The sequence below is a fragment of the Notolepis coatsorum genome (assembly GCF_963971535.1).
Source record: "Notolepis coatsorum genome assembly, chromosome: 10".
In the NCBI taxonomy this organism is placed as follows: Eukaryota; Metazoa; Chordata; class Actinopteri; order Aulopiformes; family Paralepididae; genus Notolepis; species Notolepis coatsorum.
Genome location: NC_140174.1, coordinates 101,478,913 through 101,551,001, shown reverse-complemented (window position 1 = coordinate 101,551,001; position 72,089 = coordinate 101,478,913). Strand labels below are relative to the sequence as shown.

The 72,089-nt window shown below is 41.6% G+C and overlaps 1 protein-coding gene and 1 pseudogene across 2 annotated transcripts in view; both read right to left on the bottom strand.

The window, feature by feature from the left end:
• The window catches only part of LOC311235658 (receptor-type tyrosine-protein phosphatase mu-like), a 2,048-nt pseudogene extending 1,777 nt beyond the window's left edge, over positions 1-271 (bottom strand). The window contains exon 1 of the transcript in view: positions 1-271. This exon is cut by the window's left edge and continues 944 nt beyond it. The product of the transcript in view is annotated as a receptor-type tyrosine-protein phosphatase mu-like (transcript).
• A 24,309-nt stretch (positions 272-24,580) lies between these two features.
• Positions 24,581-48,952, bottom strand: LOC311235324 (creatine kinase S-type, mitochondrial-like; the record flags this gene model as incomplete). Its single annotated transcript, XM_084322753.1, has 9 exons — positions 24,581-24,697; positions 37,213-37,338; positions 37,954-38,088; positions 42,657-42,780; positions 44,405-44,490; positions 46,688-46,909; positions 47,029-47,124; positions 47,889-48,087; positions 48,804-48,952. 9 exons carry the CDS (start codon positions 48,950-48,952, stop codon positions 24,581-24,583), a joined length of 1,254 nt encoding a protein of 417 aa, XP_084178879.1.
• Positions 48,953-72,089: the final 23,137 nt, after the last annotated feature.

Sequence of the window (72,089 nt, the reverse complement as noted above, 5' to 3'; positions counted from 1 at the left end):
CATGACGATGGCTGCTGTGTTCTCCTGCCACACCATCCTCCAGAAAGTCAAAGACCATCTCCTGCATGGGACCTTGCGTAGCGATGTAGTGGTTTGGTCTGTGGTATCCATCAACGTAATTTGCATAGAAAACAGAGAACAACCCCCAGAAAAAGAAACCCACCAGCAGATGTGTACCATACAGTTTATATATTATAAACCTGTATTTGATGACAGTTTTCCTGACATTAGTAGCCCACTTATTCAGTTGGAACTTCCTCCTGGGTGTCATTAATCCCCCGCCTGTGGCCTTGTTAGCCTGCATCACAGACCTTAAAAACTTTTCTTGGTCTGGGAAGAAACATCCCAGTGGAAAATGTTTCCTGTTTTTTGTTTCCCTAAGAAACCGGGTGAGCTCCCTTGCAGTATACAGACAGACAGACAGACAGACAGACAGACAGACAGACAGACAGACAGACAGACAGACAGACAGACAGACAGACAGACAGACAGACGGACGGACGGACGGACGGACAGGCAGGCAGGCAGGCAGGCAGGCAGGCAGGCAGGCAGGCAGACAGACAGACAGACAGACAGACAGACAGACAGACAGACAGACAGACAGACAGACAGACAGACAGACAGACAGACAGACAGACAGACAGACAGACAGACAGACAGACTGTATACATTATTTTCCATGGTACTGTCATGGGTGTATCAGCATGGTACCAATCTTGTACTTCAATCATACCATGATATAATCTAATTTAATGGTAATATCATGGTAGTGACCAAAGAAATTATGGGAACATCCTGATACTTTTTTGGAAATACCATGACTCAGGGAGAGAGGGATGGGGGCGGGTTGTGAAGCCTAATGACATTATGATTCAGTGTGTGTGTGTGTGCGTTTGTTCAAGTTTCTTTATTAGTTGTCATACAGAAGTACAGAATACTTTTATACAAAATGCTTCTTTCTGTTACGCTCCAGAGACTGTGTGTGTGTGCGTGTGTGTGTGTGTGTGTGTGTGTGTGTGTGTGTGTGTGTGTGTGTGTGTGTGTGTGTGTGTGTGTGTGTGTGTGTGTGTGTGTGCTTACATTTGACCTCGCTCTCCAAATGTGTGTCTTGGTCACCAAAGTCTTATCAAAAGATTCATTTTTCATATTTTTAACTTGTATGAATTTCCTGAAGCCTTTTTCAAGTTTTGACGTTTTCATGTGGATTAGTGTATTGCTATTTATTACCTTTTTTCTACTGCAAATTACGGAAAACTTTGTCAAGTCTGCAATAAAAATATATATAGATCATCTGTTTTATCTAATAAGACAACATTTTCAGTCTGTTCACCTCATTTCAATAATTTGTATTGCAACAAAATTGTCAAGCTAAAAAAAACATGCTATCCGTCTGCACTGGGACTCTTTCCCTCTACTCTTTTCAGTGCCTCTTCTCTTCTGATAGAGATAGATCATTCTGTGAAATATCAGCATATACATCCATACAGTACATGCATCATGCTCTGTCATGGCTAAAAGTCCACGACAGATTACTATGTGATCTCCTGCTCATTTTCTGCTCTATTTGAACTATGACGAAGTCAAAAAGCTTACATTGAAAGATCTCATACATGGGCAAAATAGACCTAGTCCCTCCACCAGCCAGGTGACACATGGCCACGCGGCCGTCCCTGCCTCAAACCTGTGCTTTGCAGAGGATTTTTTCTTTTTTTAATGGTTTTCTTACAGCCACTTTTCCCATCTTCTTAGTCTCCTCCAATTGCTCAGTGTTTACACATTTACACCATTAGCAATCCATTAGGTAAATAAAAGAAAAAGAAAATGTAAAATAATACTAACCTTTGTCTTTTACTAGTATGCACTCTACTACTAAGGAATCTACCTTGCCTATATTACTACCTACTATGCTAATATGCACTCAAATCTGTAGCACTCAAGTCCAACACTGTTTGATGAACAATATCACTTACCCTTAACTGCCAGAGTTGTACCCTTTGGATAAAAGCATCAGCTAAATGACTAAATGTATTTATTTTCATGGGATTTAACTTAAACACCCCATCCCCATTCTGATCTGATCAACACTTTATATTCTTCTGGATGACCTATCTTCCTGCTCTTCCTCTCCTCCCTCTCTCCTGATATGGCAAATCCATCTCTTTTCCTATAGTATCAGACTTTTGCTTTTCCTTATTCTTAAAGGAACATGCCAAAATGTTGGGAAATTAGCTTATCGTCTTCTCCAGAGAGAGACAAGAAGATAGGTACCAGTTTTCTCTCTGTGCGTTCAGTAGAAAGCTATCTGGCTGCACGTTAGCCTAGCTTAGCACAATGAATGGAAGCGGACATGACCGGTTAGCCTTCGGGAGAGCTGTTAGTTGGACAATGCCTAGGCTAACCGGTCATGTCCGCTTCTATTCATTGTGCTAGGCTAACATGCCGCCAGAAACAAAACGCTCGGAGAAACAAATGACACGTCAGCGTCCGCGCCATCCAACTCCCGTCCGGCTAGCACCTTTGGGCCGATCGGGCACGTGTTCCAAACAGGCGCCGAACATGCTCCAAATGGCCATGCCCTGAACGTGCACTGCACAGTGCACTAGTATGTTGAATTGATTCAGAGAGAGAGAAATAGAAAGAGAAAGAGACCCAGAATTTAGATAATTGATCATCTCAATTTTGTGTCTGTATTGTCCATTCTCCATTTTTTGAAATGTCAAGATTTCTAGCATACACCATAGAAACAGGTTGAGAAATCTCAACATCAAGACTGAATGAATGAATGAATGAAAACTTTATTTAACAGATTGCAGAATGGGTACAATACAGTACGGCTCAATACATACAATTGTTAAGGGGATGCAGACCTGAGAAAGACGTTTGTCTTGTTTCCATCAGGGTCCCCCATTTTCAATTCATATAGACATTTATGACATACACAACATACATGACATTTATGGCATAGGGACATATAGGTATTTAGTACTGATACATTTGTGACATAAACGGTATTCAAATATACAGTACTGTTACCCCTAGATCCTGACAGAGTATATACATATGATGGGGAGGGGACTGTACATTAGGAGGGGGTGGGTGGGTGGGAGAGAAATATACATACGGCGGGGAGGGAATATATACATGCGGTGGGGAGGAGACTGTCTATTAGGAGGTGGTGGGGGTTTTGGGCATTTACGGTGGCCAGTTTCGAATTGCAGCCTCCCGTAGGTGCTCTTTAAGAGCGGTTTTGAATGTGGGCAGGGATTCACATTCCTTTACAGCTTTGGGTAGGGCGTTCCACATTGTTGTGGCATAATTGCGAAACGTGTTTAGTCCCTTGTTTGAGCCGAATCTGGGTTTAACATGATTTGTTGAGCTTCCTCTGGTGTAGTGGTTGTGGTATTCACTGACCTTTGGGAAGTATTTTGACATGTACATGGGCACCCCGGTCGTATAGTGTATCTTGTAGACCAGGCCCATTGCAAGTTGCTGTACTCTGTCGTCTACTCTAATCCATCCTAGGTTGTCAAAGTGGGCAGGGGTGAGGTGGGTTCTGGGGTTCAGGTCAAGTAGTAGTCTGACCAGTTTGTTTTGTGATGTTTGTAATTTTGTTTTAAGCGCCTTTGAGGTGCTTTGGTACCATGAGGTGCATGCATAGTCATAGTACCCTTGAATGAGTGCTCCTGCCAGAGTCTTCAGGGTATTCTTGTTTACCAGAGAGGAGATCCGGTACAAGAATCTAGTTCGTTGGTTGACTTTTTTTTATTACATTGGATGCCATTTTGTCACAGGAAAGATTTGCCTCTAGGATGGAACCCAGGTAGGTAATTTCGTCTTTCCTTGTGACAATATTGTCACCCACTGTAACTGAGAAGCCGTCGGTCTTGCTGAGTTTGTTATTTGAACCGAAGAGAATGGACTCTGTTTTGTCCATGTGTAATGATAGTTTGTTATCAGCGAGCCATATGCAGATTTTGCCTAGTTCCGAGCTGAGGGTTTTTTCAACCTGCAAATTGTTCTTGTCAGAGACCAGCAGGGCTGAGTCGTCCGCAAACAGGAACAAGTTGCAGTCACAGGCTGACGACATGTCATTTGCATAAATTAGGAAGAGTAGCGGTCCTAGTATGCTTCCTTGTGGAACACCACAGCTCACTGTGAGGGGGGGGGATAGAGTACCGTTTACCTCTACCATCTGTTCTCTCCCCTCCAGGTAGGATTGCATCCACCTCACTGATAAGCTATCAAAACCAATTGATTTTAGCTTGTCCATTAGAATGGAGTGATTGACAGTGTCGAAGGCCTTTTGTAGGTCCAGCATGACCATGCCGCAGTATTTGCCCGCGTCCACCTCTTGTTTGATGTGGTCGTTCAAATAGAGGAGGCATGTGTCAGTGGAGTGGGACGTTCTGAAGCCAGATTGGAATTCGTAGATTAGATTTTTTTTTGACAGGTACTTTTCGACCTGTTCGTAGACTATTTTCTCCATGACTTTCGAGATGGAGGTAAGAATAGAAACAGGGCGGTAGTTGCCTGGGTCTAATTTGCTGTCCTTTTTGTGCAGAGGGGTCACTCTCGCAATTTTGAAGTCCTTGGGGACGTGCCCCTGTTTTATAGAGAGGTTTATTATGTGTGTGATGACTGGGGTGATGGCGGCTGCTGCGTCTCTGAGGAATTTGGAGGGGATGTTGTCATGGCCAGTGGCCTTGTTAGGTTGGAGGGCGCTCAATTTTTTGAGTACCTCATCGGTTGTTACCATTTCAAGTTTGAAGTCGTCTTTGTGGACCCCTAGGTTTTTGTAGTATGCTACTATGTGTTCTACCCCATAATGCCCTGAGTGGGAGGGTAGTTTGTTTACCAGTGTTGTGGCTATGTTTGTGAAGAAGATGTTTAAGTAATTGGCTACATCCAGCTTGTCTGTGATGAGCGTGTTGTCCGTCTTTATGTTTATGTTTGAGAATCTGGTTTTAAGTTTTTTACTGCAGCCTAGTTGATTATTGAGTAATTTCCAAAGTTCACAGGGTTTGTTTTTGTTTACCTCAGTTTTGTCGTTGATGAAATTTCTTTTTGCGGTTCTGATCATGGTGTTTACGTCATTTCTTAGTCTGTTTCTTTGAATTTTTAGTTCAACCACGTGGGCTTGGAGTTCACTGTTTGAGCTTTTGGAAAGCTTTGTCTGACTTTTATGAGGTTCAGAGCATTTTTTGTCTCTGGTTTTCATAGCGGCCAGTATTTCAGTGTTCATCCATGGCTCAGCGCGATTTGTAACCCTGGTGGTTCTTATGGGTGCCATGTTGTTGAGTATTGCTGTGAATTTGGTTTTGAATCCAAGCCATGTTTCTTCAACCTGTGTACCACTGAGTTCATCTGACCAGTCCAAGCTCCCCAGTTCTAGGTTAAAGGCCTCTCTAGAGTAAGTTTTGAGGTCTCTAGATGTGACTGTTTTGTGACAGCCGGCCTTCTGTTTTAGCTTTTTGCGGGTACAGAAAATCATATAATGATCACTTAACCCGCATGCTATCACCCCTTTATTGGAGATCATTGACTTGTCAGAGGTCAAAATGAGGTCAATGGTGGTTTGTGTCGAATCACATACCCTTGTGGGTTGGGTGATTAGCTGGCTGAAACCGTGCAGATCAGAAAATCTACTGAAGGCCTTGAAGACGGGTGCTGCTTTACACAGCATATCCGTGTTCCAGTCCCCAATAAGAATTTTTTCTACCCCCTCCACCCCAGCTAAACACCCATCAAGTGTGTCATAAAAGCCACTCTGTTCTGGTGGTCTATAGATTGTGCCTACTAGTACTGGTTTCGCCCTGTCTAATAAGATTTCAATCCAAACAGTTTCAATTTCATCATGGTTAAGGTCAGTACGGTTGATGTATTTGGTATCCTTGTGTATATACACACAGACGCCACCTCCATACTGATTTCTATCCCTCCTGACTATTGAGTAGTTTTCAATTTCAATCTCTGGATCCTGTACAGATGAGTCTAATTTTGTTTCTGTGAAACACAATATGTTAGCCTTACTGTTTAAAAACAACTGTTTGATTTCAGCCAGTTTTGGTCTCAGGCTATTTGTATTAAGATGGAATATGTGAAGTCCATTTTTGCTGGTAATCAGATTGATGTCATCACACTTCATTTGTGTCCTGTCCTGTGGTGGGGGGAGGGGGGGCGTTGTTGCTGTTTGTGCCGTGAGTGGGGAGGGGGGGAGGGGGTGATCCTTTGTCCTTTGCTAGAGTTTGTATTCCTCTGTGTGAAAGCCCGCGATGTGGGGGGGGGGCTGGTTGATTACAGATGTGTCTGTTAGTACTCCGTTGTGGGGGAGGGGGGGTGCCTTTTGTCCTGGCCCCGGCCCGGGTAGACTAGCTGGCATGGCGGGGCCAGCCAAGCTAACCGTCGGGTCCTTGGTGACCTTGATGTCCCACGCCGTTCTCCAAGTCTGCTGGGGCTTCGGTGAGGGTATGTCGCCGCTTGCTGGTCGGTTGGTGCAACTGCTGGCTGAAGCGTCAATTGCGTGGATGCTGTTGATCTCCGGCGCCGGTGTGAGGAGCGATGCCTCGCTGTTTTGTCCCCGCGACGTGCTGGGCGCCTCGGTTGTGAACCCCGGTTCCTTCCCTCTCACTGTGGCCTCTCGTGGTTTCTTTTGCAGAGGTGGTAGAGGAGGAATGTTGCCGTTGATCATGTCGTTAGCCGCCGTCTGTGTGTGTAGCAGTTGATCTGTTGTGCTGGCGACGCTGGCTGCCGCTTCTCGGGTCAGCAGATCTAACTGTAGTCTCTGGTTCCGTGTCATTACGGGACCAGGGTTCTGATGTATGTCACCCGACATGAGCAGATATAATAAAAACATTGATCTCTTATTACACTTGCCTGTCGGGGGTAATTTCTTTCGTTCCGGATTCGCAGTAAGTACAGTGTGGATAGTCGTGGCTCCGAATGCTGGATGTTTCCTCTCCATGCCCGTTAACAAGTAGAAGTCGCAATGGGACTGCTGATTTGCGTTTTCGCTACCCTCCTCTTCTGTCTGGAGTTGTTGCTTGAGTTGTGAATTCAGGTACAAGTCCATAATCCACAGGAGGGAAAGTAGAAAATGCGCAAAATACTTTTTTGTTGTTGATCTGTTGCGTTGGTTACGGGAGCTGGGTAAAATGCGACCGTCCATGTTGATGCCGGAAGTAACTTACTTCAATAGATTTGAGCTTTGAAACAAACTACAAAACGTTTTGCCAACTAATATTATCTAATAATTTACCCTAAGAAACTCAGGGTTTACTAAGAATTCTATAATATAGAATTCATTATTTCCAAAATTGGTGAGTAAACTCATAAAAGTAAATTAGAGTTATTTAAAATTGCAGCTCAAAAACAGTTTACAGCTTGTAGTAAATTCCCACAGAACCCTACAATAATCTAAGGTTATTGTAGTACAGTACAATGAGATTGCTTATCTGGACGGAGGAGAAAGGGATCATATCGATATAATTGTTGATCTCTTCATCTGACTTAAAGCAGATGAAGAATTAAACGTGTAGCCAGACAACCCATGAACTGTAGTCCAATTCAACATTTATTTGATCAGAGCCAGAGGCCAAGGTGAATAGGACAAAAGATTATCAGAAAACATTAACAGGGCTGTCTGTGTACAGAAATCACAATCAGGTTTGCATTCTCAAACCTCAATATGTACATAAACAGTCACTTGGTAACATAATTTGAACATACATTGACCATACTGCACACATTATACATGAGTAAATCTGGTTTCAGATATTAAGGATTACACTAAACTTAAACAACAAATGGTGTTTCCCATGTATTTACTCACATAAAATGCAAACAGCACAGCAGTCTCTCGATGGTGGAGGGGTGGAGCCGCAGACCCCTGGGGTTGGTTTGGTCTGGGCTCCTGAACTACCATTTTGTGTCCCCTTATATACTATAATTTCTAGCCAATAATAGTACATTTTACTAATACAGTTGGTCCAATCAGGCGTCTTCTGTGGGCGGTCTCCTGTGGGGGCTGGCAGCCCCTACCTCTGGGTTTATCTAGGGGGGGGGCCGGCTGCCCCCACCTCCTTGATCTTCTGTGTGTTCCTGTTGGGTCTTGTCCCACGGGTGGGGGCTGGTGTGATGTCCTCTGGTGGGGTGGTGTGAATACGCTTTGACCCTTTGGGCCATATTACCATACAGTACTAACCAGAATTACATAGTGGGGGTTGGAGAATGGCTTCCTGTCACCCCTGTATCAAACCTTATTTCTAATATTATGGTTTACTCTTTTGATACTAAACAGTTGATTAATAGATCCATGACTCTTCAGCATGTAATCAGCATTTACATACAGTCAGTTTGAGTGGGGGTTTTGTGACCTGTAACTGTTCTACTACATACCATTTGGGTAAGCAGCCTTCTCATGAGAGGGGGTTGGTGTGGAATGTCTGTCTCTCCTACATTATGACTCTCTAATTATTCACACATATTATTTATGAAATTCAACGTCAATATTTACCACATTTCCCCACTTTGACGATTCTTATCGTCACCTATGATATATTGACTTGATTTTCTATACATACTAACCATACATTTAAATACAAAAATTAATTTTTTCCAAAATTAAAATTCATTTCTTCAAATTTTTCCATTTTTTCTTTTTCCATTTTTTCTTTGGTACATATCATCAATTAGCTTTTGCTCCTCATGGCTCATAGCCAAAGGCCTACTTCCTAAACAACAACTTTTGGGTTTGTTGAAAACAATAAAACAATTTAATCTAATCATTATACCTTTAAATAAAACACAATTTTTAAAAACCCATTTTTCTTAAGTTACAGCACTTTTGATTCCACATTCTTTCATAAGATCTGGGGAAGACACAGAAATTAGTATTCTTAATATTTTCATTTTTACATTAATTTGCTTTTTTCTCCTGTTAATTCCTTTTCCAAGACAGCACAATCACATTTGCATAATCCTTCAGTTGGTCTTCTCACCTATCCACCCCCCTTTATGACCATAACATGGACATAATACCTACCACCTCGGCGCACAGTCGGGCAGGGAAGGCGGAGCATCACTCAAGGAAAAAAATTCTTTCACCACCTCATTTTGGCCATAATCTACACCTAATATTCTACCTATGTGCATGTGTTTAGTACCCCTGCGTTGTGTCATAATCTATACCAGCTGTTACCGTTCAGTCACCTCCCGTTCAACATACTAATCAAACACCACATCCCACAGAGGCCCTTGCTCAACTCCTCGCACAGTCCCTGACCGTCTTCACCCCCCCTCCACCCCATGCTGGCCAGCCTCAGCTGTAGCCACTGTTTGTAGGCCTGTGACCTCGTCATATTCTGACCCATGACTGTATTTCCTTGGATCTACAGACGACTCTGTCAGCCTGGCGGTTTGTCCCAAACCTCCGGCCGCTGTTCTCGGGGCTATGTTGAAGGAGGGGCCAGCGTCCACAAGCGACCTCTTTTCACAATCCAACAATCTCCCACAGGAAATGACTGAACGGGTTCACACCATTGTGTCATAATCTAATGAAATGTATTCCTACACATCTTCCATGATTCCTCTACCTGTGACGGTCCGTCCTCCCCCCTCGACTGAAACTGCGAGGGAATACACAAAACAAATTTTCTTTACATAACATGTCAAATATTCTCAAGAGAAGCCAAATGTTAATCATTTATGCAAACGCGATGGGACCACTTAGCTCTTGTCGACACTCTGTAGACGTTTCGACGCCACTTCCTCCAGCCTCCAGCTTTCTCCACTCACTCAGACCATAACAGAGAAATAAGAAACAAAAGGCAAATAATCAAAAAAACATTCCAACAGATGTGAAAGCAAATCAATGAAATTAACCAGCTCCAACCGCAGACCACCTCAATGGTTATTTAGAAAGAAAAGAAAAGAAATCTAAAACCCTACATCTAAACCCCATCACACCTGTCATTGTGATTTTGACACCTTTCAAGCCGGCACAGTCACCCTCTACAGGCTCCATTCACACCCATTCAGGCCACACAATCATAGATTAAAATTAGAAAAGAAATCTAAAAATGTAAATTCAATACCTCATCCATACAAAACATTCAAAAGAAATCAAATCAAATGAAAGTAATAAAATAAACTCCTTCAGTAAAACAAATGACATGAAACAAATGATAAGCGACAATAATTCCCAGGTCTATTTGTGGTATAACCCAAGTGGTTTGATACGCTTCTTATAACAGCCTTACTACTCATTAACGTCATTATTGTTTTATTTTACCTAGATATGACTTATACTAAAAGCGGTCTGCTGGCCCACCCAGCTGACATCTGATCCCGACACAAGATCTAACATCCTGTCTATCGTTAGGCCTTAACTAGATAACAGAATCGGTTTACGATGTCATCAACAGCCTCAATCATTCCCTGAAATCAAAAGGACATAGACAAAAACAGACAACATCTCAATCTTCCACAGCCACTGATCTGCAAACACCATCGCTTTCAACATATATTACACATATCATAAACAAATACTTTCAAACTCTCTCTCATACACTCGTTAATCAACCAACAGACATCTTCACCTCTGACCTCTCTCCTGTTGCATCTAATCTTACTAGGCCTGCTTCGCCATCCTGTCATAAAAAGAACAGCCATTGTAACAGCTGTACATCTCGACCCCCCTCGGGCCTACAACGTAATCCCCTTCCTGCTGTAAATATCTATTCGAGGTCCCTCTCATGAGCTGTAACAGCGATCATAAATAACAGGCGCTACCACCATATGCACGCCCCCTGCAACTTCATCAAAAGGTTAATCATTTCATACACCTCACCCTGGGGGCAAGCCGCCCCCCAGGTTTGAATAAAACACACATTCCTACTGCCACCAGGGGAGGCTAAATCCCTTCCCCCCAGAGGTTAAGTAGCACATATTTGCAATTTCACCTAGTATTATCTCAACTACTGTCAACACAATCATATAATTAAATCGTCATTGCATTAATAACATTGTTTTCTGACACAGACAGCAAGCCTCTATCAATAAATTATAATCTCCTACAAGTCGGAGGCTTGTGTCAACATATTAACAGTGTATTAAAGATTTACCTCATACAAGCACCTAAAAATAATTACCATTCTATACAGATTTTTCTATACAGATCTTAAAATCACATTTGTACATGCACAACACACACATAAGCATTTCTATCAACCACCACCTATTAGAAATTAAACATTATTATCAGTTAAGTTCCAATCATGCTAAGTCTCATAACTGTAAACAGAATATTCTGGAAACACCTAGCCCTGTATACAGGCGACATGTGAAAGTAATGTAGATGTATTACTCAAAATATGACGCAAGCGATATGCCACCCCCTTGGATAAGACACCCCCTGTGTAACATATATATTGCCCATTTATTACAAGTACAATGTGTATCTGGTTTATGAATCCCAGTGTAAGTCAAGGGGCATGTATTCTAAATCATCTAATCCTATTTTAACCGCCTGTCCCTATCACATGTTACCCCCACACAATTTGCAGTAATACCATCAAACCCACTCCCAGAACACTGTCTACAATCACACAGAATGCACAATACACAACATACAAGCACAACCACTTTACAAAATGCAGAATATCCACTAGAATGCACAATATACAAACACAACCATTTTACAAAATGCAGAATATACTCTTACCCGTTATTCCTGGCCCCTGAGCGAATTACCACGAATGCATTAGACCCAATCCACGTTGTACCGCGCATGCGCAGTGGCCAACGGTGCTCCCCGGACAATGTATTACGGCAAAGCATAACTAATATCATAAACGCCTTGTTCCAACACAACACACTGCCACGACATCCACCTCGTTCTCTAACTCTTCCCAAACATCATCCTCAAAACTCGAAACGTAACATATGTCGCTCGCAAACTCCACAAAACAACGGCACGCAAGCTAACTAGCTTAGCCAGCTCTAATGCGACGTTCAATGCCCTCACAGGAGCCGTGCCTTTCAAGATCCGTTCATCCACGCAATCCGCCCAGTACCAATCCAACCATAAACAATTCACACATGCTCAAAATAACCAACCACTTCAAAAGAAAATAATTTTTAGAACATTCACTCCAACCAACGCCGCACACATAGTCCAACACGAATCATCTCTCCTACCCTTCTCTCCGCCTCGCCATAGTACCGTGAACGTTACACACTCTCTTCAACACCACGACGTCATCAAGCAGCGACTTCTTAATATCATACACAATCGCTACCGCATCAATAATAACCCTCAAAACGGCCACAATCTCTCCACCCTACGCCTCGATTCGCTTCTTACCTGCAATCGCCGCCACAGTGTTTAATCAATTCTCCCATAACGCCATCGTAACGTCCCCAGGTTCACCGCGGACTTTTCCACAGAGCCAAGCTAGCTAGCCCCAATCACCAGTATGACTCGCCCCAGACCTATGTTTGTTGGTCTTTAAAATATCATAACAATACAACAATAAGCTCCTACGTTCCCTCAATCATTCTTAACCATAGCCATAGTACCCACATACAATCATTACTGAATGTTTAAGCTTACCATAGCTCTGTTGTCGAATTTCCACTAAGTACTTTATCAGTCATCTTAACCAAATGTTTTTAAGCACATTGTTTTCGTATCACAGCGCACGTAATTGAATCAACACGCCGGTTTCGCTCAAGATTAAAAAGGGATCTCCGGACCCAATTCGATTCTATGCCTAAGGACGAATACACATCTTCATTTAATTCGGCCGAATAGGTTCCTGCAGACACGTCCTGACTATCACGCGATCAGCCAGCAAACCATTCTATTATTGAGCCTCTTGAACACGCCGGCACCCCTACCTTCTATTAATTATTACGTGTTAATCCTGTAATCGCACAGACCAAGTTCCCCGATCATGAAGGGTCCCACTCATCTTTACCATACCTGATTTGCATGTTCTAAAATAGCAACAGAGCCCTTCTTATACACAGCTCTCTCCCCATTTCAGAACAATCAAATCTTAATCAACCAACACCCGCACCCTCTTCCTGAGAATAATTTTTAGGGAATTTATATACTCAGAACGCGCCCCTGTCGTACACACCAGATCACCGCGCTTCCTAGCCAGAAAAGCCTTTCATCTGCCGTCATGCGATGCTAATACCATTGCCAATAATCAGATAGTCTGTGCCCCTCCAATACGTCTTCACATTACATGAGGCTACTTGGTGCAACCCCCCTCGTATAGTTCATAAAGTATATTCCATACGAGACTCAACCCCCATGGCCCGCATAGGCCGGGAACGGCCTCTTGTGTCTGAACAAAGATACAAACATAAAAAGCCCATGTTTGCATGTTCACTGCACAACAAGCGCGATCCTCATACCCCCGGGCACCATAACCTAAGTCACCACTCCCCCATCCCTGCATGCAAAAGGCCATATCCACCGTGGGCCCCAACAAGTGGCGTACACAACCAACCTTCATCCTGTCCCTCTCTCCTCCATTTCAGACAACAAGCCCTTTGTCTATAACTTCAAACGCAGCAACCCCCAGCTCTTTTCCCCGTACGTCCCCAACACACAGCAAGGTCCAGAGACCCCACCGCACCCCTTCAGGGGGAGACACAACAGGGTGGGAAGAACGGCACCATTTCTGTAGTAAATTCCCACAGAACCCTACAATAATCTAAGGTTATTGTAGTACAGTACAATGAGATTGCTTATCTGGAAGGAGGAGAAAGGGATCATATCGATAGAATTGTTGATCTCTTCATCTGACTTAAAGCAGATGAAGAATTAAACGTGTAGCCAGACAACCCATGAACTGTAGTCCAATTCAACATTTATTTGATCAGAGCCAGAGGCCAAGGTGAATAGGACAAAAGATTATCAGAAAACATTAACAGGGCTGTCTGTGTACAGAAATCACAATCAGGTTTGCATTCTCAAACCTCAATATGTACATAAACAGTCACTTGGTAACATAATTTGAACATACATTGACCATACTGCACACATTATACATGAGTAAATCTGGTTTCAGATATTAAGGATTACACTAAACTTAAACAACAAATGGTGTTTCCCATGTATTTACTCACATAAAATGCAAACAGCACAGCAGTCTCTCGATGGTGGAGGGGTGGAGCCGCAGACCCCTGGGGTTGGTTTGGTCTGGGCTCCTGAACTACCATTTTGTGTCCCCTTATATACTATAATTTCTAGCCAATAATAGTACATTTTACTAATACAGTTGGTCCAATCAGGCGTCTTCTGTGGGCGGTCTCCTGTGGGGGCTGGCAGCCCCTACCTCTGGGTTTCTCTAGGGGGGGGGGCCGGCTGCCCCCACCTCCTTGATCTTCTGTGTGTTCCTGTTGGGTCTTGTCCCACGGGTGGGGGCTGGTGTGATGTCCTCTGGTGGGGTGGTGTGAATACGCTTTGACCCTTTGGGCCATATTACCATACAGTACTAACCAGAATTACATAGTGGGGGTTGGAGAATGGCTCCCTGTCACCCCTGTATCAAACCTTATTTCTAATATTATGGTTTACTCTTTTGATACTAAACAGTTGATTAATAGATCCATGACTCTTCAGCATGTAATCAGCATTTACATACAGTCAGTTTGAGTGGGGGCTTTGTGACCTGTAACTGTTCTACTACATACCATTTGGGTAAGCAGCCTTCTCATGAGAGGGGGTTGGTGTGGAATGTCTGTCTCTCCTACATTATGACTCTCTAATTATTCACACATATTATTTATGAAATTCAACGTCAATATTTACCACAAGCTCACTCAAGGTTTTATTTGAACTGAAAAACAATAACAAAGTCAGTTTCGACATGTTTTGGACAGTCCATATTGCAGTTGTAAATCCAAATCACTGAGTATGAATGTGATATATCACCAGAAACTATGAAATCACAACACTCTTGTCTCTTAAAATTGTTCCTCTGTAGGTATTCAGTGCTTATCCAATCCAATCCAACTTTATTTATAGCACGTTTAAAAACAACAAAGTTGACCAAAGTGCTTCACAATCAATCAATACAGTAAAAAACACATAGACTAATCACAATACAATGCACACAGAACTACAAACAGATTACGGCAGCAGACTGTACAATTTTCTATGCTAGGGAGAACAGATGTGTTTTTAGATGGGATTTAAACATTGGGAGCGTTGGGGCCAGCCTAATGTGGGGAGGCAACTCGTTCCAGAGTTTGGGGGCTATAACCGCAAAGGCACGGCCCCCTCTGTTCTTTAGCCTGGATTTGGAGACAACAAGGGGGGACTGGTCAGCAGACCTCAGAGACCATAATGGGGTGTAGGGTTGCAGGATCTCGGTGAGGTAGGGTGGGGCCAGACCAACAGCCGAGCAGCAGCGTTTTGGACCAGCTGAAGACGCGACAGCGAGGCCTGGCCAACGCCAACGTAAAGCGCATTGCAATAATCCAGCCGTGTTGTCAGAAATGCATGCATAACTCTCTCAAAGTCCTTAAAAGAGAGAAGAGGCTTGAGTTTGGAGAGTTGCTTCAGCTGGAAGAAGCTGGACCTAACCACAGAGTTCATCTGTTTGTCCATTTTAAACTCACTGTCTATTTTCACCCCCAGGTTGGTAACTATGGGTTTGACACATGAGTCAAGGGGGCCCATGTCTGGAGGTGAGATACCAGGCCCGCTTGGTCCGAACATAATGACCTCGGTTTTTTTGTCATTCAAATTAAAAAGGTTCAGAGCCAGCCAAGCTTTTATGTCACTGAGACAGTCTAACAGGGGTTTTAGAGTGTTGCGGTCATCACGCTTTAAAGGCAGGTATATTTGTAAATCGTCTGCATAAAAATGGAACGAGATGCCATGGTTCTTGATAATAGACCCTAAGGGGAGCAGATACAGAGCGAAGAGGAGGGGCGCCAGGATGGAACCTTGAGGTACACCATAGGGGAGGGAAGCAGATGATGACTGAAAATTGCCCTGACGCACAGAAAAGCTCCTATCTGACAGATATGACCTGAACCACTCAGCAGTACCTCTGATGCCCACATGGTGCTCTAGGGCAGGCAGGAGATGAGGATGGCTTAGATAAGTGTTTTCAAATCTCATCAACAGGATGTCATTTTAAGTTAAGTTACATTTCATTGATCCCCTTGGGGAAATTGAGGTAATCAATGTGCATAGATTACATCTGCCATCCTCACACAAACATGATTGAGAGTCTTTGTCATTTGTCATGACAGCATGACAGTCCATCTGCTGCTGTGTGACCATTTTGCCACCGCTCTTCAATAACCTGCTCTGCTTTTACCAACTCAAGTACTGTACTTAAGTACAGTTTCGAACTACTTGTACTTCAGGTGAGTCACTATATACTTTTACTCCACTGCATTTCAAAGGAAATAATGTACCTTTTACTCCACTACATCTATCTGAACCCATCTGATACTAGTTACGAAAACCAGTTATGCAGAGCAGTGGTTCAATTCATACTGGGGCCACCCATACTGAAAAGTGTATCAAGTCTTTCCATTGTAAAGCGCTTTAAGTCGCCCTAGTACCAGAAAAAGGGCTCTAGAAATGCAGCCATACAATTCGTATGTGACAGATTGCGACCATCTTTCCTCACCCAGGGTTTGTATACCGATTTGCCACTATGTTCAAGTTCATCTTGGCCATGATGCAGGGTTAGTCAGCCTACTCTGTCTGGCCTACGTGGTGTGTGTCAGTAATGAGCTTGGTTCTTTATCTGGATTAAGGCCCTTATTAGGAAGGTCAAGTGCTCTGCCATAATGCAATCAAATGGGAGCTCCGCCCACGATGGTATTCAGAACGCAGTTTAGTCCCTTCCGTTTTTCGGGCCACTTCTCTCACAAAAAGTCAAAGTCCCAGATGATACTTTCAATTGGTAGAACAAACAACCACTCAAATTGTAGCCAACCTCACGTGCGCACAGCACACAATGGCATTTGTCGGTTGATGATTTGTTGGAGAAATGCCTGTCAAAATTGTGTCTTAAAATTTCAAGATGGCTGCAGTGTGAGAGGTCGTGTCTCAATTGCTCGTCTGTTTGTCGCAGTTTGTAGCCGATAATACTACTAATTTGATCCACTTTAATTAGTTTGAGCAGTTTAACCATTTCAGTTTCATTGCGGTGGTTTTTTTCCTCGTTTGTTCGTGAAAATGACAACTATTACACTGCAAAGTTTGATGGACGCCATCGAGAAGAGCAAGACTGAAACACTTCAAACGCTGAGACACATTGACTCAAAAGTGGATACAGTTCAGGCTGGCTTGACTAATATTCAGAACTCCCTGGAGATGTTGGGAGGTCAAGTCGAGTTAATTGAGGAGAGAGTAGGCAAGAACGAGAGTAATGTCGATAATCTACTTGTTCGGGTGAAAGTTCTAGAGGAACACAATGCTTACCTACGTGAGGAGACTGATGACCTGGAGAATCGGAGTCGTCAACTGAATCTTCGTGTCGTCGGAATCCCTGAGTCTGCTGAAGGCACCGATGTGATTGGGTTCATGTCCAAAATAATTCCATCGCTCCTGGGTCCGGATAACTTCCCCACCGCTCCAATCATTGAAAGAGCCCATCGCTCACCGACAAATCGTCAGAACGCGCCTAGGCCCATCATCATAAAGTTGCTCTACTTCCAGGACAAGGTGAAAATCCTTCGACTTGCCAGAGAGAGTAAGAGAGTGGAATTCAACGGGTCTCGTGTCTACTTCAACCCAGACCTCAGCGCAGACTTGGCGAGGCGTCACAAGAGCTTCGCCACCATCAAACGCAAGCTCCGCGAACGTAAGATCAAGTACTTTGTTCGCTATCCATGTACATTGTGTGTCACCATTGATGGCAAAGAAGAAAGATTTAACTGTCCCAAGCTTGCTGAAAATGCCTTGATATCTTTACCGAACTCTCCAGAAGATATGCGGTACGAATGATGATGTTTATGACTGAGATAGTGCTCGGTAACTCTTCTTATGGTCCGAGCCGGCGTATTAATTAATTGGCCGTGCCCTCTCTTCTTCTTAATTCTCCTTTGTTCCTTCATATGAAGTGATGCCTCTGCATTATGAGTTTTGTTCTATTTGTGCCATGTTTATGATTTGGAAATATGTGCTCAATGTTAGCGTGAGCCTACTACATGGCTTCATTAATGTTACATGCTGTTGTGTTTACATTCTGATTGTCGTAGCGTAATTGCGTCAATTCCGGTAGCGCCTACGTGCTTACGTCACGTTAATACCGTGACTAATTCATAGTAGAGATTTATCAGAATGAAAGATTTAAAGTCTTTGATGCCACCTGTAAATATCAGGCTACAAATTTTCTTTTCTTTTTCTTTTTCTTTCTGGCTTCATTAATGTTACATGCTGTTGTGTTTACATTCTGAATGCCGTAGTGTAAATGCGTCACTTCCGGTAGCGCCTACGTGAGTACGTCACGTTAATACCGTGACTAATTCATAGTAGAGATTTATCAGAATGAAAGATTTAAAGTCTTTGATGCCGCCTGTAAATTTCAGGCTACAAACTTTCTTTTCTTTTTCTTTCTCTAAGAATACAGACAGAGCTTTGAGTTTATAGTGAATTCCCATAGACATGCCAGGTACTGCTGGGACATGCTGGGATTTAGTTTTGTGTTATGTATTTATGTTATGTTGTGTGTGTGTACTTGAATGTATGTCGCTCTCCTGCTCCCTGCTCATTATCCATTGTTCCTCCTTGCACAAGATTATATATCCTGTTGTTTTGGTTTATTTTTCTTTTCTTTTAATACAACTCTGGTATGATGAATACTTATAAAGGTTTAAATGTTATTCACCTGAATATAAGGAGTCTGTACCCCAAAATCGATCTACTTAGAGCTTGGCTTGTCTACAATAATCCCAGTACTGTGTCTGAGACATGGTTGCATAGTGCAATCTCTGACAGTGAAGTTGAACTTGACAACTATGTTCTGTACAGAGCTGATAGGGGTACTAGAGGTGGAGGAGTGGCTACATATGTCAAATCAAATCTGACATCTGAGCTCCTCAGGCCAAGGGTAAACCCTATAAACTTTGAGTGTCTTTTTATTAAAATTTATTTTCATGAAAATAAGCAGTTGACCATAGGAAATATTTATAGACCTCCTGATTCTCCCTCTGAATCTACAAATGATATATTATCCACCATTAACTCTTTAGATCGTCCAAATGAAATTATTATCTTGGGTGACTTTAACATCAACTGGCTAGATCGATCATCTAGTAATGCTCGAAACCTATTTGGCAGTGTCAATTTAACTCAACTCATTAATGAGCCTACTAGAGTTGATACTAGATCCAAGTCCCTGCTAGATTGGATTCTCGTCTCACACCCGGACAGAATTTCAAACTCTGGTGTGTTACCTGATAGTGTCAGCGACCATTCTATCATCTTCTGCATTTGGAAGATAAAGTTACCACGTCTACCACCAAAATGTATCAGGATAAGACAATGTAGGAATTTGAATATTGAGCACTTTATTCAAGATATAACATCTATAAATTGGGACAGGTTTAAATTGATTCCATTTGTTGAAGATGCATGGAATTTCTTCTACACTGAGTTTACTAATGTTATTGATGCTCCCTGGAAGATGCTCAAAGTAAAGGGTAGACACTTGCCCTGGATTAATAGTGAACTTATAAATCTGTATAAACAACGAGATAAGGCTTGGGAAAAGCATCGTCTGACATAGGATTCTGCCGACTTCATTGCATATAAACAAATACGGAACTTATGTACAACTAAAACAAGAAATGCTAAATCCAACTATTTCAAAGATTGTTTAAGCAATGAATTTAGCAATCCAAAACAGTTTTGGAAGAGAATCAACAGCATTACTAAGAAGTCATCTATAAATCCCACTCATATTAGAATTAATAATGAAGTTGTCAATGATCCCTCCTCAATTGCACTTGCCTTTAATCAGCACTTTAATTCTGTCTGCAGACTCAAATTTAATGACTCCTCATATTCCGATGTGCCTCTTAATAACACCAGATGCAACAGCTCTTTTACCTTTAGAAGTATCCGTCCGCTTGATGTTCAGAAGGTCATTGATGAATTAAGATTGGGTACTAGCTGTGGTTCAGATGGTATGGAGATCAAATTCATCAAACTTGCATCTCATGTATTATCATATCCTTTGTCTGATTTATTTAATTTATCTTTAACAACTAATGAAACTCCATTAAGCTGGAAATGTGCAAAAGTCATTCCATTGCATAAAGGTGGTGATCCTTCTGATCTCAATAATTATAGACCAATTTAAATTATTAATAGTATAGCAAAAGTATTTGAAAAACTAATTTTTAATCAATTATCCCATTATGTTAATGATTCTCATATTTTATCACCATGCCAATCTGGTTTCAGGCCAAACTACTCCACAACTACAGCCCTTCTGAAGTTGACCAATGATGTTCACTCAGCAATGGACAATAACATGGTTACTGGTGCAATATTTATAGATCTCACAAAGGCTTTTGATTTGGTTGATCATTATCTTCTTCTTGACAAACTGTGTGCTATTGGTGTCTCTAATAATTCTTTACTTTGGTTCAATTCCTATCTCCACCAGAGACGTCAGTGTGTATCATATCAGGGTAAACAGTCTGATTTTTTTATTATGGATAAAGGTGTTCCTCAAGGATCATCTTTAGGACCATTATTATTTTCTATATTTGTTAATGATCTCACCCTGATACCATCTGACTGTCTTACTCAATTGTATGCTGACGATACAGTGATTTATTCTTCTAAGTCTGATATTCAACAAATTCAGTACTCTTTAAAGACTCATTTTGATGCTGTCCAGAAATGGTTATCTATTAACAAACTTTTATTAAATAAGAAGAAGTCCTATAGTATGCTGTTTGGTACTAGATCAAATCTGGTGCAAATATCAAATCAGTTGTCGATTAAGTTTTTAGATGATGCTCCTCTTGAAAATGTCGATGAATATAAGTATCTGGGTCTTTGGCTTGATTCTCAACTCACCTTCAAGTCACATATTGATGCTGTGATGAAGAAAAAAAATTGTAGCCTGAGAATATTGTATCGTTCTATTAACTGTTTTTCTCTTCAGGTTAGGAAAATAATCATTATACAGCTGGTACTTCCAATAATGGATTACGCAGACATAGTCTATCAAAACACCACACTAACAAATCTCCGTCCTTTAAATGTTACTTATAATAGTGTTTGCAGATTTATATTGAGGTGTCCTCATAGAACCCATCACTGTCTTATGTTTGAGTTGTTAAACTGGCTTTCTCCCCAATTCAGAAGACATTTTCATTGGTTGCTTTTTGTTTACAAATGTATTTACTTTAATTATCCCCCCTATCTAAAGCAGTTCTTAACACCATATAGTTCAACGTATAATTTAAGACACACGGATCTTCCTTTCTTTAGTATACCTCGAACCATCAAAGCTATCGGTCGACTTGCCTTTAAATATAAAGCACCAGCTGATTGGAACAAACTGCCTAGTTCACTCAGATCTCTTACTTCTTACCGGTTATTCAAGATATCTTTGTTCACTCATCTACAGACTACTTGCACCTGTTATTGATTTACTGTGTTAGGGCTTAAATGTCGTTTTCAGATCAAATTATAATTTTGTTTGTGTTTTATAAGGGAACATATATATATTGGTGATCCTCTTGGGAGGAATCAGTGTGGATTGTGGGAGTGAGCTTGGGAGAGCGTCTGTCAGTGTATAAGTGCATTTGTTGTCTTGTTTTTTGTTTTGTTATGTATTGTATTGTATTGTATGTTTTGTATCCTATGTTAAGGACCCCCTCGAAAACGAGATAGCATATCTCAAGGGGTTTATCCTTCAAATAAATTTCAAATTTCAAATCTTAGTTATTTCATTCAAATGGTTACTCCCCTTAATTAGGAGCCAACAACGACGTTTTTGCATCCAAATGTTGCCCCAAGTCTTGTAGTACAACCGTGTGAAATAGGATTATTCTTTCCATTTAGACCTTTGAGTTTTTAAACTAGTTTTAACTAATTAGGAATTCAATGTGGCCAAATCGAGCTTTCTCGCGCTGCTATTTACAATCCTCTCGGAGGGCTCAAAAGGCCGTTTTCCATGATCGTAATAATGGATTATTATAGCTGGATCAAGTGTTTACAGGAAGTTGCTAAATGATCATTTCTTAATTTCGCCCCTAAAAACTAACGTTTAGATTGTTTTAATATATATATATATATATATAAATAAAATTTAAAATTTTAATTTAAAATTTTAATTTTTTTTTCTTTAATTGGTGGTATTACTTTTAATTTCATATTCCACCTCTATATATATTGTAGACCATCTCACAGAGGTGGAATATGAAATTAAAAGAAATACCACCAATTAAAGAAAAAAAAATTTAAAGCAGAAAAACGTTTGACCTCCCTAACCTTTTATACACGAGGCAGGTGATGTCTGGTGGTTGGCTAACCCCTGGTAAGCAAGTATAACCAATTGAAGTATACGAATTTCGGGAGGAGGCACCAGTGTCACCATGCCCGCCGTGTCACCATGCCCGTTGTGTCACCATGCCCGTCGTGTCACCATGCCCGCCGTGTCACCATGCCTGTCGTGTCACCATGCACGCCGTGTCACCATGCCTGTCGTGTCACCATGTCCGCCGTGTCACCATGCCTGCCGTGTCACCATGCCTGTCGTGTCACCATGCCCATCGTGTCACCATGCCTGTCGTGTCACCATGCCTGTCGTGTCACCATGCCCGCCGTGTCACCATGCCTGTCGTGTCACCATGCACGCCGTGTCACCATGCCTGTCGTGTCACCATGCACGCCGTGTCACCATGCACGGCGTGTCACCATGCCTGTCGTGTCACCATGCCCATCGTGTCACCATGCCCGTCGTGTCACCATGCCTGTCGTGTCACCATGCCTGTCGTGTCACCATGCCTGCCGTGTCACCATGCCTGCCGTGTCACCATGCCTGCCGTGTCACCATGCCCGCCGTGTCACCATGCCCACCACGCCGTGTCACCATGCCCGCCGCGTGTCACCATGCTCGCCGTGCCGTGTCGCCATGCCCGCCGCGCCGTGTCACCATGCCTGCCGTGTCACCATGCTCGCCCCTATTCCTCTAATTCGCCTTGCCTGGTGTTGGTACAGGATATTATCGGCTGCAGATCAAGATTCGGGGTCCTAGTAGAGTAATAATAACGCACTTCCTTAGATATGCGCATGTGTGCCTAATGGCGATAACCGACGTGGTGCAAGTACTTGATCTGCTTTTAGAATTTGTGTGTTTGTTTGTTTGTTTGTTTGTTTGTTTGCATCTCCCATCTCCTGACATACATTAAGTTGTTTGTCATTAACGGAACGTAGACCAATCTCAGTCACTCTTATTGTCTGGGACCAAATTCGGTCACGCCCATTTTGCGCGACATCCAGGCTTTTTTTACCGTCAGCGTTTGGGAATTTCATGTCGACAGGTAGATGAAGTGAAATTATACTTATTTTAGAATATATATATCAAATTTCATGAGTATTCATCTATATTTAGTCATCTAAAGACTATTAGATATGAACCTATGTACCAGTAAAAAGTGGGAATCTCTAGAATGTGTTTTGGGCGACGGTGTTTACGGAAGTGCGGGTAGCCTCTCAAGTTGAAGATACCCAACACTTTCTGTTGTCAGTAGATGGCAGCATTGGTTTAAAATTAAAAGGTGAAAATGTTATGACTACAACATGAATACAATTCCCAAGACCTTTAGCACAGGTCACAGGTCACAGGTCACTGGTCACTGGTCAGCACCAGATTAGGAAAACGCGATCTGAACAGCGTTAAACTATTAATGGGACCTGAGTACAGTGATCGAGAATGGTCACCCAATTATCTTAACAAAAGTGCATCATTAGCATTATGTTTGTTGTCTAAACGGGAACATAATGGTACAATTTAAGATTTGAATGTTATCCGCATATAAAGGACAAATAAAACATCGTTAATTTGTAAGAAACCTCAATGAAAACGGCACAGGGTAAGTTATATTCGCTATTGTTATGAAAATGTGATAGAATCCTATAAAAATGTGGACGCATTTGGTCACCGTGACGCAGATTTTACTTTTCTTGTGACATGTATTGTAAAGGTTTCTTATTATATTGTGTCATCTGTAAGCCCCTGTTCATTGTATAGAACCAATTGACAACGGCATTATTGTCATTATTATTATGATGATGATTATTTATTTTTTTATTATAATTATTATTGGCTTCAAAGTGTGCGGAATGGTTATTACAATTACAGATAAACACCAGCCACAATGCTCTCTCCATCAGTGTTTATTGGGTTTAGAGTACATGTAATGAATTTATTGTTCACATACTGTATGTCAATATAATCGTATACATGCTGTGAATATCTCGTAGATATAAGACTATTATTTTAACGACCAGCAGCTGGAGAAACCCACTCAGTCCCAGGGTTCCCAGGGTACCCAGTAGTGGCGATGGTTACTTCCTGAACTGGGGCAGCGGGGAGGGGATCTTGATGTCCTGACCCTTCTCCAGCCTCTTCTCACACTCGATCAGGAAGTTCACTCCGTCAATCACTATCTGCACCAGCTCCACCTGTGGATAATAATAATAATAAATTCAATTTGTACCGCACCCCCTAGACTCGGTTTGGAGGAAGGATATCCCAAACCTGGAAGTAGATTTTGATTGGGATGCAGTCTGGGAAAATGTTTGGCTATCATCACGCAACCCAGATCACCAACAGAAGGGAAGGGAAGAGCGAGGAAGAGCGAGCAAGAGCCCATGAATTGTATTTATTTAAAAAAAAAAATACGTCTTTTTAATCTACATTCATTCTGATTTAATTACTGGACTGTCATTATTGTTATTATTATTTCTGTTATTGTCCTGTGATTTATCATTGATTATTACTGTTACTGTATTGTTTGTCTTGTTTCATGTTAAAAAAGGGAAAATAAAAAACATTTGTTAAAAAAAAATATTTGTACCGCACTTAATATTTGTGAAAATCTCAAAGTGCTACAGGAGATAAAGATTAAAAGTTAAACGAATAAAAACAATTAAAATCAATAAAACAACCAATGAAATGGAAGAACATAAAAATAAATAATAAATAATAATAACAATAAAATGAATAGAACTAAAAATAAAAGAATAATTCAGGCAAATGCCTTGTTAAAAAGAAATGTTTTTACACAGTGGATAGTTGCTGTTACCGTGTGTTATCGCATGTGCAACACAAGAACACTTTCCTTGTTTACATTTTCATTTCACAGTAACCAGCATCAGAATTACATCACTGGCACAGATTTGTGAAACACATGAGGTCAACACATGGAAGCCATCTATTAACACTTTGAGTGCCAGCGACGTGTATTGTCATCTTATCATGCCCCCCGTTGAGTGCCGACGACGTGAATTGTCGTTTTATTTTTTTATTAGCGATCTGAATTCATATTTCATCAACCGAGTCTCCCGTTGATCACAAGATGGCGCCGCTATGCCCGGCCGCCTGTCTGTGCGCTCCGTCGAGATTGTGCTTACTTTTGTTAATATTTATAGTTTTAAGAGTTTTGTCTGTACCAACAGTAGGTGCATTTAATGTGTATGACCGTCAGTCACTTATAGACATCGGATTACGGGACATTTACCGACTAGATTACTCCCTGGATCAGCTTTCTGAACCGCAGCAATGGCCTGTGGAGATCTTGAGGACAATGGGACCAGATTCCGACCCCAGGAACAAAGGAATCATCAGGCGGAGAGGGAAGAGAGCTGGGATCCGTAATAGACTGAGAACCAGACGACACCGAACGCCACTACCCAGTATATTGCTAGCCAATGTACAATCAATTGACAATAAACTGGACGACATCCGAGCAAGGATTCAATTCCAGAGAGACGTTAGAGACTGCAATGTTCTCTGCTTCATTGAAACATGGCTGTCGCCAGGAACCCCAGATCACGCCATCCAACCGGCCGATCACTTCTTCATCCACCGCAAGGATAGATCAGCAGAGTCCGGCAAACAGCGTGGAGGAGGTATCGCCTTCATGTTTAACAACAATTGGAGCGATCCAGCCAACGTGAAGGAATTATCGAACCACTGCTGCCCAGACCTGGAATATATAACCATCAAGTGTTGTCCTTTCTTCCTCCCGAGGGAGTTAACGGCGATCGTCCTGGTCGGAGTGTATATTCCACCGCAAGCCAGCAATAGTGTCGCGCTCTCCAGACTCCACGATGAGGTAAATAAAATCCAAGCAGCGAACGTTAACGCCGCCATTGTAGTAGTGGGTGATTTCAATAGCGCCAATCTGAGAAAGGTTTTTCCTGACTTCTATCAGCATGTGACTTGTAACACCGGAGGCGGTAACATCTTAGACCACTGTTACACGCAATTCAAGGGTGGCTACAAGGCTCATTCTGCTAGTGGCTTTGGTAAGTCTGATCACGCGGCCATTTTCCTTTCACCAAAGTACAAACAAAGAATCAAGAGCACTCCTGTAGTCTCGCGAGAGGTGCAGAAATGGGATGTGGAGTCGGGGGGGATGCTCCAGGCTGCGTTTGAGTGCACAGACTGGAGCGTGTTCCGCGACACAGATAACATTAATGTCTACACGGAGACAGTGCTGGACTATGTTCGTACTTTGGTGGAAGAAACAATCCCCACTACCACAATTAGAGTTTACCCAAATCAAAAACCCTGGGTAGACAAATCCGTCCGTGAAGCTCTGAAAGCGCGCACCAAAGCATACAACGACGGCCTGGTGGCAGGCAACATGAATGACCACAAGGTGGCGCGATACAACGTAAGGAGGACAGTGACAGAGGCCAAACGGCGCTACAGGGATAAAATTGAACTCCAGTTTGAACAGGCTGACTCCAGAGCTATGTGGCAGGGGCTCAAAACGATGACAGACTACAAAGGCACCTCCCTCAAACTGAACAGTGACATCTCCTTAGCAAATGACCTCAATACCTTCTATGCGAGGTTTGATGCTGGTAATAACAACACCAGCCCACAAGCCACGGCAATGGGGGGGGGGGGGGTCTGCTGCTGATGGAGACTCAGTGTTCAGGGTAACAGAGCATGAGGTGAGGCGGACCTTTAAAAAAGTGAATATCAGGAAGGCAGCAGGACCGGACGGCATCCCCGGCCGCGTCCTAAAAGACTGTGCCGACCAACTGGCCCCGGTATTCACTGACATATTTAACCTGTCCTTAGAACAGGCTGTCATCCCCACCTGCCTGAAGAAGTCCACTATTATCCCTGTACCCAAAAAATCCAAGCCTGCTTGCCTCAACGACTACCGCCCTGTAGCTCTCACCTCCATAGCCATGAAGTGCTTTGAGAAGCTAGTAAAGGGCTACATCTGCTCCTCCCTCCCCATCAACATGGACCCCCTGCAATTTGCATACCGCCCCAACAGGTCCACGGAGGACACCATAGCCCATGTGCTGCACACAGCAGCATCACACCTGGACAAGAGGAAGGGGAACTATGTGAGAATGCTATTCATCGACTACAGCTCGGCATTCAATACCATAGTCCCCTCCATACTCATAGCCAAGCTCAGGGACCTGGGCTTGAACTATGACCTCTGCCAGTGGGTCTTGGACTTCCTGACGGGCAGACCCCAGGTGGTGAGAGCAGGCAACTGCACCTCCTCATCCATCACCCTCAACATAGGGGCCCCCCAGGGCTGTGTTCTGAGTCCCCTCCTCTACTCCCTGTACACACACGACTGTGTGGCTCAGCGGAGTAGCAACACAATCATCAAATTTGCTGACGACACAGTGGTGGTGGGCCTGATCTCTGCCAACGACGAGAGGGCCTACCTGGAAGAGGTCAAGGTCCTGGCGGGATGGTGCCAGGAAAACAGCCTCTCCCTGAACGTCAGCAAAACAAAGGAGATGATTGTGGACTACAGGAGGTCGGGGGTCAAGGACTACAGCCCCCTCAGCATCGACGGGGCACCGGTTGAGAGAGTCAACAGCTTTAAGTACCTCGGAGCCTACATATCCGAGGACTTGACATGGACCACACACATTGACAGTGTTGTGAAGAAGGCACGACAACGCCTCTACTTCCTCAGGCGCCTAAGGAAGTTCCAAGTCAGTCAGAAGATCCTTAAGAACTTCTACTCATGTACAATAGAGAGCATCCTGACTGGCAACATCACCTCCTGGTTTGGGAATAGCACTGCACAAGACCGAAGCAGACTACAAAGAGTGACACGTTCAGCCGAACGCACAATTGGAGGGGGGCTCCCCACCCTCCAGAACATTTACAACAAGCGGTGCAGGGGCAAGGCTAAGAGAATCATTAAAGACTCCAGTCACCCGAACAACTGCCTCTTTGAACTGCTGCGGTCAGGCAAGCGATACCGGAGTCTCAAGGCGAGCACAGAAAGACTCAGAAGAAGCTTCTATCCCCAGGCCATCAGGCTGCTCAACGAACAATGAACACTACACAACAACAACCATCAAACGCACATAGCACACACATCCACACGCACACACTCACTTTAAACAAACACACTGTAGCACCCACTTCACACACTTTATAGCACACACTCACTTTAAACAAACACACTGTAGCACCCACTCCCCACACTTTATATTTATTGATGAAGGATTGCACTACAACTCGTACACCTTACTGTAAATTGTACCTAAATTGTACCTCATCCCATTTCTGCTTTGCACTATATAGTATTGTACATTAGTACACTGCATAGTATTGTATATTATATGGTAACTCAGTTACGTCCATTCTGCATCGAACATTGTACATATGTCTATACTGAACACTGTGACCTCATTTTCTACTTCTAATTTACATGCTATACTATGTTATTTGATACTATCTTGTCTAGCACAGTCTCTGGAGCGTAACAGTAAGAAGCATTTTGTATGAAAGTATTCTGTACTTCTGTATGACAACTATTAAAGAAACTTGAAACTTGAAACTTGGTACAGCAGACACTCTAGGACAGTCGTGCCCAACCAGTCGATCGCGATCGACCGGTAGGTCGCGCGCTGGTTTCAAGTAGGCCGCGAGATTATTTTGGAAAATCATTTAATTTGATTTGATTTGGAGGGGAGGACAACACACGTTCGAGCAGTCCTGTGTATAAAAGGCAGCCTGCGCCAATCGATACCGTCTACATTCCGGACAGCGAGCTTCACCATAGGGATGCAAATTGATGCCTTTGTTTTCATGGAGTGGCATGAGTGGGGGTCGGGCCCATCACCTGGCAGGTACAGTATAAACGTGGCTCTGAGACCAGTCTTGAGTCACTCGAAACTGCAAGATGAATGGAACACCACCAGCTAAAAAGAGGTTCATTCAGAGGACGCTAGTTTTCAACAACGCAAGCAAGACTTCACTGCCGCCGCCGCCAGGACCCTCCGACGAGCTGCGCCTGCCGCCGCCGCCGCCAGGGAGCAGTTCCAACGCCGCCTCCGACGAGCTGCCGGATAGCACCAGCGTCAGCGCCGCAAGCAGAACCGGAGCAGCCAAAAGACCAAAAACATATCATTTCCATGAAGAGTGGGAGGAGGCTTACTTTTTTGTTTATTTCAACGTAAAGTCAGTATGTCTGATTTGCAAACAAACTGTGGCAGTGCCGAAAAAGGGTAATTTGGAGCGGCATTATACAACGATGCACAAGAAACACAGCGCGGATTTTCCTCCAAAAACAGTCCTACGAAGAACAGCACTCCAGCAGCTGAAGTCTTCACTAGTGGGACAACAGTCCACTTTTACGAAGCCCAGCACCAAGGCAAAAGCTGCAACAATTGCTTCTTATCGTGTCAGTCACATTCTCGCTAAAAAGAAAAAATCCTTTAAAGACGGCGAATGTGTAAAAGAGGCATTGACTGCCGCTGCCGATTCACTCTTCAGTAATTCCAAGTATCACACAGAGATTATGGATGCTGTTAAAGACCTTCAGCTGTCACGTAATACTGTGACCCGGCGCTGTGAGGAAATGTCCGAAGATGTCCACCAGCAACTCATGAGGGACATTAATACATGCGAGTGTTATTCCCTGCAGTTCGATGAATCGACTGATATGGTAGATGTGGCACAGCTATGTATTTACATTAGAATGGCCTTTGACGACATGAGCGCAAAAGAAGAGCTGCTCACCATATTGCCTCTTAAAGGATACACTAAAGGTGAAGACATCTTTCAAGCCTTCATGGAGTTCGCTAAGCAGAGCAACCTACCCCTCCATAAACTCATCTCTATTACAACCGATGGGGCACCAGCCATGGTTGGCTGTAATAATGGGTTCATCGGACTGTGCAAAAAAAGCGACGCTTTCCCGGACTTCCTTAATTACCACTGCATAATTCACCAACAAGTGCTGTGTGCAAAGATTTTAAATATGAAGGACGTTATGGACATCGCTATGAAGATTGTGTGCTCTGTCAGGGCAAGGAGCCTACAGAGGAGGCTATTTCGTGCACATATGGAGGAGACGGGGGCGGAGCACACAGACCTGCTGCTGCACACAGATGTAAGGTGGCTGAGCAGAGGTAAATTTCTGGAGAGATTCAGCGAGTTGCTGCCTGAAATTAAAGAGTTTCTCAAGCTTGCTAAACATGCTGAATATACACATCTAGAGGACAACAACTGGCTTTTGAATTTGGCATTCATAACCGATGTCACTGGCATGCTGAATAACCTGAATTTAGAGCTGCAGGGAAAGGATAAATGTGTAATAAACATGATCAGCTCAGTGAATGCTTTTAAAGGCAAGCTCACCATGTGGGTGAGAAGGCTGCAACGCAGTGACCTACGCGACTTTCCTCACATGCAAGCAGAACTTCAACGTCAGGGTGAGGACACAGCACAGTTTGATTGCACACATTATGAGGAGCAAGTTCAAAGCATCTTGTCAGAGTTTGATAAGCGCTTCACAGACTTTTCAATACTTGAACCTGTTGCAAGCTACATGTGTTTTCCATTTGGAACTGTAGATGTGGATGACATCACATCCAAAGTGGCCACACTGTTTAATCTGGACAGCCATGCTGTGGAGAACGAGATCCTCACACTTCAAACTGACATTGAGATTAAAGCCAGGGCAACACAAGGGATGAAGGCAGAGTTCTGGGAGCTACTGCTGCCTGAGAAGTACCCCAACCTCAGAAGATGTGCCATGAACTTAACAGCATGTTTTGGATCAACCTACCTGTGTGAGTCTGCTTTCTCTCACATGAAGATCATCAAGTCCAAGTACAGAACCACATTAACAGATGACCATCTTGTGGACTGCCTGAGGCTTGCAACGAGCTCCTACAACCCAGACATTGAAAAACTAGCTACCTCTTCCCAGTGCCAGCGTTCTCACTAAGGTAGAGACATTTAATAAAAAAGAAAACAGATAAAGGAGAACTATCAGTGACTGTTGACAGACCTTTTTGTGGAATTGTTTTTTGATTGTATTCCATTTTGCAATGTGACAGCTCTGTTTACACATCATTCCTATTCCTTTTTTTATTGTACATATATTTTTATTGTATTGTTCCACTTTTGCTTTGGCAATGTAAACACATGTTCTCATGCCCATTGAACTGAGGCTATGGTTAGACTAGTGTATTCCTGGCGTTTTTTATACGTTTTTGACGACGTTTCATGTCCTATCTACACAGAAATGCGTTTTTTGGCGTTTTTTTGTGGATACGGCTGAAACGCAAAATTGTGTTTGCGTTTGGAGATACGCAAAAAAAACGCTTCGACAACAGCGTGTAGTCAGCAGTTGTTGCGAAAACGCCCATGCGCAGTAGATACCATCTGCGTGCCCTTCCTGTGTACAGTGTGTGTGTTTGGGACAGAGCTCCGTGTCCCAAATAGCTTCAGCTACCATGTGTTGTCAAGTTATTGTTATAAGGACCCCAGTCCAAGCTACAACAGTCTGCATTCCCTTAACAATTGTTTGTATTGAGCCGTATTGTATTGTACCCATATGCAATATGTTAAATAAAGTTTACATCCATTCATTCTGCTAGCATTACCGATTGCATGAGCAGCTGGCTAACGTGAGCTATCAGGATTCAGACCCTGTTAGCTCAGAGTTCCTCTTTCAACTTAAGAAGCATTAAACAAAATGGCCCAGTCATCTATTCACCTTTGTTTAATACACACAGCGTTGTCTCTAATGTTATCTAACTACTGATAGCTCGCGATATCATCAGTTTTGATGCTGGCTAAGTAGCGTGAGCTAACGTTAGCTTCTAGCCACAATGCTATATTGTTATAATGGCATACTCCATTGACGTTAGCATGCAGCTAACAATGCTACAATGCTACCGATCGTTTTTTAGCCTAAACTATCCGCTCTTGGTGGTCACTTGTGTTGATGTTAGTTTTGTTTCATCAACAAATGACAGGCAGAACACACAGTGAATGTATCCGTTTTGTTTATTGCACTTTTATTAGGCTTTGCTGAAAAATTATTGCTGCATTGAGTAAAGCAAGATGGTAGCGCGGCATAGGCGCCTGCCTTATTGACATTTTCTTTTGCTGGAGCTTCCACCAGGAAGTGTATTGGCACATTTCGTTCTGATTGGTTGAAATTGCCTTCATGTTTGCCACCTACTGCCACCTACTGCTTTGGCAGTGTACTACATCAGTGTGCTTGGCTGACAAAACTGACAAAAACGAAAGTGTGACTCGAGGCGCATGACGTCGCGGCGATACGAATAAGAAAACAATACGAAATGATACGAAAGGTGTAACCTCAGCCTGAGTGTGTGTGTTGTCAGTGTGTATGCAGAGTGTGAAATAAACTTGAGAAGTTACAGTTACAGTCTTGTCATTCTTGTAAGTCCTACACTACACTGTTACAATGATATATAAAATAGCATATTATATTATACCCATTCAATATGCACATGACAGAAAATATTATATGCCATATAATATTTTCTGTTGTGTGCATATTGAATGGGTAATACTATTACTACTAATACTAGCCTTATGCACCTTATCACACTGAATACTGTGAATATATTTTTCAGTTAGTTAGAATCTAACTAACTGAAAAATATATTCACAGTATTCACAGTGTCATAAGGTGCATAAGGCTAGTATTTTAAGGTGCATAAGGCTAGTATTAGTAGTAATAGTATTACCCATTCAATATGCACATGACAGAAAATATTATATGCCATATAATATTTTCTGTCGTGTGCATATTGAATGGGTAATACTATTACTACTAATACTAGCCTTATGCACCTTATCACACTGAATACTGTGAATATATTTTTCAGTTAGTTAGAATCTAACTAACTGAAAAATATATTCACAGTATTCACAGTGTCATAAGGTGCATAAGGCTAGTATTAGTAGTAATAGTATTACCCATTCAATATGCACATGACAGAAAATATTATATGGCATATAATATTTTCTGTAGCCTTATGCACCTATGACACTGTGAATACTGTGAATATATTTTTCAGTTAGTTAGAATCTAACTAACTGAAAAATATATTCACAGTATTCACAGTGTCATAAGGTGCATAAGGCTAGTATTAGTAGTAATAGTATTACCCATTCAATATGCACATGACAGAAAATATTATATGGCATATAATATTTTCTGTCATGTGCATATTGAATGGGTAATACTATTACTACTAATACTAGCCTTATGCACCTTATCACACTGAATACTGTGAATATATTTTTCAGTTAGTTAGAATCTAACTAACTGAAAAATATATTCACAGTATTCACAGTGTCATAATGTGCATAAGGCTAGTATTAGTAGTAATAGTATTACCCATTCAATATGCACATGACAGAAAATATTATATGGCATATAATATTTTCTGTCATGTGCATATTGAATGGGTAATACTATTACTACTAATACTAGCCTTATGCACCTTATGACACTGTGAATATATTTTTCAGTTAGTTAGATAGTAAATTATATTGACATTTGTGTTGTTTTTACTACCTGTACCCCCCCCCCCCCCCCCCCCCCCTTCCCCCATGCTGCTATTATGCCTGAATTTCCCCAAGGGGATCAATAAAGGAATATCTTATCTTATCTTAGCCGAGAGTAGGACAAATTTGGGCTGGTAGCTCTCGGCTAGGTGGCAAATTAAAAAGTAGATCTTGGTTCAAAAAAGGTTGGGCACCCCTGCTCTAGGAGCTCAGATGGGAAAATACCGCCCCCTATTGTCTATCCCTGTGTAACTGCAGGCCATTCGATTATACTGGTGGATGTGTGGTGGATGTGTGTGGGGGGAGCCTACTGGTTCCACTATGCTGGCGAGCCGTCTGATCAAGAGGGAAGTGATCGCGAGATGGAAATATATATGGAATATATATTTACAGCAGCCAATAATCAATCAATAAACGTGATCGATATTTGGAATGGCGATCAGGAATTGGAATAATCTTTTTGGAGAACATCTGATCTAAGGTAAGGAATCTATGTTACCAGTCTTGGGGTAATCGGAGCTGTTTTGAACTATATCTCAGCATGTCCCGTATGTGTGTATGTGTGTGTGTGTGTGATGTTGAGGAAATGAGAGAATAGATTTTTCAGCCCGCTTCTATAGCGTGCATAAGTACACATATACTATCGATAATCTAGCGTTTATTTGAAAACGATTCATAAATAGGCCGACAAATGACAACGTGTCTAGTGTATTCGAGAATATTCCAATAAATGCCGTTTATGGGGGAATCTTTCTATTTTCCGGAAATTTTCGAGAGAACGATAGCTTTTCGCAATACTATAAAAAGGATATGAACAGATTAAAAAACAATCCGTTTTGACAATGTTGACTGCAAACAAGTCATTGATAAGCGACGGGCAGTTTAGACACATAGCCATAATTTAAAACATAGATTATGCGTTTTTAACGCTAACATTGAAGTGGGTGGCGGCATTCAAGGGGGTAAAAAGGAAAACACGGCCGGCATCGAAAGTGTTAAAGGCCCAATCAGTGATGCAAATGTTAACAAACAGGAAGCCCCATCACAAAAAAATAGGTTTTTATTCTCCAGTTGATGAGCTCTTGATATGAGGACTAAGACAGATACAAGATAATTATATGTTTGTAATTGTATTGTTGTATTTGCTCTATTTTGTGGCTGTAATTTTTCTTTTTTACATTGGTAATGTTTGTATACATTGGAGTAAAGTAGACCTACATTATATTCTGCATTATGAAGTTCCAAAAAGCTTATTTTCCATCTACAGATCAGAATGTATGTATACTGTATATATTCCACATTTATATGGTCACTAAATCACAGACTGGGGCTTTAATCTTCTGTCATGATGCCTGATGATGCCCTGGTGTAGTGGTTCTCAACCATTATGCTGTCATGACCCCCATGTGTCCAAGGAAATGTTCCAGGCTCCCTCACAGGAAACATACAGTATAACCTGTCTACCTGTCATCATTAGATTAAATTAGATTACATTGCATTTATTGTCGTTGCACAAGTACAAGTACAACGGAAGGAAGTTGCGATCTAACCAGATTGCAGAGGAGCAGTAAAGTGCATTGCAGTATTATACAGTAAACATGTGAATATATGGAGTATATATGACAAAGCTATACGGAGTAAATATGCTAAGCTAATTGATTGATTGATTGATTGAAAACTTTATTAACAGATTGCAGAATGGGTACAATACAGTACGGCTCAATACACACAATTGTTAAGGGGATGCAGACCAGAGAAAGACTTTCGTCTTGTTTACATCAGGGTCCCCCATTTTCAATTCATCAGGATTATGCATGTACAGTACAATATGCAGTAGTAAGAGTAGGAATCAACCATAATAAATCATCACTGTACACACTCCAGTGTATTCCGTTTGACCTCAAGCATGAAAGGGATTCAAATTATTTTGAGCTATTATAGTAGTGAAGCAAAAATTCTTCTTTATGTCATTTTCTCCATTCATAGAAAACATAGATGTTTTCGTAGAAAACAGAGCTGCCAACTCTCACGCAAATGACCCTCTTCATGTGCTCTTACGCCACAGCTATTTCTCACACTGTCAAATCCCAAACAAACATAAAAAATCATTAGGGACCTGTGAACAATGAGAGAATGGCACAGGCTAAATAAATAAAAAATATATATTTTGTTTCATTTTCAAGATAATAGTATTCTGTGCAATGAGCTGTCATCCAAACGTATGTCAATGCCTGTCAACCAGTCTCCCTCACTGTACATAGACATGCGTCTGTTACAGATATTAATGAGCTTGGCAAATGTAGAAATCAAGAGAATTAGGCAAATATCTTTTTAATTTAAGGTTTGGTTGTTCTTTTGATATAAATTAACTCAAGTCCAGTAACCGCACAATATTCCACCGATGGTCGTGTTGGAAAGCAGCCCAAATTCTCAAGCCCACAGGTATGCTTTCATTTTCTAATAACGGTGCATTGAAATCCTATTTAATCTATGAAAAACAATGGCATCAATCATGTTAAGGCCTATCTAGCAGCTCCCATGAGGCCCCCTTGTGGACCACGGCCCTCCTGTTGAGAACCACTGCCCTAGTTTAATAACAATCAAAAGCCCTCACTGAAGCGTTTAGATTCCCTGCTGGTGTTCACGTGTTTCTAGCCAGTGCCTCTTATCCCCATTGGCTCTTGTCCATCAGTAGCAAGGCCTAGCTTAGCCCCCATCATCACTTGGAAGACTGGATTACAGCATGGACAGCAGGGGCCGAAGTTATTCACAGCCTACACTTTCCGTCTCTCTTTACCTTTTGCTCTCTCCCTGGCTCACTTTTTGCTTGCCTCTCTCGCGAAGAAGAGGACGACATCTATTGCTTCGGTGACCCCATGACCTTTCCTCTAGCGCCGTTATCAGGCCAAACCGTCCATTTTAAAATGGCCGCATCTCCTGATCCGCTTGTCATACAGTCACGAAATGTGCTGTGAGCAGTCGTGACCCATAGGGGGAGACAACTGTTGATGAAGGTGATGCCATGTGAATCTATAGCCTGGGTCTGTTGAGAAGGGCAATAATAGGCGACTCTTGTTCATCTAGATCTACTGTCATCTACACACTCCAATATGTGCACTCTACCGGTTACCTCTGATCTGCCGAGGCGGTCGTTATTAGAGATGTCAAAGGTGTCTCCTTTAGCAGCCGTGTCGACTCCCCCGGTGCCCCTCTTCTGTAGTCTCAGGTTCTCCAGGATCTTATTGAAGCGGGGGTCCTGGGAAACACACATTAACCCTTTCACTAACCACCCTACATAAGGTTAACCCTTTCACTACCACACTATAATTATAGCATTGTTGTATAATGCTGTATTGTATGTATCTGTGTGTATGAGAGAGGGATATGCGCATGTGTGTTTGTGCATAATGTGTGTGTGTGTGTGTGTGGGGTGGGGGGGGGGGGGGGGGGGGGGGTTCTGGTGTCTAGTTATCCTATATAGGTTTAAGAGGGGATGTTGCTTATAAGCCCTTGGTTTTTTTTTTTACCTTTCCTGCACATTTAAACTGTTCTTCTTTTACTTCTTTTATTCCAAAATGTATGTTTGTAAGTGCAAATAACAATAAACGAATAAAGAAAAACGACCACACTACAGACGGTTAACTGTCTGTAGTGTGGTAGTGAAAGGGTTAACCTTCTGTAGTGTGGTTAGTGAAAGGGTTAACCCTTTTGTCACGTGGGCAGTGAAAGGGTTAACCTTGTGTATTGTCGCAGTGAATGGGTTAACTGGGATTTATGTTGATGTACTGTCTATATATATATATATAATATGTGCCTATATTGTATGTGTGCGTTATGCATGTCCACATGTGCTTGTTGTTGTTGTTGTTACCCTGCCAAGCATGGGCAGGCGTATGTGCACGCCGGCCCTGAGTCCAGTGCCCAGGTTGGACGGGCAGGTGAGGATGTAGCCCAGGTGCTCGTTCCACATGAACTCCCAGCCTCTCTCCTGGATCAGACGCTCCACCTGGGAGACGAACACAAACACAAAGACCATCAAGATCACATACTGGATCAGACGCTCCACCTGGGAGACGAACACAAACACAAAGACCATCAAGATCACATACTGGAGCAGACGCTCCACCTGGGAGACCAACACAAACACAAAGACCATCAAGATCACATACTGGATCAGACGCTCCACCTGGGAGACCAACACAAACACAAAGACATACCGGGGAGCAAAAGATCAAGTTTCAAGTTTTCATGTTTCAAGTTTCAAGTTTCTTTATTAGTTGTCATACAAAAATACAGAATACTTTTATATGAAATGCTTGTTCCTGCCTGAGAGTGTGCTAGATAAAAATAACATAGATAAGTAAAAAAAAAAAAAAATAGAAGTCAAAAGTACGTAACAAGTGTAAACAAAAGTGTTCAAAACAAAAGTGTTCAATATATACAATATACAATATAGAGTAGAAAAAAAATTGTAACTGAGTTACAATACAATATAAAGTACACTGCAGAATGGGATGAGGTACAACTTAGGCTAAGGTGCAATGAGGTATGAGTTGTAGTGCAAATCTCTTTACCAATAAATATAATATAAAGTGTCTGACGTGGGTAAAGTGGGTGCTACGGTGAGTTGTTTATTTAAAGTGAGTGTGTGCGTGTGGATGTGTGTGCTGAGTGTATTTGATGGTTTGTTACATAGTGTTATTGTCTGAGCGACGTTGCAGTCGCACTTGACGGTGTTGAATGTGATCCTGAATATGGAATGGCCGACAGTGGCTCAGGAGGTAGAACGGTCGTCTGGTAATCGGAAAGGCTCCCAGTTTGAATCCCGCTCCTCCCGGGCAGTGTGCCGAAGAGCAGGACACTTAACCCCCTAACTCCTCCCGATGAGCAGGTCAGCACCTTGCATCGTTGCCTCTGCTGTCGGTGTGTGAATGTGTGAGTGAATGGGTGAATGTGAAAAACTAAATTGTAAAGCGCTTTAGATAAAAGCTGCTATATAAATGCACCATTTACCATTTACTATTTATCCTGCCCTTGATCTTTGCTCTTATTGGGCCTCATTCACAAAGCGATATAAGAACAGATTTCCTCTTATTTTGTTCTTAACTAGCATTTTTTCTTACTTTGTTCTTACCTGGGATTCAGCAATGTTTTCTTATTTGTGTTTTTCTCTTAGGCAAGACCAAATTCTAAGAGTGGTCAAGAGCACTCTTACCCAGATAAGAAACTCTTACCCAGATTTTATAAAAAAGCCTACCATTGGTCAATTGCCCCCAAATACGACTTAAAAAACCCAGACCTTTTCAATTATTATTATTATTATTATTATTATTATTATTATTATTATTATTATTATTATTATTATTATTATTATTATTATTATTATTATTATTATTATTATTATTATTATTATTATTATTATTATTATTATTATTATTATTATTATTATTATTATTATTATTATTATTATTATTATTATTATTATTATTATTATTATTATTATTATTATTATTATTATTATTATTATTATTATTATTATTATTATTATTATTATTATTATTATTATTATTATTATTATTATTATTATTATATTATTATTATTATTATTATTATTATTATTATTATTATTATTATTATTATTATTATTATTATTATTATTATTATTATTATTATTATTATTATTATTATTATTATTATTATTATTATTATTATTATTATTATTATTATTATTATTATTATTATTATTATTACATGGCGTTTTAACATTCGCCGAAATGCTTGATTGTGATTGTTCAATAGCGCTCGTCAGAGGTCCGTTATTACTCGATAACGGACCTCTGCCGAGCAATAATGACCGCTGTTCGCAATCAAGCCCACTGACACACACTGCAGCAGTGCAATCAGTCCACACACCTGCCGGCGATAATAATAACTTTATTTGGGCTGACAGCGGACGGAGCCACAGAACAACTGCGTCTGCATTTGATCTCGTCTTGTCGATGGTGTAAAATGAATTAGTATATTGTTAGTAAGTTAGCCATGTAATAAGCGGGATAATGTATAGCTATTTAGAGATCATCTAGATCAGTGGTTCCCAAACGTCTTGTTCATGCGGACCACTAGATTGTTATCAAGTACATTTGCGGACCACCTCGTATGGAAACAGTAAAAATAAATAAACAACTGACTTTGACCCACGTCACGAGCACTGCATTCCGTTGAATTTGGTAGAGAGAGAGAGAGATACTGCATTATGCGCCATTCAGTCTGACTTGGAGCATGCACTGGACTTAATCAATGCGCACTGCCAGCCAGGCTTTTAACCGCCATTTCAGATTGCCAAGAGCGGTCCTTTTAGATGTATGCAATACTCTGGAGCCTCAACTCAGACACAACACACGCCGGTCAAATCCTGTGCCTCCACACCTAAAAGTTCCGAGCGCACTCTGGGTTTTAGCCAGAGGGACCTTTCATAGATAGATGACAGGTGACAGATCCGGTATTTCCCAACCTACTGCGCGATTGGCTCTTGACAAGCGTTGTTCAGTATTGACTGTGTGTGTGTGTGTGTGTGTGTGTGTGTGTGTGTGTGTGTGTGTGTGTGTGTGTGTGTGTGTGTGTGTGTGTGTGTGTGTGTGTGTGTGTGTGAGGCTGCCTCGCTAAGCCATTTATTTATTTATATTTATTTATTTATCAAGCATTTATTTATCCACTGGTTGGATGGTGTATTGTACTTGTGCTGTACAATTGTGACGACCCCCACTCTACCTGCAAATGGATGAGTCTACTGACTCACCAGGGAGCATGGTGGAGTGGGTGGTTCGTTAAGCCAATGAGACTCACCTGGGCAGTGAGAGCTGCCTGCATGTGTATTTATGTTTCCCCTGTCTAATTCCCTCTGTCTGCTTTCTCCACTCCTAGGCACAGGTTGTACCAACACCCAAGCTCAATCCTTTGACATATTATAGCACTGATACTTACACCCCACACACCACAGCATATAGCGGCCTCCAGGCTCCACAACAGGGGGCAGCGACTGCTGCCAGACATTGACCTAGGACTAATAGGAACCCAAGGAGGACAACACTACCTTAGGGATACTGCACCTTATGTGGATACTGTGATACTGTGAATAATGTATATTTCAGTGGATACTGTGATACTGTAGATCAGGGGTCGGGAACCTATGGCTAACCTATATACTTGTGATATTTCTTAATAATACTGTGTAATTTTAAAGTAAACTGAAATTCGTTTTGAAGATACAGCTAATAGTATCTGTAGCTGAAGATATAGCGAGCAGAGCTGGCGAGGGAACACAAGTGGACAGAAATTAAAAATCTTCAACCTGAAGACCAGCTGATTCTTAAAACTTGGAACGAGCTTCCTGTGACATACCACACAATGCAGTGTGAGTATTGCCGTATTGACCATGTTTGGCTCTACATATGCATGTGGGCAGTCATTCTCGCATATGAGGAACATTAAGACCAACCTATGCTCACGTTTAACTGATGGAAGCCTCAACGCCTGCATGAAGCTCAATCTCACCACGTATGAACCAGATTACAAGGCCATCAGCAAAACCATGCAGCACCAGAAGTCGCATTAAAAGTAAGACATATTTAATTTATTATATGTTAAAAATACTATATGGCTCTCAATGAAATATATTTAGAAATATTTGGCTTTTATGGCTCTCCCAGTCAAAAAGGTTCCTGACCCCTGCTGTAGATAGTAAATTATAACACTACCTTATGCATACTGCACCTTATATGACACTGTGAATACTGTGAATATATTTTTCAGTTAGTTAGATAGTAAATTATATTGACCTATTTGTTTACACTGCTTGTGTTGTTTTTACTACCTGTACCCCCCCCCCCTTCCCCCATGCTGCTATGCTGCCTGAATTTCCCCAAGGGGATCAATAAAGGAATATCTTATCTTATATACTCACTCATCCACACACTGCACTCACTACTAATTCTCATACCATTTCATTGTTTATGTCATTATGCTTTTTGTTGTTTAGATAGGAATAAATAAATTATTATTTTGTTAAACTTGGTATCATGTGTTTGTGACACAATAACAATACATTTGAATCTAGTCTAATTTTGAGATCAGACACACATCGCTTCCTGTTGAATGAACCTCTGCTATTTTGCACACGCCTCGTTCGCCTTATAAGGAGCTGGCAGGGCGTGTCTGTATGCAAATGTTTTGAGCGTGAATTTTTCTCTTAACAGACGGTTAAGAAGAAATATAAGAAAAATATATAAGAGAGTAATGGTGAATGAGGCCCATTGTTCTATTTACTCATTTATTTCTTTTATTGTTAGGTTTATGTCAATTTTCTCTTGTTTCTGCTCAGTTCTGGCAACTTTGTGTGATTTAAAGTAATTCTGCAAATATACGCCTTTGTCCATCATTCTGCATAAGAGCATCTGCCAAAGGCCTACAAATTTCATATGAATACATACAGTAGCTGTTGTTTTTAGACTGCAGCTCTTTCAGAAGATTCAGACCACAGTAGGTATGGTTGCATAGGACAACCATGTATACGTGTACCTCTTTGAGTCCTCTGCAGAAGCGCTCAAACACTCTCTTCATGTTGCCTCCTTTCTCCATGGAGATGACCCTGGTGTGGTCCTCCTCGTTGACCCAGATCAGGAAGGTCTTCTCGTTGTTGTGCCTGAGGGAGTGAAGGAGACAGAACGAGGACATTAACCTCGACTTCAACCTCGGTTCCATTGACAAGCACAGGTTGGTCAACACGGCTTTTGCACGTATTGACAAATGCCAGTCAAAGCTGAAATAATACTGAGAATAGATGTTGTTGGTATAAATGGGTAGTCAGTTGTTGGCCACAAAGCCAGAATTCATCATAATATTAAACTATAAGGTTTTTCACATTGTATGTATTGAGAGTCAACCATTTTATCTGGGACACTTTCACAATGTAAACCTGAAGTGCATCTGTTGCATCCTGTAAGGTAAAGGATTATAAGACTCATTATAGCCGCCAGAAAGTTTTATAAGAAACATATAGTTTCTTATATAGTAGATATCACTACCTTTACAACTCTGGCATCCATGCCTTCATCACCTCCCACCTTGACTATCGGTCCTGTCTGGTTACCCAGCAGCACCCTGGACAGACTCCTTGACTACTGTACTAGAGTCCTGTCTGGTTACCCAGCAACACCCTGGACAGACTCCTTGACTACTGTACTAGAGTCCTGTCTGGTTACCCAGCAGCACCCTGGACAGGCTCCTTGACTACTGTACTAGAGTTGTACCCAGCAGTACCCTAGACAGGCTCCAGTATGTTCAGAACTCAGCTGCCAGGCTTCTCACCCGCACCAAGCCCTGGCAGCACATCACCCCACCCTCATCCACCTCCACTGGCTCAAGATCATCATCCTTACCTACAAATCCCTCCATGCCCTTGCCCCCCAATACTTATCTGACCTGCTCGACCCCTATATTTTGATTATGTCTTATGTGTCTTTTTTGTCACTTTGTAAAGTGCCCTTGGGTTTCTTGAAAGGCGCTATATAAATCCAAGCTATTATTATGATGATGATGATGATGATGATGATGATTATTATTATTATTACAATGTATTTAATGTTTTGTTTTTTAATACTATTCTATGTTAGATGAATGGTTGCTCAGCCATACAATCCTTATAAAATCCTATATGTGACTGAATCCTTCTCACCCTCCCTGAGTGCAAAAACACACATCTGTCATCTGTGGACCATTGTCACTATTTTAGGTCAAAACAATCTTGGAGAAATAAACGTTCAAGTCTGTATGGGATCTTAAAACCTCTGATTAATGCATTTAAAAAAGGCTTGTTTGGTCCTTACATTATTACATTATAGTAAGAGTTAGAAAAGCATATTCAGGGCGATAAGTGCTGAAATGCCAGCCCAAGCCACATTATGTGGATTTAGACCATAACTGATCCTGTAAGATTTGTATACATCTTTTCCATATTTTATTTTTATTTAACCTTTATTTGACCAGGTAGTCACTTGAGATCAATGATCTCTTTTTCGAGCAAGACCTGGCCAAAATGGCAGCAAAACAAAAACAAACTACAAATACACAAAACACAGACAGAGACATAAAAGGCAAAGTGGGGCAAGGGGATACATTTGAGCTGCAGCAAACAAGATTGAATGGGATTTGGGAGATTGACACTCTGGGGTACTCTAGATAAACTACTTGATGGGAATTAAATTCAAACCGTTTGGATGGGAGGGGCTAAATAGTTGACTTAGAACTAATTTGCTAATTGGTCTTACCAGATCCCACGGGCATCAGGCCAGTCTCTGGCCATCCCGGCTGCCGTGAGCAGCGATGACACAGGCTTATCAAACAGGAAATGCTCCTGATTGGCCAGATTGGTCAGCACAGGGACAAAGGAACCCATAATTCCATGGTCATTAGAAGTCAAAGGACACACAGGTGCAGACTCTTGGTATGTGTGTGCGTATGTACAGGTGCATCTCAATGAATTTGAATATTGAGGAAATATATTGGTTGCCTCCACGCCACACCGTATTGATTCATGCAAAAGGAGCCCCGACCAAGTATTGAGTGCATATACTTTTCAGTAGGCCGACATTTCTGTAATATATATATATTTTGTATTGGTCTTATGTAATATCAGTGGCGGCTCGCCACCGGGGGCGCTAGGGCGCCGACCCACCTGTTAAATCAGAGAAGAAGAAAAAAAACGTTTTTGTTTTTTGTTTTATAGCCCTATAAATAATATAAACATGTTTAAAATGAATAATATTTACTCATTTTAAGTATGTTTGTGTTTCCAATGCACAATATAATGTTATATAAAATAAAAAATACTCGTTTTCTTGAACAGGAAGTGACTCACTTTTCTTTTTTTTTATTATTTTTTGTATTTCTCGGCCCGGGCTAGACGCGATAGCGCTCTGAGTGCGCGTCACGGTTTGATCGCTGTATCCGTCGCAGCCAATCAGTGCGTAACGCGTTGTGCGTTGAAATATGACTATTATGTTGGAATCCGGGCGCGATTTGAAGCGGTCTAGCCAGTAGCGTCAAGAATTTCTGTAGCCGCATTTCGCAGAGACGCTCTCTGATTGGCCGACGCCAGTATTTTTTTCCGTAGCAGAATTTCACAGAGACGATCTCTGATTGGCCGAATCCAATTTCTAATGTTCCAATTCTAGCTTATTCCTAGGTTGGTCCGTTGGTGGTAGAGATAGTTGTGTTGTTGTGAGATGCAGCTGTTTGTCTTAGAGCGTGCCGTGACTGCAAGTTCTTTAGACTGTTAAGCTTAGGCACTCTTTCAAAGTTGGTTATGGTTAGAGTTTGTCTTAGAGCATGGCGATAGAACGCCAGGTAGTTTGCAGTCTGTTCGACGCGGAAATGGACAAAGGAATGAAGTACTTGTGTTGTGTGGTGCTAACTGCTAACAAGCTAACACTTGGCTAACAAGCTATATGGCGGATGCAGTCTGGACACAGTGGACAGTGGTCTGGAATACATCAACAGTGGATTATACACTTTATCAAGGCAAGCCCTCCTGCCCTGGACGTGTCAACTAAACAGTGAGTCTCTCTCTCTCTCTCTCTCTCTCTCTCTCTCTCTCTCTCTCTCTCTCTCTCTCTCTCTCTCTCTCTCTCTCTCTCTCTCTCTCTCTCTCTCTCTCTCTCTTTCTTTTGGATTGAAAATACGTGGATTATGGCTTGTTCAATATCGTCTATGTTTGAATGAATGAATGAATGAAAACTTTATTAACAGATTGCAGAATGGGTACAATACAGTACGGCTCAATACACACAATTGTTAAGGGGATGCAGACCAGAGAAAGACGTTTGTCTTGTTAACATCAGGGTCCCAGATTTTCGATTCATATCGATAGTTTAATAGCTAGCCTTGGCTCGTTTAACAATATGAAAAATATGTGTACAGCCCTGTACTCATACTGAAGTTATTCTTGGTATATAATACTATACTAGGTCTGATTGTGTAACGAATCGATTCCACGTCGCGCTGTGTGTGAGAGAGAGAAGGAGAGAGGGAGAGATCTGCGTGTGTTTGGAGACGGAGCGAGTTTTGTTTCTAACTTTTCTATTTATATATTGTGTTTCAAGTTGTGAATTAGACTATACTTTATTTGACTGGTTGTGTGTTGTTGTAGTAACAGCTGAGCGACTCGTTCATAAGAGCCGATTCATTGCCGTGAGCGTGAGTCGAATCGCTCACGTCTTGCCATGAGTCGGTTGTGTGGTACTGTACATGTTTGCAAAATGTTTTGGTATAGCGCCCCTAGTGGAGAGAGAACCAGCAGCCGCTACTGTGTAATATTCAAATGTTCTCAGTTACTGAATTTTGGGTTTTCATTAGCTGTAATCATAAAAATTCTAAGAAATAAAGGCTTGAAATATTTCACTCTGTGTGTAATGAATCTATATAATATATTATTTTCACTTTTTTAATTAAAATACTGAAATAAATGAACCTTTCCTCGATATTCTAATTGATTGAGATGCACCTGTATGTGTGTGTGTGTGTGTGCGCACCAACCATGTGCCTATACTCACATCAATAAGATGTTGCTGCTCTCTCTCCGTCATCTCTCCCAGGCCGTAGTAACGCCCGGACAGGTCTCCCCTCAGGCCGGCCAGGGCCATCACCACCACCCGCTCCACCTCGCGGCGCTCTGAGCGGGAACACGCCGGGGGCAGGCTTAGCCCGCGGATACTGCGACCGGTACGGACGCGAGATGACAAGACGTAGCGCTCATCAAACAATCCTGATGTGATCTGAGGCGGGGAAAAGGGGAGAGAAAAAAGAAAGACATTTTAGAGGATTGAGAATGATGGATGTTGGATGGAGGACAACTGTGAGTGTGAGAGGAAAGGAGAGGAGAAGGTCTACTGACCTTAGAGTAATCCAAGTCAGTGGGGTGCTTCATGATGCGAGGGTCGTAGCCATTGTGTCTGTCCTTGATGACTGGGTCAAAGATTTCTGAAAACACCTGACAGGAGCACACCAGCACGGTCACAGACGTAGCCATAGTCTATGTATAAACACAAGCTACTATTCAGTCTACACAATATTATTATTAGGCTCCTCTATCTAATGATATCGATGTGTTCACGACTGGGCTCGGGTCACCATGTGCTACACATGGTTCATCTGTCATGGAATTCTGAGAGGGAGTACTGCACACTGAAATAGCTCCATTTGTTTCTTTTTAGACATGAAGCACCTTGTTCCAGCAATGTCACTAACACCCCCCCGAGTCTGCTACACAATGAGTAGAAGAGTTGTCATAGATTATGAATAACTTACTCAGTCAAATGGATCCGGTTAATACGATTTATTAACTCAGAGAGATCAATACATTACATATTATATATATATATATATAGTGGAGAAAATGGCTGAGATGGAGAGAGAATGAGGAGAGAAACGCTCCTTTATAGTCAGGAGGGGGATGGGGAACACCATCAAATGGGTCAAATGGAGGTTTTGGGGAAGGGAGGGGTTAAGACCTCACTTGAAGCAGAAGACCGTATTAATCCTCTCTCTCCTTCTTTCCCTCTCTCTCTCTCTCCCCCCCTCTCTCTCTCCCCCCCTCTCTCTCTCTCCCTCTCTCCCCCTCTTTCTCCCTCTCTCTCTCTCTCCCTCTCTCCCTCCCTCTCTCTCCCCCCTCCTTCTCTCCCTATCTCCCTCCCTCTCTCCCTCTCTCTCTCCCTCTTTCTATCTCTCACTGACTCACTGCCCAATAGTACAGACCTCGTAGCTCTCCTCATCTCCAGCCACCATGCCCACGGTCTTGATGAAGGGGTGTCCAGGGTTGTCCACCCCAGTCTGGATGCACTGGTCCAGGCTCCAGTTGTTGGGGGTTATCTTGTCCCTCAGCCGTCCATATATGGCTGGGGTCAGGGATGCTGACATGCAGTTGTTGTGCTTCCTCAGGTCAGGGAAGTCAGCACTGCAGAGAGAATGAACAGCATCCATATAGAAAATGAACAACTGTGCACTCGTTCACACACACACACACACACACACACACACACACACACACACACACACACACACACACACACACACACACACACACACACACACACACACACACACACACACACACACACACACACACACACACACACACACACACACACACACACATTTTATGCTGATGAAAGAGAGTTCAGATAAGTATAGGCCATTTCACTGGAATTCTGTGTCCATTTATGTTGTCAAATTGAAACCGTCCACACTGAGGAGTATAAGGTGAAGACATGGAGACAGGGTACAATTGAGTATTCACCGTAAGAGGAATATATATCATGAAACCCTATGGATAACCTGGTGAAAAAACATATATATATATATGTATATATATATATAATAAAAAAAAAGCTACATCCATGTTGATGAGAGTAGATGTCATGATCATGATTTATGACTGAGTAGTTTCCATGGTTATATAGCTAATATTATATATATTTGTTTTCATGCTTACGTAACTATTATTAACCATTCTGTCACTCCAGGCACATACACACACACACACACACACACACACACACACACACACACACACACACACACACACACACACACACACACACACAGAGACACACACACAGAGACGCACGCACACACACGCGCACGCACGCACGCACACACACGCACACAAACCTAGCTGGGTAGAGCTTCCTCCTCTCAGCTGCAGCAGCAGAAGTGCTGTCGGAGAGGAGGTATACTGAAGCCAGGCCGCCGGCTCCCAGGCTGGCCAACATCACTGCTGTGTTACGGCCTGACAGCATACGGTTCAATGGGGTTGCCATGGTTACTTGGCCCGGGAGATTATACCTGTGGAGATAATGTAGCAGAGGCCTTTCTATTATAAGACCATGAAGTGTATTCACCAAAGTCAGGTCACGTCAAGTCGCTGTCTCAAGTCCTCTGAAACTGTGTGATGAAGAAATAAGGAAGAGAGAGAGAGAGAGAGAGAGAAAGAGACAGACAGACAGACAGACAGACAGACAGACAGACAGACAGACAGACAGACAGACAGACAGACAGACAGACAGACAGACAGACAGACAGACAGACAGACAGACAGACAGAATCAACCGGATTAATGGGATAATAGTTTAGAGGCCCTAATGCAGGAGTCTACTGTGAAGACTGTACTGCCCAGGCTTACACCCCCCCCCCCCCCCCAAGGGCAAATAAGGGACATGTATGTAGGAAAGACTGAGATCACTTTTGAAGGACAAACTAAGCTTAATTCAATCCACTGCAATTCCACATAAAATAAATGGGTTGACTTTGAAATCTGCGAAAATCCTCATAATTACCAAGTTATTCTGAATTTATTAGCTGAATTTATTAGCTGAATGTACTCGACTCTTGATTCATTCTCTAATATCAAGAATTACATAAGACTAGTGCAGTGGCGGTTCAAAGTGTGGCCTTTCGGAACGCATGCCAGTTCGGAACTGGACCATTGCTTGGCCCCTGGAAGTGCTGCTTGCAGCGTTGTGGAGAAGAGCCACAGATCCAATCAACTTCACCTTGGACTCAGCAATACACCCAACAAGTGTGAAGTCGATCGGATGAGCGATTCTCCTCGAGATATGCAAAGGACAGGACAGACAGACAGACAGACAGACAGACAGACAGACAGACAGACAGACAGACAGACAGACAGACAGACAGACAGACAGACAGACAGACAGACACAGACAGACAGACAGACAGACAGACAGACAGACAGACAGACAGACAGACAGACAGACAGACAGACAGACAGACAGACAGACCTTCCATACCTTCCTTTATAAGACATGGAGACAGACAGAGATTCCATCCTTCATACTGTAGTTAGATGATTGCATATTCCTTGAATTCACTCAAGCCGCAACGTGAAAGACGTCACCTCACTAAAACATTTAACACATGTACTCAATTGCTTTTTGATTATTTGATTATTTGATGATGATTGAATGAAGCCTGTGTACAGGTAGCACTTTTGCTAAACCAATTACTCCATTGGGAACACACATGAATTACAAAGGGGCTAAAAATGGGAGAAGGAAAGGATGAGAGTGAAGGACTGTCTGACTATGATTATAGAGTGTAGATCGTGCCTACGTTTGATTTATCATTTAAGAATACAAAGAGGTATATGTATATATATATATAGATAAGGATATGTACCTTTCTCTCTTTTCTATGAGTAACTAGTATGACTACTTTTTTCTTAATTTTATTTAACCCCCCCCCTCTTTTTCTCTCTCTTTCCTCTTCTCTGAGGGTGCTCTTGATCCCAGGGGTGGTAGGGAGGGATAAGGGTTGGGTATAGCGGGTCATCGTTCATGTGTCTTCACTGTACATTTGTGTCTCCAATCTCCATCTGTACATGTATGTTTGTTAGAATAATTGGGTGTCTACATTTATGTCTTCAATTAGTCTGTAAGGTTGTGGGAAAAAAGTCAGCACACCGTCTGCCGTGTTCCCAAGTTTAATTTACTCGAGTAAATTAAACTTGGGAACACGGCAGACGGTGTGCTGCCTTTTTTTCCACAACCTTACATATCTATTTGAGTCAAGCACCCGTGACTATGTGTGAGTCTTTTCTACTACTTTCAATTAGTCTGTATACATGTATGTTTGTTCGAATAATTGGGTGTCTCCAATTTGTATGTATATATGTTTGTTCAAGTAATTGTTGTCTTTAATTTGATTGTACATGTATGTTTGGTCAAATAATTGCAAAATCCTATAAATAAAGGTGTACAAAAAGAAATAAAAAAAGAGGTGTGGGAGGGCCGCTTCCTTCCCACTGCACCCCAGGTGAAAGGAGGAAGAGCAGGGAAGGGAGTGATCTCTCACCTGAGGTCAGACCTGCAGAGTGGTGGTGGTGGTGTTGGTGGTGATGGAAGGGTTGGTTAGGTTCCTGAAAACCAGACAGGCTTGATCTGCAGAATGAGAGAAGAGTGAGGAGCAGAGACAAGATGAGACAGAGATACTGAGAGAGAGACGGTCAGGAGGGAGGGAGAGAGAGAGGGAGAGGGTGAGAGAGGCTAGAGAGAGGGGGGAGAGGGGGAGAGACTGAGAGAGGCTAGAGAGAGAGGGGGAGAGGAGGAGAAGGGGAGAGAGGCCAGAGAGAGAGAGAGAGAGAGAGAGGGAGAGGGTGGGTGGGTGAGAGAGGCCTGAGAGAGAGATAGAGAGAGAGAGGGGGGGGGAGAGAGAGAGAGAGAGAGAGAGAGAGAGAGAGAGAGAGAGAGAGAGAGAGAGAGAGAGAGAGAGAGAGAGAGAGAGAGAGAGAGAGAGAGAGAGAGGTGTCCTGAATGAACTGACTCGGGATTAGCTTCATGGTGACAGACACAAAATCCTCTTTCTACTGTCAGTCAGCATGTCTGCCTGCGTCTTGACACACAAGCATGCGCGCGCGCACACAACACACACACACACACACACACCACACACACACACACACACACACACACACACACACACACACACACACACACACACACACACACACACACACACACACACACATTACTCCCACACTACTATGCGACACAATCCTATACCATTATTTCCTAAAGCCGTAGCTCTTTAGTTTCCAGCCTTGCTCTTGAACTCTGTGGCCTCTTCTTGCATCCTCAAGGGATCACTGGACACTACAGGTGACACACCTCACTTTAGTTCAGTCAAGAACACTCTCCTCATAATCATTTAAACCATTAACCATGCTTGAAAAACTGTTTGCACAACGATTAGATGCTTTTGTTGAAAATAATAGAATATTGAGAGAATCGGTATGGCTTTAAAACAAACAGATCGACAGCTTTAAGATTAATGAAAATCATGGAAGAAACAGCAATAGACAGTAAGAAATACACTATAGGGGTATGTATTGATGATAAAAAGAAAAGCATTTGATACCATAGATCATACTATTTTAATTATTATTATTATTTTTTTTAATTATGTTTTTGGTAGATTTTTATTGTTTTTACTATACCGGGCAGTCCGGTAGAGAGAGAGAGAGAGAGAGAGGAAGAGCGGGAGACAGAGCGGGGGGGAAGACATTCAGCAAAGGACGCCGGGTCCGGGAATCGAACCCGGGTCGGCTGCTTCGCGACGCAGCACGTTACATGGTTCGCCACTTGGGCGCCCCAGACTGTCTATTTCTATTGATTATTTATGTTTTGAGTAAGGGGCAGGCATATAATAAGATGTTTTTCTCCCTGCTCCTTTTCGGTCATATTGTACAAATTGAGAGGTGCTTTGATCATGAAATCCTTTTTTCTTTTCTTTTATGGAACTGTAGGTTTGTATAATTGTACTTTTACTCAATTACATTTCAGAGAAAAAAAAAACATACTTTTTACTCCTTACATTTAAAATGCAGACCTACAAAGTCTCCCAGGTCCAACCATTTTAATGACTAACGTTAGCGTTATTAACTTATTAATCCTGCGGTCGCACTTTTTCTAAAAACAGCCAATCAAATCCCCATCAATGGAAAATTAACCCGCCCATACCCATGCTGATTGAGTGTACTGTATGCTTGGTTTCATTCCAGCCTTGCCTAAACACCAGCTGATGATTTCACTAATTGGCTCACCTTTTCAACTAACTCACCTAGTTAAAATGAAAACTTGGCCCACGATGGAATGAGTTTGAGACCCCTGGTCTATCTCTTACAATAAAAAAAAGTTTTTACTTTTACTTTTTAGTACTTTAGTACATTTCAAAGTAGAAACTTTTTGACTTTTACTCAAGTGTGTGTTTAGCCAGATACTCTGACTTTTACTTGAGTACGATTTTGAGACGGTATCCATACTTTCACTTAAGTATAATTTCTGGGTACTTTTTACACCCCTGCCTATACGTCACAGCCTGCTAAACAGCTCTGAGACAAAACCTGTACCAAATCCGGACATCCGCGACCAAATTAGTTTGAAAGAAAATGCGGCTATAACTTTGAATACAGTATACAGTAGTATCACAAATAACCAAAGATGAAGCTTGTCTGAACATTTGTGAGTTATGCAGTGAATGTGATGCAGTGATCAGAAGAGTGAACAGACTGTAGTTCTATGTCTTTTCTTCTTAAGGAAACCATACCTTTATGGCTGCGTTCATCGTCGTTTCCATGGACACAGTGAATAAACAAGGGTGCACAGATGCCATGAAATGAAATTATTCTTTTCAACCCATTTTCGGTTCTTAATCATAAAAGAGACTATAGAAATGTGTGTGTGTGTGTGTGTGTGTGTGTGTGTGTGTGTGTGTGTGTGTGTGTGTGTGTGTGTGTGTGTGTGTGTGTGTGTGTGTGTGTGTGTGTGTGTGTGTGTGTGTGTGTGTGTGTGTGTGTGTGTGTGTGTGTGTGTGTGTGTGTGTGTGTGTGTGTGTGTGTGTGTGTGTGTGTGCGTGCGTGCGTGCGTGCGTGCGTGTGTGTGTGTGTGTGGATAATAACCTTACTGGATGGCTGAAGTGGAAATTACTTGCAGTGGAGTTCATGCAAAAGCTCTAAATAGTGATCCTTCTGTTAACGAGAACAAGTTATTCCTGCATTTCTTATCTTTCACTAATGTCAGGCTATCTGTTGAAACTGTCAAACCACCTAGATCCTATTTTCAAGATCTATGAAAAATACTGAGAATGTCTGCAACATAGCCTGCCCTGCATGTGTGTGGTTGTGTGGCATGACGAAATTAGGATACAGTCTAATGGCCAACTATTTCAGACTGTGGTTGGACTGAGCAGTGCCCATGCAGGTGTGAATGTATCTACTGTATATGAGTGTGAAGCAGGGCGTTACTGAAAAATAGTATTCGTGTTCAGCGAACCTATCCTGGGTTACCACCCAAGATGTTTTGCCATAAATGAAGTCTACATACTTAAAGGGGAACTCCAACATTTTGGGAAATTAGCTTATTTAACATCTTCCCTGGAGTTAGACAAGAAGATACATACCTTTTTTGTCTCTGTGCGTGCATTTTAGCTTTGGGAATCGACGCTCTGTTAGCATAGCTTAGCTTCATCACTGGAAGTGAGGCAGGACAGTAGCCTTACAGTGCCTTACAGTGTATTGCAAGGTCTGACATTGACCAAATTTGATATGATTCAAGATTCAAGATTCAAGAGTTTTAATTGTCACGGCATACAGGTATACAATGAAATGCGGCTGGTCTTGCATGCATGACCTTGGTGGGCTCTAGGTCAACTCCTGAAAAGGGGGTCAATGTCAGACCTTGCAATAAAAAGTTAGGGGGCGCACTGAAATTATGGCAAGGGTTATTAGCCCCCTAACTTTTGATTGCAAAGTCTGACATTGACCCCCTTTTCAGGAGTTGACCTAGAGCCCACCAAGGTCATGCATATCAAGTTTGGTCAATGTCAGACCTTGCAATACACTGTAAGGCACTGTAAGGCTACTGTCCTGCCTCACTTCCAGTGATGAAGCTAAGCTATGCTAACGGAGCGTCTATTCCCAAAGCTAAAATGCACACACAGAGACAAAAAAGGTATGTATCTTCTTGTCTAACTCCAGGGAAGATGTTAAATAAGCTAATTTCCCAAAATGTTGGAGTTCCCCTTTAAGTATTAACATATTATCTCCCGTAGCCACAAACATACCACTTGCACTACACCATCCAAGTATTTTGGGTGGCACGTGGTACAGTGGTTAGCACTGCTGCCTCACAGCAAGACGGTCTCAACAAAAACAACAACAACAATAATAGCCTAATAATAATAATAATAAATAGGAATAAAGGAATTATTATCTTTATTTTATTGTCTTATTTTTCTTTATTTCTATTATTTTTACTTAAATATTTTATTATCATTTTTATCATTGTTTTATATAGTTTCTTTATAATTGTATTTGTTCGTTTTTCTTATGGTTTACTATCTAATTTAGCAATTTTATTATTTTAATATTTTTCTTTTCACCCTTTATTATTATTTTATTTGTAATTATTTTATTGTCTCATGTTATTGTCTTACTGTTTGTCTTATTTAGCTATTTTTACTATCTTATCTAGTTGTTTTATTACCATTTTTATCATTTTAATGTGATTGTACTTATTTTCTTAATTCTTTTTATCCTTTTGTTGAGTTTTTTGTGTAAAGCACTTTGAGCTGCAATCAATATGTATGAATGGTGCTATATAAATAACGTTATTATTTTACATTTATTTTCATTTAAATTAACTTATTTTATTTTAAGACTTCTAAAGAATGTCATGTTTTTAGACATAATGTCTATATTTTTCAAATGGGAGCTAAATATATTATACTTTATTATTATATTACATTATATTATAATATATAACATTACATTATATTATATTATATCATACATATTATTTATATTATTCAAATGAACTCAAACATGTTCTGTTGTGATGTCACATGATGTCATAATAGGACATTCTAGAACATTTGTGATGGCACAGTATGATGTCATAATCAAACATTCTAGAACATTTGTGATGTCCAGATCTCAGAAGACAAGTGAAGATATCACTTGTTGTTTCCGGCTACTTGTCTGTAAGCTTGAATATATACTGTAGATACAATTTTAAAATCACCAGATGGAAAAGGAAACAATGTCAATCTTTAATGAACTGCGTCTGGAGGGAAGGTTCTGTGATGTGGTTATTAAAGTCAACAGCACTGAGTTTAACGCCCACAAGAACATCCTGTGTGGCTGCAGCGACTATTTCAGGTACGTTTATCTTATCTACTGTAATGATAAAAAATTTACTTTTTTTGCAATGGAATGCTTCTTTTATTTTTTTTGGTCAATCAAAGTCGACTATACAAATTCTTAGTTTTTATCCTTTAATAAAAACGTTTTATTATTATTAGTGTGGGTGACCCACACTATTGTAATCTATACTATTTATTTATTATTTATTCCGCCGATTTTTGTCCAGTAACTCCTGTCAGAGCTTTCACACCACACACAAGTGTAAGGTATGAAAACGACCGGCTTGCTCCAACTCGAGTTGCTGTTACGTTTTGGAAAGTTTCACTGCACCGTTTGGCTACAAATCGACTTTAAACGGAACATTTTGGTCCATAAGGAATGAATGGCAGAACATTCTAGAACATTTGTGATGTCACAGTATGATGTCATAATAAAACATTCTAGAACATTTGTGATGTCACAGTATAATGTCATAATAAAACATTCTAGAACATTTCTGTTACAGTATGATGTCATAATAGCACATTCTAGAACATTTGTGATGTTACAGTATGATGTCATAATAGAACATTCTAGAACATTTGTGATGTCACAGTATGATGTCATAATAGAACATTCTAGAAAATTTGTGATGTCACTGTATGATGTCATAATAGTACATTCTAGAACATTTGTAATGTCACAGTATGATGTCATAATATAGACCCTCTCCCGTTGGCCGGCGGTGCACAGGCATCACCCACACGTACACAATTTCCCCACACATGGAATTGTCTAGTTATTATTATTATTATTATTATTATTTATATTATTCAAATTTGCTTGGTTCAGGTTAGCCTGGTTAGTAAAAAGATACTATACTGTACGTCTACTGTAGAAATATACTATACTGTACTTCTACTGTAAAAATATACTATACTGTACATCTACTATACTTCTACTGTGCTAAGACCCTATACTTCTACAGTGAAAATATATTAGTACACAGGACAGAATGTTGCTTACTGTTTACTCATTGGTTATCTCTATACTCTGCATCCCACAGAACCCTCTTCACTCTCTGGAGCGACTCAGAGAAACCAGTCTATAGTATCCCTGGGGTGTCCCCGGGTATGATGCAGCTCATCATAGAGTATGCCTACACACGCTTTGTGCCAGTGACAGCAGAGAACTTGGAAGAGCTTCTGGTGGCTGCAGACCAGCTTCTTGTCACTGGCATAGTAGGAGCGTGCTGTGACTTCCTAGAGGGCCAGCTGTCTCTGGAAAACTGTGTCGGCATCTGGAGGTTCGTGGACATCTACTGCTGCCCTGACCTGAGGCGCAAGGCCTATCTCTTCATCGTGTGCCACTTTGAGGAGATGCTGCGAGTCTCACAGGAGTTTGTGGAGCTGTCCCTGCAGCAACTGGTGGACATCATCGAGAGGGATGATCTGAATGTGAAGAACGAGGAGATGGTGTTCGAGGCTGTCCTCCGTTGGATTTACCACTCCTGTGAGGAGCGTAAAGCACACATCCCTTTGCTGCTGGCCAAGGTAACTAATTGTATTACTGTGCATTACATTAAAACAACACTAGGTTCCCTAGTACAGTGGTTCCCAAACATTTGGGTCCAAACTATTCCCTAGCAACAGAAACCGTCTACAACTGCTGTCTAAGTTGTACCCGCTGTCTGCTTGTCTCTTCCCAGGTTCGCATGGGCTTGATGAGGCCTGACTACTTCCTGAAAAACGTCCAGAAGAACCCTGTGGTGAGGGACAGCTACGACTGCTGGCCCGTCATCCTCAGTGCCCTGAAATCCCCTGGCTTGTGCCCACGCCTGCCCCAGGAGGTCCTATTGGCCATCGGAGGCTGGAGTGGCAGCCCGACCAATGTCATGGAGGCTTACGATATCCAAGCCGGTAGATGGATGGACGTGAGTGTTGAGGCGGAGACTCCCCGGCTCTACCACGACACCGCTTATCTCCATGGTCTGGTCTACTGTGTCGGCGGCTTCGATGCCGTAGTAGAGTATTTCAGCAGTGTGCGCAGGTTCAACCCTGTCACCCGCAGCTGGCTGCAGGTGGCTCCCATGCACTTGCGCCGCTGTAACGTCAGCGTGGTTGTGTTGGACGGCTGTATCTACGCCATGGGAGGGTTCGACGGACACGTGCGACTGAACACCGCCGAGCGCTACAAGCCTGAAACCAACCAGTGGACAGTGATTTCACCCATGCTGGAGCACAGGAGCGACGCTGGCGCTGCAGCCCTCCACGGCAAGGTGGGTGGAACTGAAGAACACACATGTGGTAGATGAACCGAAGGAACGTTTACATTAAAAAACTAAGCGATTGGTATCATTCAGAATCAGAAATTAGAAATGTCTTTATTGCCAAGTAAGCTTGCACATACAAGAGATTAGGAATGTGTCTGGGTCCAACAATAACAGACAATTAAAGTAGAATGAAATAAAATGGAATATATCAACTAAATTTGAATATTATTTCTTATATTTACAGGTTTACATCTGTGGTGGCTTCAACGGGGAGGAGTGTCTGCTCACAGCTGAGTGCTACAGCCCAGACACTGACCAGTGGACTCTGATCGCCCCCATGAGCAGCAGGCGTAGAGGAGTGGGAGTCGCTGTGTACGGAGGACAAGTCTATGTGGTAGGTGCACATGGAGACAAATGCTTTATACTAGATATTTGTATAGATATGTATCATTTGACTTGCAATGCTGCTGTGATGTCCTCATTTCCCTAAGTGGATTAATACAGTGTCTGCCTGCCTGCCTGCCTGAGCCACACACTAAAACATTCCTCTCATGTGTCCTGTCCTCAGGTGGGAGGGAGGGACAGTGAAGACCGCCTGGATAGCGCGGAGGCCTACAGCCCCTTGACTGATTCCTGGCACGCCCTGTCCACCATGCTCACCCCCCGCAGCAACTTTGGCATTGGGGTGTTGGACGACCTGCTCTTCGTGGCCGGAGGCTTCAATGGCTTGAACCCCATCTCCAACGTGGAGCGCTACGACCAGAGCAGCGACAAGTGGACTGTAGCCGAGGACATGGAGATCCAGCGCAGTGGCCTAAGATGCTGCATAATACATAGCCTGCCTAATATGAGCCAGTATGCCGCTCCCCGTGGCACCCCATCTAAGAACCTTAAAACATGTATTAGACTAGTCCAGAAGAAATCCTAAGAAATTAATAAATGACTATCAATCAAAGGTGGTGACGTTTCTTTCTTCTAGCAAGGAGGTTTTGGCTCCAGACCTGAGTGACCTGGATGCAGGTTGAGGGGAAAGGAGGTCCTGGAGGTACCAGACCTGAGTGACCTGGATGCAGGTTGAGGGGAGAGGATGTCCTGGAGGTAGTTCGGGCCGAAGTGATTACCGTCACCATTCTTAGCAACATCAGTCTATCTTCACCACAGGACACCTTGGTCCTGTAGATGTTTCCCCCACATCTCGGCTCTGTACATTCGTTCTGATTCTGAAAGCTACATGAGGATGACACAGTCCCAGCTACAGGGTACATGTTGCTCAATTAGTGTATCTAATCCGTCCATCGCTGAGATCCATGAGGTGTGTTGGCTGCTCTGCCATAATAACCTGAACGGTTAACCCCCTGCTGAGAGACAATGCTACAACATGACACAGCCCACTTCCTGTTTGGCTTAGCGGTCTTAAGAGCTGCGCAGGGCTGGCTGCCATACAACCAGCTCTATGGGCCTACTCCACACATGTCTTTCAAGGCATTTGGAAGACTGCGGGTGAGTCCTTTTTATCCTGAAACTTTTCCTCTGCTTATCCTGAACTGCTTGTTGTCAACACAGAGTCGCAGTGGCTGGCCAAAACGAGGGAGAATCGCATTATAGAGAGCTATTTGTTACATACCTACCGTCCACTATGATCAGTGACGTGGCCACACAATGAGGACAACAATGTCCAGACATCAGTAAATATTTCCCCTGCATAATTAAAACATGCCACCTATGCAGATGCTAGCAAACCCATGTTCACACTGCAGCGACCTGTCTATCTTGTACGTCTATTGCTTCCTCAACTGTACATTCATACCTACTGTATTCACGCCATGAACAACTCTGCCATCTTGGTCTGCCTGGTCATGTGTGTGCTTGGACATGCTCCCAATGATTCTTTATTATTTTCATTCTGGTATTTTCTAATTGATACCACTTTGCTGCTTTACTGTTTATTCATAATTAATATCAGTGACTTGGGTTGTTCATACTATTAAATTACTGTCTGTCTTGCTTGATTTTACTGCAGCATCATTGATCACACATTTTTACTTAAAAAACTTGAATGTTACGGTTTCTCCTTATCTGCATTATCTTGGATTCAAACTTATTAAATTTTAATGGGAGTTACTCAGAAGTTAAAACGGTAAGGTGTGGAGTGCCCCAAGGAAGTTGCCTTGGGCCTTTGCTCTATACCATATTTACAAATGACATGCCTCTTGTCCTAAATAAGTCCTATATTTCAATGTATGCAGATGATTCAATGATTTACACATCAGCCTCTACAGCCAATTAATTAAATTAATGTTCTAAAGGCAGAGCTGAAATCAGTGGTTGAATGGATAAAGAATAATAAACTAGTTCTAAACATATCAAAGACAACTAGCATAATTTTCGGTTCAAACCATACTCTCAGTACAAACCCAGTCTTGAAACTTTTAATATGGGATGAGGTAATTGATCAAGTCCAGGAGACTAAACTCCTAGGAGTAACATTAGACAGTAAATTGTCATGGTCACAACATGTAAACAATCTAGTGGTGAAAATGGGAAGAGGTATTTCTGTTGTTAAAAGATCTGCTCATTTTGTTACCACTAAATTCTATCAAACAGGTGACTCACGCTCTTAATTTAGTAGAATCTTGACTATTGTCCTGTAGTATGGTCTAATGTAACAACAAATAAACAGAAAAACCTACAAATGGTACAAAACAAAGCAGCTTGTATAGCGCTTTGCTGTAAGTACAGAACTAATGTTGCAGCAATGCACAATTGTTTAACTTGGTTACTTGTCAAAAATAGGTTACTCTACTGACTCCTTGTATTCACTAGGAGTATTCTTGTTACAAAGATCCCCTCAATTCTGTATAACAATTTATCTATAAATCTTGACAGACACGACTATTCCACCAGACATGCTTCTGCACAAGGTTTTACACTTCCAAAAGTGAGGTTGAACGCAATGAAGCTAACTGTCATGTTCCGAGGTATGCAGGAATGGAACTCTCTTCCCAGACATGTTACAGAGGAGAATAGTAAAGATAATTTCAAAATCTTGGTAAAACAACATTTTCAACCAGAGAAATTGACATTCCCTAATGGATATTAAAGGTGTGTACGTAAATTAAAATGTATGTGTCTGATAAGGAGATACCCGGGATATGTAAATGAAAATGTATGTGTCTGATATGGATATATTATTAGAAGATTGAATAATTGGTTGATATAAATGTAGATAATGTATGAAAAAGCTAAATTGTATATTGTACTGTATTGTATTATGAATGGATTAGGAGCATGTCTTGTAATTTGTCTGTATACCATGTGAATGTCTGATTGTATGTAAGTCACTATATTTTATGGTGTTATGGACCCCAGGAAGCACTGCTGTGGCTAATGGGGATCCAAATAAATAAACTTAAACTGGGAGTTCTTTTTAATATGTCAAATTATATATTATGTATATATATATATATATATATATATATATATATATATAATTAATATTAATAATTAATCATTAATATATATATTAAGGCTGTCAAAGTTAACACGTTATTACGTAACACGCCAACGCACAATTATTTTAACGCCACTTTTTTCCTTATCGCGAGATTAACTTTTAAAAATATATATATATTCTCTCATTGATACTATGTTACTGACTCAAAGTGTGTGTGAGAGATAGAGAGAGAGAGAGAGAGAGAGAGAGAGAGAGAGAGAGAGAGAGAGATAGAGAGAGAGAGAGAGAGAGAGAGAGAGAGAGAGAGAGAGAGAGAGAGAGAGAGAGAGAGAGAGAGAGAGAGTGTGTGTGTGTGAGAGAGAGAGGTGGGGGAGAGGTGTGAGTCCTCAGCCCTCTTGTGGGGATGAATGTAACAAGTTCCCAGGGGTGTAAAGTACTTGAGTAATTGTACTTCGTTACAATACTTAAGTACTGTTTTGGGGATTTGTACTTTACTCAAGTATTATTAGGTTTGTATACTTTGTACTTTTACTCCATTACATTTCAGAGAAAAAAAACATACTTTTTACTCCTTACATTTAAAATACAGACCTACAAAGTACAAAGTACAAATCTTGCAGGTCCAACCATTTTAATTAGTATATTTGAATTGTTTATCTGGCCAAACTAACGTTAACGTTATTAATCAAATCCCCGTCAATGGAAAATTAACCCGCCCATACCCATGCTGATTGGTCCTTGTGCAAGACTAGAAAGCAGGGATCTTTGATTAAACACCTGTTATCAGAAGAATAGACAGTCAGAGTGACAAGTCATAGAAGATGGCCACAATGAGTGATGAAGAGGACGAAACGGTCTGCGATGGCATGGACGGACAAGACGAGCATCCATGGCCCTATCTACATAGAAAATACATAGTTCAAGACTCCAACCTTATAGTGTTGTTGAGTTGCCATCATTCAAAAACCTGATAAATGATTTTCGACCAAGCACTAACGTCATTACGAGGCCCACTGTCCGCTCGAAGATCAGCAAAGCTGCTTAAACCATGAAAGAGAAAGTCACTGCTGCTACAGTATGAGTGAAGTTGAATGGATCGCGACAACAACAGATTGCTGGACAGCCCGACGAAGAAGTTTCATTGGGGTAACTTACCGCTCACTGGATCGACACTGAAAGCTTTGAAAGGCGTTCTGCTGCATTTGCCTGCAGAAGACTGAAGGGCTACCATACTTTCAATGTTTTGGCCAGTGCCTTAAACGACATTCACTTATGAGTACAAAATCTGCATTATGCTGTGGTTAATATTGTGATATTATCCAGGGTACTCCAGTATTCTGTCTTTAATATTGTGATATTATTCAGGGTAGTCCAGTATTCTGTCTTTAATATTGTGATATTATTCAGGGTAGTCCAGTATTCTGCCTTTAATATTGTGATATTATTCAGGGTATTCTCAGTATTCTGTCTTTAATATTGTAATATTATTCAGGGTAGTCCAGTATTCTGCCTTTAATATTGTGATATTATTCAGGATAATCCAGTATGCTGTGGTTAATATTGTGATATTATTCAGGATACACCATTCTGTTTTTAATATGGTCATTATTCAGGATACTACAGTATTCGGTCTTTAATATTGTGGTATTATTCATGCTGTGATGTGAATGCCGTCCATGTTAGTTTACCTTCAATGGAAAAGTGTCCTCTGTTCTTTCATTTCAGCATTGTCTATCGCAGAACACATTCCATTGTGGGCAGAGTGTATGCTTGGTTTCATTCCAGCCTTGCCTAAACACCAGCTGATGATTTCACTAATTGGCTCACCTCTTCAACTAACTCACCTGGTGCAATGTACTGTATAGTTTAAATGAAAACTTGGCCCACGATGGAATGAGTTTGAGACCCCTGGTCTATCCCTTTAAAAAAAATACTTTAACTTTTTAGTACTTAAGTACATTTAAAAGTAGGACATTTTTTTTTACTTTTACTCAAGTGTGTTTTTAGCCAGATACTTTGACTTTTACTTGAGTCAGATTTTGAGACAGTACCCATACTTTCACTTAAGTATAATTTCTGGGTACTTTTTACACCCCTGCAAGTTCCTAACTTTTTTCTTTCCCCTATTATTTCATGCACACTTTATTCATTGTAATTATTTTCTTAAGTTATTAAGTTTTTTGTTTTTGTTTGTTTAGAATTTTATGCAATGCAGTTTGCACATCTTAGTTACTTGAATATTCTGGACAGTATTTCTCATTGTGGCCAGGCAAGCGCTACCGGAGTCTCATGGCCAGTACAGAGAGACTCAGAAGGAGCTTCTATCCTCAGGTCATCAGGATGCTCAATGACAATGACACTATGTAACAACCCATCATATTCTACACTCACTGCACACACATCCACATGTACACACTCACTTTAAACAAACACTCACCTTATACCACTCACTTTACTCACTTTAGACACTTTAACACACTTTATATTTATTTATTATTAAAGAGATTTGTACTATATTCATACCTCATTTGCACCCTACCCTAAGTTTTGTACATCATCTCATTTCTGCATTGTACCTCACTGTTACTAATTTTACTCTGTATTGTATTGTATATATGTATATTGACTGAACATTCCTTTACTTTCTTTTTACTGTATGTAGCACACTCTCAGGGGCTCATACAGAAACAAGCATTTCATCATAAAGTATTCTGTATTTTGTTGTGACAAATAATAAACAAACTTGAAACACACACACATTGTGTGTACTGTACATATAAATACAAACACACTGTTAAGATAATCTGGTGATTCACTGTATCAAAGGCTTTACGGAAATCAATACAAATGGCTCCTGTAATATGATCTTTGTTTAGTGTGGTACGAACAGTGAATAATAAATGCAGACATGAACGGGTAGAACGGAAACCAAATTGAGAGTCATTGAGTAGGTTATTGCTTCCTAGGTGGGAGTTTAGTTGGTTGCAAATGGCTTGGATGAATGTTCTGTTGGACTGGAGGGGGTTGAGTTTGATGGTGTTGTCATTGGGGTGTTGCTGGGAGGATGAATGTTCTGTTGGACTGGAGGGGGTTGAGTTTGATGGTGTTGTCATTGGGGCGTTGCTGGGAGGATGAATGTTCTGTTGGACTGGAGGGGTTGAGTTTGATGGTGTCAAGGCTGTCAACAGGAAGGTGAATGAATGAATTAATGAAAACTTTATTTAACAGATTGCAGAATGGGTACAATACAGTACGGCTCAATACACACAATTGTTAAGGGGATGCAGACCAGAGAAAGACGTCTGTCTTGTTTACATCAGGGTCCCCCATTTTCAATTCATAGTGACATTTATGACATACACAACATACATGACATTTATGGCATAGGGACATACATGACATACAGGTATTTAGTACTGTTACATTTGTGACATATACGATATGCAAATATACAGTACTGTTACCCATAGATCCTGACAGAGTATATACATATGATGGGGAGGGGACTGTACATTAGGAGGGGGTGGGTGCAGGGGCGTATCTAGACCCAGCACTTCACTAGGGCAAAGAAGGGCACCAAAAAAAAATTTGGCCGGTTTTGGCCGGTTTGTGGGCGAAAATGGGTGGATTTTGTAACTATTTTTTTTAACTTTATTTCGGTTTTAGGGTTAGGTTAGGGTTATGTTATTTAATTATTTTGGGGAGCCAGCCCCCCAAACTCCTGAAATGCATAGAAATCTATGAAATAAATAAAACAATCTGACATATTAAAAAGAGCTAGCCCCCCAAACCCCTAAAATACATAGAAATCTATGCATTTTGGAACAGTTACTATATATATAGTCAAGAAAGCATTTAGTCATACTTAAAGTTTAACGTGCTTTACTTGCATTGAACATTGCAAGTTTCAAGTTTCTTTAATAGTTGTCATACAGAAGTACAGAATACTTTTATACAAAATGCTTCTTACTGTTACGCTCCAGAGACTGTGCTAGACAAGATAAGTATCAAATAACATAGTATAGCATGTAAATTAGAAGTCGAAAATGAGGTCACAGTGTTCAGTATAGACATATGTACAATGTTCGATGCAGAATAGACGTAACTGAGTTACCATATAATATACAATACTATGCAGTGTACTAATATACAATACTATATAGTGCAAAGCAGAAATGGGATGAGGTACAATTTAGGTACAATTTACAGTAAGGTGTACGAGTTGTAGTGCAATCCTTTATCAATAAATATAAAGTGTGTGGAGTGGGTGCTACAGTGTGTTTGTTTAAAGTGAGTGTGTGCTATAAAGTGTGGGGAGTGGGTGCTACAGTGTGTTTGTTTAAAGTGAGTGTGTGCGTGTGGATGTGTGTGCTATGTGCGTTTGATGGTTGTTGTGTAGTGTTCGTTGAGCAGCCTGACTATCTATTCTACTATTCTATTATTGCACTGTATTATTTTACTCTGTCTATTGCTCTTTATTACAGTTTAAACACTGTAAAATATATATATTTTTATCTATTCTATTCTCCAATTTTATTGCACTGCACTATTGCACTATTTTGTCTTACTCTTTTTATTATTGTCTATTTAAAACTTATTATATAATATTATATAATATTATTATTATTATTATTATTATTGCATGCAACATGCATTGCTCTCTCTGTGTTCTCTCTGTGTTCTCTCTGTGTTCTCTCCGTGTTCTATCCGTGTTCTCTCTGTGCTCTCTGTGCTCTCTCTCTCTGTTCTCTGTGCTCTCTCTGTGCTCTTTTCTTGATCTTGAAACATTCATTTTCTGAGGAGTAAACTGTACCGTCTGGTTTTCATTTTGGCAAAGTGGTCTATCACTTGACTGTGACTCAACTTGGATAGTTCCTCCCTCTCGACTGACAAGATGGCAAGATGGTGAAGCCTATCTTGCCCCATTGTGGACCTCAGCCAGGTGTGGAGCCGTCTCAGCACACTGAATGTCCGTTCACAAGTGCAGCTGCTAACTGGGATGGTCAGAGAGATCTGAATGACCTGTGTCAATGTTGGGAACATGACTTGGTCCAGCAAGCTGAAAACACATTGCATATCTGTGATTGGATGGCTTCCCTGCTTTCTGGCGAGGTAGTTTTTGGCCACTAACACCTCCTCAGGTTTGAGATCAACACTGTAATGGTCCGCCAGACCTCTGAGGTCCTCCTCACAGAGAAAGTTGTCAGATCCCGGATTACAGGCCTGAACACCTCTTAGAACTTGGCTATTGAGAGATGAAAAGCGCTGATCCATCTCAGCGACCATCCTGTCAAGGCAAGGTAGAAACAAGTTCCTTTTCAACTTCTCTTCATCACCTAGGTCACTCCCGGCCCCACCACTAGACTCCACTACATAATCATCCATGCGTTTCTGCTTCTGCCTTTGTCTGGTAGCAGCACATGGCTCTGGGATCTGGTTAGCTGCACAGAAGGTCTTTGCTCTACCATACAGCTCAGCAGCCTTCTCCTCTGTGCGCATGTCTTTGAGAGTGGCACACACAGCACTTTTGTACTCTACAGCTTTGGCCAGGTCTACTGTTTTACTTTGCAGATATTTGTGCAGGTTTTCGGTCACAGACAAAAAAGTCTTGAACATCATCAACAGGTACACTGTGGAGAATCGGGCAAGTTTGACATGGAGACCTACTGCCATGGGGTTGTTGATGCTAGTTAGGCACTCAAGGACTGCAGGGAGATTGTCTATCATGGCTCTGACGGACCGCAACTGGCATGACCAGCGCGTCTTTGAGAGTTGGACAAGTGCAGATGGCTGTAAGCCTAGCTGCTTTTGAGTCTCCTTGAATTTGTGGTGGTTTACAAGAGAGACAGAGAAGAATGTGTACACAGACTGTAACAGGTCAAATAAATCCTTGGCCTCTGGTATGGCTTGACATGTGTAACACAGGACCAGGTTAAGTTGATGTGCATAGCAGTGCACATAAACGGCCATTGGATGACTCTCTCTGAACTTGGTTTGGACCCCCCCAACTGCCCCACTCATGACCGATGCACCGTCGTAAGCCTGCGCCACACACTTCACTTGATCTATGCCATTGAGAGTTACAGTAGCTGTTCTAAGATCGCTTTGGTTACGGAGTTTGCATCAAATGCTTTCAGTTCGGTCATGGCCAGCATACACTCCTTTACCTTTCCTTCTATCACATACCTGACACAGACAGCCAGCTGCTCAGTGCTGCCATCTCTAGCTTCATCAGCCATGACTGAAAACATCCCTGCCTTTTTTATTTCATCAGCAATAGCTGCTGTGACCTCTTCAGCGCAGGACTGAATAATATCATTTTGGGCTCCAGCTGATAGATAGGTGCTGTGTGATGGAGCTGAATGACCCTGCAGAAAAGGATCAAACTCTTTCAGGAGTTTCATAAACTCAAGAAAATGTCCCTGATTCTGGCTGGAGCTACCCTCGTCATGGCCACGGAATGCAATGTTCTGCTGAGCTAAGAACTTTGTCACTGCCACTACACGGGTTATGTATGCCCGTCGCCCTTGGATTTCTGCCTCATTTACTGATTGCAACTGTTCAATGACAGTACCATGCGTAGCACTGGCTTTATAGCTGTGCCAGGCAAGTATGCTTGCTTTGTGGGTGGGTGATTTTTCATGCTCTCTACAAAGATGCAGAGCGTTTTTCCAATTCTGTAGGCCAGTATTTACAATGGTGTCATGCATAACATGTTTCCCAAATATTCTACAAGAAAAACAGAAAGCTGCATTTCTCGACTTGGAGTACTCCAGCCATGGAAAGCTGTCAAACCAGTGAGCATTAAAGGATCTCTTCTTGACACCAAAGTTGTGCTGGGGATATTGGGTCAACTTTACTTGGTTTGGGCCAGAATCCTTTCTCCCTAGGTCACTAACATTCCCCTCACAGCTTTCCCCCTTGCCCCCAGTCTGATGTTCTCTGCTGCTGTGGCCTCCGCTTCTTCAGTCTCATCTCTGGGTTGTGGGGTCTCCTGTCTGTCGCCTGTCTCTTGCCTGTCTCTCTCCTCTCTCTCGATTTCTCCTGACTCAGCCAGCTCAATCTCTCCTTCTTCTCCTCTACTCTCCTCCTGTCTGGTGCAAAATACAAAAAGATTTAATGTAGCATCAGATCATTTTAGATCTGCAAGTTAGTTAGCTTAGCTAGCTATAGCCTGTCAGCCAGCCCACAACATTAACCTAATATTTGTTACAGGCTGGTCTACAGCTCCACCCTGTGGGCATACTGAGCCAAACTACAACATTTTGACAAAATGACTGAACATTAATGCAAGTCAATGGACTGAAATGAATTGATCCTTTGTAATTAGTGAATCGAGAATCGATAGCGGAATCGTCTAAAGAATCGATTCACTTCAACAAGAATCGAATTTCGATATCTACTAACTCACCTCTCAGTGTCGCCTCTAGTCTGTCTCTCCTCTCTCTCCCCTGACTCAGCCAGCTCACCCTCCATCTCTCCTCCTCCTCCTCTTGCACTTTGCACTTTGTCTGGAGCAACATGAAAATAATGTTATATATATATAGGAATATTGATTGATTCAGTTTTAAATAGACAATAATAAAAGGAGCAAGTTAAATAGAGTAATATAGTGCAATAGTGCAGTGCAATAAAATTGTAGAATAGAATAGATTTAAAAAGATATATAGATAGGAATGACATGCTTAGACATGCATCATACAGACATGACATCACATCACAACACATCACATATACCATTTACTATTTATACATAACAGACTCATAAACATGCAAGGGTGCCTTTTTGCTGAGTGTCTAGGTTAATTATAGTCCCTTTTGAGCCTTGCCCATCATATACTCTGTCAGGATCTATGGGTAACAGTACTGTATATTTGCATATCGTATATGTCACAAATGTAACAGTACTAAATTACCTATAATGTCATGTATGTCCCTATGTCATAAATGTCACTATGAATTGAAAATGGGGGACCCTGATGTAAACAAGACAAACGTCTTTCTCTGGTCTGCATCCCCTTAACAATTGTGTGTATTGAGCCGTACTGTATTGTATCCATTCTGCAATCTGTTAAATACAGTTTTCATTCATTCATTCATTCATTCGTTCATTCAGTCTTCAGGCTGGACTTAGTTGAATCTAACAGCATTGACGATTTTCAAGTCACTGGGCAGACTGTTCCAAAAGACAACTGCAGAATATAAAAATTACTGGCATAGGCAGATAGATAGGCTATTACTGTATAAAGGTCCTAGCTAGGCTAGCCTATATCTGGTATGCACGCACGTTACGACCATACGACAACGTGCTTTGCTTACCAGATATAGTCGGTGCCTATTCTAGCAGCTAATTCCACCGGTAACGTTGTGGTTAAACTTAAGGGATGGGAGATTATTCAAATTCATGCGGGCTTTCTTGACAGCCTTAGTTATAACTCTTACCTCTCTCATTTTTACTCTGCAACGCTTTGGCGAAGCACTTTCTGATGTCCATTTGAAACGTGGTGCCTCGTCGAGCACTGTGTGTGTGTTTACTGTTTACCTGGCTCAACTGCGCTGCCAGGGATGTACCATGTATGCTCAGCCTCTGTCATAGGGGTGTGCAAACCATTCAACCTACAAAAAAGAGCCTGTTGGAGGATTTCAACAAGATAAATCAAAAACAGTGCAAAATATTTCACTATAATATTTCAAAGCGAAGTAAAAGAAAATAAGAATTATTATGTAATCACTGGGGCACAAATTATGATCACTAGGGCACGGGCCCTAGTGATAGTGGTCTAAATACGCCGATGGGTGGGAGAGAAATATACATACGGTGGGGAGAGAATATATACATACGGTGGGGAGGAGACTACATTTGGAGGGGGTGGGTGGGCGGGAGAGAAATATACATACGGCGGGGAGAGATACATGCGGTGGGGAGGAGACTGTCTATTAGGAGGGGGTGGGGGTGGGGGGGTTTGGACATTTACGGTGGCCAGTTTCGAATTGCAGCCTCCCGTAGGTGCTCTTTAAGAGCGGTTTTGAAAGTGGGTAGGGATTCACATTCCTTTACAGTTTTGGGTAGGGCGTTCTACATTGATGTGGCATAATTGCAAAACGTGTTTAGTCCCTTGTTTGAGCCAAATCTGGGTTTAACATGATTTGTTGAGCTTCCTCTGGTGTTGTGGTCGTGGTATTCACTGACCTTTGGGAAGTATTTTGACATGTACATGGGTACCTTAGTCGTATAGTGTATCGTGTAGACCAGGCCCATTGCAAGTTGCTGTACTCTGTCGTCTACTACAGTAGGTGGTGAGGTTTGGGTATCATGGTGTCTTTTCTTTTTTTGTTTTTGTTCTTTCTTTTGTTATGTTTGTATTTTTGGTTTCCAGTGCTCCAGTGTTAGCAAAGCTATACAACATCAGTGTGGCCAGTTGACCACAAGATGGGGCCATATCTTTAGTTAGCTGATGACTCCACTCACCTCTCATGTAAAGGCAAATGTAATGGCCCAGATAGAGATTGATTTCTAGATCTGTTTGATGATAAATTTTGATCACAAGGTAAAAAATATTTCACTGCAGAGTGATGTGAGTCACCCTGAAAGGACCCAGCTGAACAGAAACAAGCACATTATAATTGATTATTTTATGTTGTATTTAAAATGTAGTCAATTATTCAAGACACACAGTGTCAGTGTGACTGAAATGTTTTTAAAGTGAGAAATTGTATCAGGAGTTTGAAATGAAATTACAGTATTTGGAGAACCAACTAGGGTTTCGAACTTGAATGCCTGGCTCACTGGTTACTGGAGTGAATGTGAATTTGAGTGAGTGGGGGGGGGGGGGGGGGGGGTGTATGGGGGAATAATTATGGAAACTGTAAAATCACAAGATAACGAGATAATCATAAATTCATAAAAAAAAAATGATTCATGCAAATAAATTACACCAATTAGTCACAAAACTTTATCACAATCAAATAAGTATATTACGATTTTAAAAGTATATACAAATAAGTATAGGCTATATTAAGTCAATGCCATATTGCTTATGCTTCAGTGCCCCAAAAGGCCAATGCTTGTGTAACAAGTGTCAAATTAACATTTATTATTTTATTAAGGATTGAAATGTCACCAAATCCTGTTTACAAATGTTTAATGTTTACAATTGTTTATAATTTCTTTATACCAAAGACACTTTTATTTGAACGTAACTTGAGAAAGTTCACGTTCGAGAGTTTTGCCTTCCGGGTCAATTATTAGCGCGATGATAGAAGCAACCTTTTACGGTTTTGGGGTTCAGTTGCAACAAGCATTCAACGTGGGAGGTATACGTTTGACTATTGTAGCGCGCAGCACTTTTATGTTTTACACTGTTGTATATATATTTTGTATAAGAATTGAATGTTAACAAATGATAATGACTCGATAGTGTTGTAATGAATGGTGTGGTTAGATTATATGCACAATTGGAGGTTTTAGCCGGTGTATTTCACCGTGGTAATATAGTCAATTTATTGTTCTCTGTCAACAGACTTGACTGAGAA